This window comes from Juglans microcarpa x Juglans regia, chromosome 3S (genome assembly GCF_004785595.1).
Source record: "Juglans microcarpa x Juglans regia isolate MS1-56 chromosome 3S, Jm3101_v1.0, whole genome shotgun sequence".
NCBI lineage: Eukaryota > Viridiplantae > Streptophyta > Magnoliopsida > Fagales > Juglandaceae > Juglans > Juglans microcarpa x Juglans regia.
In genome coordinates, this window is record NC_054599.1 from 20,994,716 (window position 1) to 21,047,916 (window position 53,201).

Sequence of the window (53,201 nt, forward strand, 5' to 3'; positions counted from 1 at the left end):
AATGCATTTGAACCAACTTTATGAAAAAAATAAAGTGCATAAACCCACTTCCTTACATTGGTCTTCAGCAAAATGAGAAGCGATACTTGAAAAGCATGCTCCTTTATACAAAAGATAGTAATGATTATTTCTGTAGCATGTAGTTTCTGTTATGTATCACAATAGGGAAACGTTAAAATGTGAAGGAACAAAATGGCATTGGGGGGCAAGTGTATCTGTTGAAGGAAAACATCACCATCTCCCCTTTCACATCTTCCATGCTCTCACTCCCATCCCCACCCGGCACACACACATGCACATAAGGGGAAAAAAAGAGGAAATGATCCATTCAATATCATCCACCCACCATCAAGTTGTGGTTTTTTACCAAATCAATCGAACCAACAATTAGACAAGAGTTATCCATCTTCATATTCATAAGTAGTAGAAAGATAGAATTAAATATTTATATATTTTTATAAGTAATAAAATTAGGAAATCAAGATGTTTGAGCCTGTGTATGAATTAAATATTTATTTTTAGATGTTTCAACTCATGAGTAGTGGGTTTGGCTATTAGTGGATCATATAGGATTTCATATAGTGTAGACTCATGCAACAACATCAAAGAAAAGTTAGTTCAACAAACTTACAGTGAAATAAGTGCTTTGCTAATGTATCATTGGGCATGTATTCTGCAACAAGTAACCTCTCATCACCTTCAAAGCATCAACCAAGTAGAATAATGCATTGGTCACAAATTATATATTGGACTGAACACAAGTATTTCTCAAAATAATGAGCAGAATGGTTACAAAAAATTATCTTGTATCAAACAGTTTGAAAATAGTTTGTATATGTTAATACAATACATGTTTTAATTATCTTGACCAAAACATTATCCAATGAGTCTTTCATCATATTCATCTGCATGTTTACCATTTCTGTAGGCATATATATCTCATTTAAATTGAATTGCATTATTATATAATTTGAATTGTAAGCATATAGTAATATGTGATTAATAATATCTTTTGTTTTGGTACAATAACCAAAACAACACTTCAAAACATCCACACTTGCTGTCCCAAACTAAGGCTTGCTTCTTCCACATATATGTGCTATTGGCCAAGAAGAACTAGGGTAGATCCTCACCTAAGCATCTGGATGTGGTGCTCTAAACAATCAAATGAAGCCCAATGGTCATAAATTGCTATGCAATGATTGCAGATGAGACATAACTTCTCTTCGAATTTGGTCTCTTTTTATTTTCCCAATTGTGAGTGGAAACGGTATCTCCCATAAAATGAACATCTTGGCCACATATCAATGACAATGCCAATTATCCCAGGATGTTGTAACAGGATTGCCTCCACCTAGTCAAAACCAGACACCTTTACTTTTAGTGGCCACATATCAATTACAGTTTGACAATTTTAAAGAAACTAAATGTTATGACCTATTTTGTGGTTCTCTGATCACCATTCCAAAAGTAGATTGTACTTTAGATATGGATTTTTGACCTGCAAATTTCAAGTTGATATCTTTTATGGTTTATATAAGAAGTTGATTTCTGACACTAATTGATGTTCTAATTTCAAACTATATTTGCTTGTTCTGACAGTAGTAGTATTTTTTTCTATATCTTTTTGAATCATTGTAGGCAATTCGAACGGATGTACAATGGATGCCGACATAGAACATTCTGATCGTGAGTGTGATGAAGTAGGAATTGATAATGACATTGAATGTGATGAAACTATTGAACAACCTACGGTTGGAATGAACTTTTCATCTGTAGAATAAGTTTTGTCTTACTATATGAAGTATGGTAAGCAGAAGGGCTTTGGAGTGTGTAAAAGAAATTCTAGGCAAGATGACGATGGGAACATCAGATGGATTTGCTTGGCATGTGTGCGAGGAGGCACATCAAAGAGTAAGGCTGCCAATGTTATGAAACCAAGACAGATAGAGAAGATAGGGTGTATGGCTAGGATTAATGCGATACTAAATAATGAAGGTAGATATACCCTATCTAAAGTAATCTTAGATCACACACACGTTTGTAGTCGAGGAAAGGCAAGCCATTTTAGATGCTTTAAGAAGGTTGATCCTCGGGTGGCTAAGAGGCTTGAAATTAATGATGAAGCAGGAATACGGTTGTCCAAAAATTTCAAGGCTGTGGTTGTTGAAGCGGGGGGGGGGGGGTACGAGAATGTGCCATTTGGGGAGAAAGAGTGTCGAAACTATATTGACAAAACTAGACAACTTCGCCTTGGGGTTGGAGGTTCTACAGCTCTATGTAACTATTTTCAAGATATGCAAAAAAGAAATCTGAATTTTTATTATAAGATAGATGTTGACAAAGACATGCGATTAAATAATGTGTTTTGGGCAGATGCCAGAAGTAGAGCTGCGTATGAATCATTCGGGGATGTCATTACATTTGACACAACATATTTGACTAATATGTATAAGATGCCTTTTGCACAGTTTGTGGGTGTTAACCGCCATGGACAGTCAATCCTATTCGGGTACGGATTGATATCCAATGAGGATGCAAATACATTTGAGTGGTTGTTTGAGTCATGGTTGAAGTGTATGAATTACCAACCACCAAAGGCAATCATCACAGACCAAGATAAGGCCATGAAAATTGCAATTTCGAGAGTGTTTCCAATGTCTAGGCTTCGTTTATGCTTGTGGCATATAATGAAAAAGTTTCCTGAAAATTTTGGATCACATTCTCGATATGAGGAAATTAAGAGTACTCTACATAAGTGCATTTATGACTCTTTCAGTGAGCCTGAATTCGAATCACATTGGCGTGATATGCTCGATACCTATGATCTGCATGTGAATGCATGGTTGGTATCACTATATAGTGATCGCCGTTTTTGGGTGCGTGCGTATGTTAAAGACACATTTTGGGCTGGTATGTCAAAGACACAACAGAGTGAAAGTATGAATGCATTTTTTAACGACTACGTTAACTCTAAAACAACTTTGAAACAATTTATTGACTAGTACGATTCAGCCTTTAAGAGGAAGGTAGAGAATGAAGCAATTACTGACTTTAGTTCATTTAATACGGAGATTCCTTGCATAAGTCGTTATCCTCTTGAGAAGCAATTTCAAAAAGCATATACAATTGCTAAATTCAAAGAAGTGCAAGAGGAATTGCGAGGATTTCTATATTTGACTACTTCATTAGTGGGATGTGAAGGTGGTAGAAATACTTTTATTGTTGCCGATGAGGTTCAAGTTGGTGATGACTTGTTAAAACGTGCAACCTTCACTGTCAAAGTTGATGAAGATCCTCTTGATGTTAAATGAAGTTATAAATTATTTGAGTTTAAAGGCATATTATGCAGGCACGCTCTTCGTATCTTAACCCAACTAGGCAAGCATACAATACCATCAAAGTTCATCTTAGATCGGTGGAGGAAGGATGTAAAGAGAAAATACACTTTCGTGAAAAGTAGTTATGACACTAGTAACATCGATGATACCCGAATGTACGATAGGATCCAGAATTGTTTCTATGAACTGTATTCCAATGCTTCAAAGGCCGAGAGCAGTACTTTGAAATTGATTAACCAGATAGAACAGTTGAAGGTACAGTACCCTGGTACTCCTGATCCAGCTACTTCCATGGGAGGCACGACAATTCATCCAGCTATTTCCATGGCGGGCACGATAGTTAATCCAGCTACTTCCATGGGAGGCATGACAGATAGAGTGCTTAGTCTGTTGGTAGTTCGAAGTAAAGGAAGACCACTGTCTAAGAGAAAAGAACATCCTGTTGAGAAGAGTCTTAGAAAATCTCGTACAAGAAGACGATTACACCATGACGAACCTGGGGTTCTTTTTTTTTATTAATGTTGTATATAAAATATTATATTTCTTATGATAATAAATTATTATCTTCATTCTAATGAACAACAGAGTAGTCACGCTCCAGATGAATGCATTGTCCATGGCACACATCATGAGGCTCCTCAAAGCCAGGTACTTTTTTTGCTTTTCACAATTCTATGATTTGTAATTAATATAAACACGTTAAAAATAATGTATTTTTACTATAGGATATACAAAGTCAAGTTTGGACACATGGGCCAGATTTTTTTGCTACTCCTTCGACAAGTGCAGATTATTCTGGCATTGGACGGACTGCTCTTCCCTCACAGGTAATTCAAACTACATTATGATGCAGAAATTGTTAACATAATTCATTTAACAATTTTATGCCACTCACAGTACACGCCTCATCAAGTATACACAACGAATTTTTTTGGTATTGGACAGACTACTTCTCCCTCACAGGTAATTCAAACTACATTATCCATTACACACATTTTTAACACAGTTTATTTAACAATTTTATGCCACAACCAGTACACATCTCATCAAATATACCCGAAATTTTTTGGTATTGGACAGACTGCTCCTCCCTCACAGGTAATTCACACTACAGATTATATATTTTTGGTATTATTTTATAAAAAGTGTCTTACCACTTTTAACATGTTTTTTATGCCCCCCTTAGGACACAACTGATGAAGTATACACTTATCTATTTTTGTGACTTTAGATGCAATGGAAAGGATTGCATGTCTCGAACCAAGATAATGATCCGAGAAATTAATTGTACATGATGCAAATGTGATGATTGGAAGGGGGCATGCTTCTGGAAGAATGCTGATTGCTTTTGTATATTTTGAAAGGGACCAATGGTATATTTTGTATATTTTGGGAGGGACCAATGGTATATTTGCTCATATATTTTGTAATGAAATTATAGTCTTTTGGGAGGGACCGATAGTATATTTGTTACTCCATTTTTTTTATTCCTCTATATTTTGTAATGAAACACCATTTTCTGGTTGATTAATGAAATGAGGGACTATATGGTCTAATTCTAGTTGATTAATGAACTATGACTCTTTCTTATTCATTTTTATTAATTTTGAAATGAGATACCGTTATTTGAAAAAAAGTTTAGAAGTGCAAAATTTGTGCAATAACACAAAGTCTATTCCCACTTGACTTTCAGCTTGCAGGAACCGGTTAACTTGAGCCAATGCCCAAGTTATACATCCTTTAACCATCCAAAATTTAAATTACATCTACTCCTACAAATTTATATATCATTCAATTTTTACTATTACAAAAAGTAATCAACCAACCAACCAACCAACCAAGCATAGTCATATATTACATCTACCAAGCAACCAACATCTTTTTTCAGAATTTTCCAAAAAACATGCCTAAACAAAGTACCCACGACATTAAAATTACTAAAATTACACTGAACCTATTACTAAAACTACACTGAACTTCTCAAACTTTCTCTTGCGACTCTCAGTCTCTATTTCTAGTTGATGTCGATTTGTTTAGATATTCATTACAAGTTGTATCTTTTGAATTTCGATTTTTAAACGATTGATTCCCTTCTCACCATATGGTAGGATTTCCGGATCATACCAACTAAAAAATCTACAAGAATGCCCAACCTGCAAAATCAATGAACATATATTAGCAAACAAAGCTTACCTATATGATTTTCCAAAAACAAACCATATTTCGGTATGAATAAGCATAATATTGCTTTTGAAAAAGATTTCAAATCATTCGTGGCAATCAGAAAACAACATTCTGAGTGCATTAGCTAAACTTCCATCCAAAAACACAATATCAGCATTCAAACTCCACTTCTCCATTCTCTTTTATGCTAAATGGACCCTTATGGAGGAGACAAATGTGAAAAAAAAATACCCACAATAAAACAAACTCCCTATAGTTATAAGAATGCCATAATCAACTACAACATTCAAAAATTTGGAAAACTGAACAGAATGCCAAAATTTGATCCAAGTAGGGAAGGCAAAGCAGAAAAGAGAGCTACAAAAGTGTTAAACATGCATATAGACGGGTATAAAATGCCGCATGAGAACATTATACTGGTTAATGCATTCCATTATGGTACCTTACTTTCATATTTTAACACAAACTTTTTGAATTGTTTTCACTTATGTAACAGAAAGCTCACCACCAAAAAACCAAGTTTAGATTTTAAAGATTATGCACTAGGTTGCATACAGACAATCTAAAGTCAAGACTCCAACATAAGAACTGACAAACCCAAAGAGACAACTTGCTCTTCAACCTCCAACAAACTAAAAATATATTTACAAGAAAAAAGAAAAAATATCAGACCACCATGCATTAAGAAGTACCTGATTAGCATCATCTCGCAAAGCGGTCAAATGCAAAGAACCTTCCCTAGTCATTTGCTTTGAATCATCAATCCCAGACAAGCATTTGCCATAGGTCTATTAATGAAATACGAACCCATCTCACCATTTTTATTTTGCCAAAAACCATAGCTGAGAATTTCTGGCAGCATAAAAAAAATCATTATTTAAATTTTAAAAAATAAAGCTTATACAGATTAGGCATTAGCATGCCTAGAGAATTCGTTGATTCAAAAGACCTAGAACTTCAATCCAAGTCCATTGCCAGGTCAAAATTGCTGACCGTGGTTACAGTGTCCTTGCACTTTTCCCTTCCAGAACCATGTTTAGACTCAATTCCCAGAAATTAGGCATACTCAACTTGTGGATTGACTACTACTTCCCAGAGTTAATATCAAGAGAAAGCTATGCGTTGGTAGGAAATTATTTTCTCACGATGCTTTCACCTATAAATATGCTTCGTGTTACAACCAAATTTTGGAATTTTCGAAGAGCAACCGCTTCACTTCAATTTACAACCAATATTACAAAGATTTCAAATAAAATGTTAGCTAGAATGTCCTTACCCCTTTCGGCGTGACAATGGTGAGTCGACAGAAGCTTTTCGAACTAGGACAGAGGCTTGAAGGGAGGCCACGGAATGGGTCTAAAGGGGTGGCGACCAAAGGGGGAGTCGACGGAAGTGTGGGTTTCTCGAACTGGGATAGAGGCTATTTGAAGGAGGCGACGGAATGAGTTCTGAAACTAGAGGCTTGAAGACAAAAATGGAGGCTTGGCTTGAAGATGAAATGAGAAATGGATTCTCTTTGGTGGGCAGAATGTTTTTCTCTGAAGGCTTGAAGACGAAACAAAAGCTTGCCTTCAAGTGTTATGCAAAGACGAAGACGAAATTTGAAATAGGTTCCTATGCTTGAAGACGAAGCTGACGAAGATGAAATTTGGACTGGGTTCTGGTTGGCTAGAAGACGAAGCTTGAAGACGTTGGAGGTTCTAATTTTTATATTTGCAATGGGTTTCTCTGAAAAAAAAAAAAGACGAGCTTGAAGACATCGGTTGGCTCGAAGACGAAGGAGGTTATACTTTTTAAATTTGAGATGGATTCCTCTAGCTTGAAGACGAAGGTGACGAAGACGAAAGTAGAAAGTTGAAATGGGTTTCGGTTGGCTTGAAGACCAAGCTTGAAGACGAAGACTATTCTAATTTAAAAAAAAAAAAAAGCTATACTTTTTTAATTTTTAAAAACAACAACGTGGCATGCCACGTATAGCGGGAAGGGAGAGCAGGACGTTCTGAGCGATGGGCGTAGCATTTCTGTTCACCAATAATTAAGGTCATGTTTTGACTAATGATTGGACCTACTTTTCCGTGTTTTGACATGATGACTCCATATATATATATATGTATATGTATATGTATATGCTTGCTTTGCTCACCAAATCACTTCTTTTTGACACTTATTTTCCCTTGATTTATATAGTTTTTTAAGGTAGAGATCATCATATATAGGGCTTTTTGATGATCAGTGGGAGTAATGTTGTCATGTTTGATGATCAAGTACTGCTTGAGCAGCCCACGATGATCATGTACGTATGTGTAATAATTATTATTCTCCTGATCTTATTTATTTATTTATTTTTCTTTTGATCTGCTTTATTTTCAGGGTTGTAATAATTATGAAAGCCCAACCAAATTGGGCTTACTCATGTGGTTGCAGAATCATGTGGTTGCAGAATTCTCAGTTTTCCTAAGAACATGAAGATTTATCAGGAAACCTTGAGGTCCCGAGAAAACAATAGAGGTAAATCAAAAACCAAAACCGAAATATGCCCTGTAATATCATTCAGATGGGTGTTCTATAGAATCTTGAAAAGAAAGATTAAAAATTTGAAATTTAAATGAGTTGGTAAAGCAATTATATTAATATCATTTATAAGGATCGAACTATAATAGATAAAAAATTTTATACACCACACTGTTATCTTACTTTCATCTAACTATATAAGATATGACATATTTATCATCATTAGATGATAAAAAATAATTTAATAAAAGATCATTCATTGGTGACAAATATAACACCACACCTTACATAGTAGAATAAAAATAAATAAGAGTATGGTGTATAACATTATTCATAATAGATTAATAGATTGAAAGTCCGGTATGCGATACAATATCTACTAAAACCTAAAAGTACCACGCAAAGCTACTAAAAAGCCCACAATTGAGATTACTAATGAGTACACCAATCAAGGAGATAATGCACACTCTAGTTAAGGGAAAGAACAATTATCAGAAGGCAAGGGAAAATTTAGAACATGTTTGGACGCTTAAATTATCTAAAAATTGTGAATAGTAATGAAATATTTTGAGTGAAGATGTTTGATTGAGTTTTGAGAAATGAGAGAGATAAAATTGAAAAAAAAACTTTTAAAATAAGTATTTGTATTGGAATTTGTAAAAGTGAATAGATAAAAATTTAAAATTTTGTTTGAATATAATTGGTAATATTACTTTTGTGTTGAAGTTTGTATTTAAGTAATGATTAAGTAATGATTAAATGAAAAGTTTAAACTTTGAAGCAGATAAGTATTTAATATTTGGATAATATTTAGAAATAAAATTATGAGAATAGTTGAGAATTTAAAAAGTTTTGAGAATGAATGATATTACCCAAACAATGGTTAATCACCTTCTTGGACATGTACTTCTTTTCTCTTTTTTTTTTTGGTAAGTCACACTTACTCTTTCTTCCTCCTCATTTCATAATAAAGAACAAAAAATAGCTCCATTATAATCTTCACATCTAAAGGTATGTATCCAAAAACTAGATTAGTTGCTGCCCATTGCACTACTGAATGTGCACATTTACTTTCCATTCCTGGTGATGACGGAAGATTTGTTGAATGTCTTCAATGATGGGGAGATTTGTTAATGCGGGGTCGAGTCTGTGCTTTCAATGGCTATGATGACGGATTGGGCATCACCTTCAATTATTGCCAGTATTTGCTGATGTTGGGATGCCATTTTGGAGGCTAAGAGTGTTGCTGAAGCTTTGGCTATCAAGGGATTTATGGTTAGAATTTTTTCTGCTCTAATCTCCAGGATTTCTCCATTATGGTCTTTACATATTGTTGTTGCTGCTGAGAATAAATCTCTAACTGCGGCGTCGCAGGATAAGCTTTTAAAATTTTGTGATGGAGGTTTCCAGGCATCATCTTGAATTTTCTTCTTTCCTTCCCATGCATGCTTGTGTTCTTGACAGATCTTGTTCAATCTGTTTTTTGCCGTCTCTAAAGATAGGGAAGAGTGGTTGTGGACTACATTGTTTCTTTGCCTCTAGACTATATTGGCAGATTTGCGAGATTTAGTGGCCAAGAGCTTTGTTGCCATAATATCCGACTTATTGAACAAACTATGAAGAGATGTAGTGAGGTTTCTTCCTCCTGGTTACATAGTGGACATTCTTCAGATTCAAGCTGAGGGATGACTTCGCTTACTCTTGATTTGGTAGGGAGGATGTTCCAAAGTAGTTTCCATAATAACAGCTTGTGACGGTCATGGATCTTTAAACTCCAAAAAGGTTTAAAGAAGGCCTGTAGGGGATTCAATTGAACTGTATTTTGATTTCTTGCCACTATGTGATAAGATGTTTTAACGAAGAATTTCTCATTATGATTCGAGGACCATATTATCTTGTATTGTCTCTAGGAGATTATCGGCAAATGTATCTTTAGGATTTCTGAGATGTTTTCTTGATCAAATAAATTATGCATTTTTTATATATCCCAAGACTGTGGATGGCCTGTGATTATGTCTGAGACCTTTAGAGAAGGGTGGATCTGGTTCATTTCATGTAATGATTTTGGTTTGAAATTTTCCATAAAGGAGATTTACGGTTCTAACTAGACATTAACCGAAATTATATTATTAATTTGGTTGCATCGTCCTTGTTTGAGAAGGTCTCTTGTCTGGAGAATTCATTTCTATAGACTAGAATCAAACGGTTTTGGTGTTACATTCCAAAAATCCAAATGTTTGAGGTATCTTGTTGAGAGGAGGGAGTGCCATAATCCATTCTGTCTTTCAGTCATTTCCCATCTCGTCTTTACTAATAAAGCTTGGTTCATATTTTCCATCAGTCTGAGACCAAATCCTCCTGACTTTTTGGTTGACATATTAATTTCCATGATTTTAAAGTCAGATTGTGGGTTTTATTTCTTGGAAATCTCCACCAAAAATTTTTTAAACTGGTGTCAAGGATCTTGCATACTGTTTTTGGTAGTCGAAAAGAAATCATATAATAAGATGGGATGGTGCTTGCAACTGTTCTAATCAACATTGTTCTTCCTACTCGTGATAGTAACTTCAATTTCCATCATTCCAATTTGTTTTCCACTTTAGTCAGCATTTCTTTATAGTTCACTTTTTTGTTCTTGCTAAATGAAGTTGGAAGGCCTAAGTATTTTATTATCGCTGAAGAAGCTTTATATGGGAGCCATTATGTGATGATTGATTTGGACACTGAACATGTATTTCTTGTGATGAAGATGGAGGATTTACTCAAATTTATTTTTTACCCCGACCATTGCTAATATTTTTCTAAACTTTCAGAGATTACTTTGGCATTTTTTTTCAGTTGCTTTGGCAAAAATGATAGTGTCATCTGCAAAGAGCAGCTGTGAAATAAGTGGACTGATTCGTATTCCTTCAAGTGACCCATGCGCTTTGGCTTTTAACAAAATTCTTGATAGTGCCTATATGATCAGTATGAAGAGAAAGAGCGAGATCAGGTCTCCTTGTCGTAGCCCTATTTGCGCTTTGAAAAACCTCTTGGTGAGCCATTTATTATATTGGAAAAGGTTGTAGTTGTGACACATTCATTTATCAAATTTATCGATCTTTGATTGTATTCCAATACTTTCATTATCATAAAGAGAAACTCCCTTTCAACTAGATCAAAAGCTTTCTCCATGTCAAGCTTGATGGTCATTAATCCTTTTTGTCCTGTTTTCTTTTTGAGGTGGTGGAACAATTCATGGGCGATTATGGTGTTTTCTTTTATGTTGCAGCCCAAAACAAAAACTATTTGAAGAATGGAGATTATGTTGGCTAGTCTAGATTTGAATCAGTTTGCCAGTATTTTTGTGATGAATTTGTAGATAACATTTTTTAAACTGATTGGTCGATATTAGCTTGGAGTACTTGGATTGTGGATTTTTGGGATAAGTGCTATGTTGGTGTGATTCATTTGCCTCAAGAGCTTTCCACTTCTGAAAGAATTCTGAGCAGCTTCGATGACCTCTTTTTTTTATGATGCTCTAATAGTGTCTATAGAAGAGTGCAATCACTCCATCTGGACCTAGCACTTTGTGGTTTGGGATCTGTTTTAGAGCCCCAAAAATTTCGTCTTCACTTGGCACCGCATTGAATAATTCATTTTCCTAATCCAAAATTTGCTTCCAAAAGATTGTCTAGTTGTTCTAGAATTTGCGGATTGGAGGAAGTGTATATTGTTGTAAAGTAATGAATAAAAGAGGATTAAATAACAATTGAGTCCATGGACCAGTTACCTGGTCCCAGTTTGATGGAGTCGATCACATTGCTTCTTCTTCGGATTATTGTTGAAAGATGGAAAAATTTTGTGTTAAGATCCGAGGATGTGAGCCAAACAATTCTTGATTTTTGTCGCCAAAATATTTCTTCATTTTCCCTTTGCTTTTGGAGGTTGTGTTGCAGGAGCTTCTCTTTTTCTTGGTTGTAAGAAGTCATGGGGCGACTTTGCATTTCAAGTAACTCTCTTTCAATTTCCAGTATATTGTTCTGAATTCGCCTAAAATGATTTTTATTCCATAGCTTGAGAGCCTCCTTTGTTGATTTGATTTTTTTGCATAATATGTAGGCCAAATTGTCCTAGTAGTTTTTGTTCCATGCTTCTTTGGCAATGTTGTGGCTAAGTGGTTCATGAATCTAAAATTCTTCAAATTTAAAAGACGAGACTCTTTGATGATTAGTTGTTGTGTGTAGTAGAAGTGGATGGCGATCCAAGGCTGATGAAGCTAAGTGTTGCAGTCTAGCATTCGAAAAAAATAACCTCCATTGTCTAATCTTTCTCTGATAAGTGCATTTACATGCCTATTGTTCGGCCATGTGAATTTTTAACTTGTGTATCCTATGTCAATGAGTCTATTTTTTTTATTAGAGATTTGATTCCTCCATTTTGATTGGAGGGGATCGAGCGCCCATCATGTTTCTTTGATTGATTTAGGAGATCATTAGAATCATCAATGCATATCTATGGCCTTGGAAATGCTTGGTGTATTGAATCCAAATGAGTCTAGAAATTTGTTTTGTAATTCCATTGAGTCGGCATATAAACATAGGTAATTAACCATAGATGATGTGGAAGATCTGAGTAAACTAAAACTAAAATAGCATTCATATCTATATGATACAAAAAGCTGGATAGCTAACAAAATGATAGAAACCTATACTATTTACAATAGATATGGTGCGTTGTTCCAACATCAAGATTTCCGACAAAAAGATGACGTCCGAGTTATATTTCCTAATATTAGTCCTTAAATTGCTGATTGCCTTTGGTCGAGCTAAACCCCAACAATTCTGAGCCATTTTCTTCATTCAGAGGGGGAGGCATTTCGAAGCTTGTCTCTTTAGCTTGTTTGGACTTTCCTGGAGGTGGAAGTGGACGTGTATGTCTACGATAAGGTGACATGCGGCCTTCCCTTTGAGTTTCTGTATTTTGCCTCTTAAACTTAACTGCATTTCCAGTAGGGTAAGAGCTAATGTGGACTCTTTTGTTTGGTACTCATTGGTTGTGACATGGATCTCACTTGGTGCCTCTATTTTCACTAATGGCAGGAATTTTTTCTTTGGAGGTTGAGAGACTTCAGTGGCAATTGAGGCTTTCTGCCTTTTAAATGGAATGTTTATGGGGTCAATTTTCCTGGTGCGACTCTGGCGATGGAAAGAAATGGTAAAGTTCAGGCTGCTCTGTTGCCGATTGTTTTTCGTTGTTGTTGGTAAGCTTGTTCTGATTTAGAAAAGAGATTTGGCTATTTCTTTGTTGTTAATTGATTGTGATTTGAAGCTCCTTTCCTTTTCTTCTTCTTTCTTGAGACTCTGATACTTGAGTATATCGATCTGAAAAAAACACATCTGATTCTTGGTTGTCCTGTGTTTGATAGAATGATTGAGTGGTGGTTAGGTTTGTGAATTCGGCTCTCAGCCATGGTTTGTAGCTTACCTTTGTGGGTGGGATTTTCAGATTGCTCTAGAAAATTTGAGAATGACGCAGTCGACCACATGAATAGCAAAAATCCAAGTCTTTCATATTTGAAAGAGACCCAAGTCTCTTGATTTCCAAATCTTTGCAGCATAAAGCCTTGTTGTTGAGGATTTGTGATATCAATTTCTACCTTATGCCTGATGAATTTTCTGTAAGCTATTCCGAAGATGGGGTCCTCCTCAACCTTTATCGGGCTGCCTAGAGTTTTTCATATGTTTGTTGCATTTTTAAGTGGTCTAATGGCAGTCCATGGATTTGGAAGTTAAATATTGAGTGCTTTAGACTGATTTCTTGGAGTATTGACCCAGGGGACCAAGGCTTAAGGATTAGGAGATAACCTTTAAAATTCCAAAGGTCTTGATTGAGTACTCTGAGTTTGTCTTGGGGAGAATGAAAAGTGAATAAAAACATGTTGGGTTCTAAATCTTCAATAAGGAATTTCTAAATGAAGTTCCATGTTGCCTTGATGCTTGAGTGGACTGCAAATTTGTTGAAAGGTCTGTTAGCAACAAATCTTCCTACCAACATTGAGTCTAATATGGTTTGTGTTGTTTCTAGTGCAGGTTCAAGGTTTAAGTCTTGCCATGAGAGTGATTCAGTCTGAGAGATACAGATTCCATATCCATTTGCTTCCTTATGTTGGTGAATTATTTTTGGTTTTGGTTTTACTTTATGAGAAGTAGATGATATCATGTATGGTCCTATGGATAGGTCTAATAAAGACGCGAAGGCAAACAACAAATGACCACTTCCAACGTCATCAACTACTAAGTTTAGAAAAAGCAACTGAAGTCAATACACCATGATGATGTGGCAAAAGCCCAATTGCCCTCTCTCTCTTTCTCTCTCTTTCTCTCTCTCTCTCTCGGCATACCATTACATAAACTTGTAACTATTTTTTTTATAACAAAACTTGTAACTATTTTGACTCTTTGAGTTCGTCAAACTTGACACTAAAGAGTAGAAGAAAGATGTTGCACAGAAGGTGCTCGAAGGAATGACTCAAACATACCTACGGTTGCACAAAATCATTTATGTATTGATTTTCCTTACTGCAGCACTACATTGTTTTTCAGTATTTATAAACAATACCAGACCACTACTACAGACGTAATTCTTATGAGAATTATGTTACAAGGAATATTTCTAGACTCTTCAGCAATATTCCACTATAAGGATTCTGTCACTTCAGTCTGTTTTGCTTTGAAGTCGATTTCACTAGAAGCTTCCTTTAAGGCGGTGTTGTCTAAGGCAGAAGAAACATGTGCTTTAATAGCCTCCCGCGACTCAAGCGGCACTGAAGAGATAGTAAGGCTTGAGTGTAAAAGAGAAAAGTGTGCCAAGGAGAGAGGCTTGATAAGTATATCGGCAATTTGATCCTTGCTTGATACAAAGGAAATATTGAGAGCTTTTGTAGCCACACGACCCTCACAAAATGATAATTAACATCCACATATTTAGTTTTAGAATGTAAAGCAGGACTAACGGATAAATATGTGGCACCAAGATTATCACACAATAAATTCTGTGGGTCATTGAGAAAAATTCCTAATTCTTTTAATAAATATTGTAACCAGAGAAGTTCACATGAAGTGTTAGCTACGGATTTATATTTGGCCTCAGTAGATGATTGTGCTATAGTGGGCTGCTTCTTAGAGCCCCAGGAGATCAAGTGGGTCTTAAAAAGATACAAAAATTACCCATTGATTTTCGATCATCAGGGCATCCAATCCAATTAGCATCAAAGAAGGCAATAAGTTTTAACGAGGAGACATGTGAGAAACATAGACCTAATGAAGTAGTTAAATGAAGATAACACAGTATTCTTTTAACAGCTTGCCAATGAGGAAGACGATGATAGTGCATAAATTGACAAACTTTATTTACAACAAACCAGTAGAATTGTGGCCTAGTAAAGGCTAGATACTGTAGACTACCAACGACACTACGATAGGGTTGTGGATCCTCAAAGGAGGATCCATCAAGAGCAGTGAGCTTAGTCAAGGCAGATATAGGAGTGGATATTGGTTTGGAATTGTGCATATTAGTCCAAAATAATAAATCAGTGATATAACGGGATTGAGACATAAACAAACCAATTGAATTACAACAGACTTGAATACCCAAAAAATAGTGCAATGTACCAAGATCCTTAACTGGAAAAGTGGTACGAAGTGCAAATATAAAATCAGTGATCAGTGACAAGCTAGAGGCAGTGACAATAATATCATTAACGTAAACAAGAACATAAATGCAAGCGGAAGTAGAAGAAATAATAAATAGTGTTGAATCCAAAAGTGAGCCATGAAAACCTAGGGATAACAATTTCGAACTAAGCTTGGAGAACCAAGCCCGATGGGCTTGTTTAAGACCATATATGGATTTCTTTAGCTTACAAACATGATGAGGGAAGTCAGGATTTACGAACCCAATTGTTTGCTGCATTAAAACGTCCTCCTCTAGGTCTTCATGAAGGAACATGCTCTGAATGTCAAGTTGATGTAGGGGCCATTGACGAGTTACAACGATAGAGGTCAATAGTCTAATGGTAACTGGTTTGACCATAAGGCTAAAAGTCTCAGAGTAATCAAGATCGGCTTGCTGGTGGAACCCTCGCAAGACAAGTCTTGCGACTTTTAAGAGGGCCATCAACATGCTTTTTGGTCTTGAGAACCCATTTGGAGCCGAGTACATTTTGGTTAGGGTTGGGAGGGACTAGATTCCAAGTGTGATTGTGAAGAGGAGCTTCAAATTCACTAGCCATGGCCGCACGCCAGGCAGGAGATTTTGAAGCTTATGTGTACGAGGATGGCTCTTCAGGGATGGGAGAGGTCTTGGAAAGGGAAATGAAAGGTTTAGAAGGTGGCCATGGTATCGCACAGTCAGATCTAAGAAGAGGACGGTGAATATTAGCTTTTGACCGTGTGATCATGGGATGGACTGAGGAAGGATGAGGAAAGGGAGCTTCGGATGACACAGGAGAGGAGGGAGACAAGACAGTAGGGTTTAGAGAAATAATAGGCGACGATGTAAAGTTAGGAGAAGAAGAAGTGATATCGGGTTGGAGAGAAGCTAAGATGTTTAAGTCTGGGTTGGATGAAGTGGGCTCGTGGGCTGAGTGAGATAAGAACCCGAGAGCTGGTGAGAATGAGTGGGAATTTACTTTCGGAAGAGTGGCTGGGCCGAGTGCATGAGTTGGGCAATACAGAGGGGCCATCATGAGAAGAAAAAGGAAGGTGAGTTTCATTAAAGCGAACATCTCTAGAAATATAGATTCAACCGTTGGCACATGAAGGCAATTATACCCTTTATGATCTTGTCTATAACCCATAAAAATATAGAGTTGAGAACGCATACCCATTTTGTGACCAAAAATGGATATGGTATAAAAATACCAAGAATTGTCATAAATTGAGCCAGCAAGCAGTACCAAAAATACACAAAAAGGAGTAATCAAGAAGCTGCTTAAATAAAACTTGAAATGGTGAGGAATTATTAAGAATTGGAATAGACATACGATTTATAAGAAACATAGCTGTTTGAAAGGCGTCAGTCCAATATTTAGTAGGAACCAATGACTAAGCTAAAAGAGAAAGTTCAGTTTTAACAATATGATGATGATGTCTTTCAATACTACCATTTTGAGCGTGTGAATATGGACACGTAATCTGGTGAGTAATTCCAAAATTTTGAAGTAAAGTGTGAAGAGGACGAAATTTGCCACCCCAATAAGTTTGAATGACAATTATATTTGAAGAGAAAGTATTGTGCACATACTTGAGAAAGGCTATAAAAGTAGTAGTGACATCCGATTTAGCATGAAGAGGAAAAAACCAAATGTACTTAGTAAAATTATCTATAATAGAAAGATAAAATTTGAAACCATTAGAGGAGAGCACAAACACTGTCCTCAAATATCAGGAAATAAAAGTTGAAAAGGATGAAATGAGCGAGAGGGAGAGGGTGGATGGAGAAGTATATGAGACTTAGCTTGAAGACATGCTAAACAAGAGGAAGAAATTGAACTAGAAGTAATTGGGAGGTGAAATTGCCGTACAAAATATATTCCTAGGCTCTACCACAATATTCCACCGTGAGGATTCTGTTACTTCAGTATGTTTTGCTTTGGAGTCGATTTGACTACAAGCTTCCTTTGAGGCAGTGAGGTTAGGGCAGAAAAACGTGCTAATAGACACGCACCAACCCACTTCACGTTGGATCTTGATACTCCGCTGCGCCAGTTCTGCTCGCTTCCCATCCCTTAAAAAAAACCAGTTAAATAGAGACAAGTGTGCATATTTAAGTGAGAAATAAAATAAAATAAAAAATGCGATCTCCAACCCTACCTATATCCAACAAGCCCTCGCATTCCTGATTGGGACAGCCATCCCTTTCAACCATGGCTTCCGCTGCTTCCACACCCACGATGCCACTCATGGGAGGAGGGGATGACCCAACTAGCAGTCTTCCTTTTTCTCCGTCCCTCGCGGATGACAAAGCCTCATCCCAAAAGCCCCTTCTACCGAGGGCCTTAACCCCCACCACCACGACTTGTTCTAGCTCCTATCAACAGAGGAGGCGCCGGATCGCCAGCGAAAACTCGCTGTCTTCACCCTCCGGCGGCGACGGACGCCGCCAGTCATTTGGACGCGATGTGGGGCACGTTGCGGCCGAGACGTTCTTGCTGACCCGGTTGACTTTGGAGCTCCTGAGATATCTTGGGTACCATTTTTTAATTCTTTCACGTGGTTGTTTTTGTAGATTCTGAGAATTGCTCTGTTTTGCGATGGCAAGATTTCTTTTAGATTTAATAAGATAAGAATTGTATTTGAAGGTAATCTTGATTCTCAGAGAACTTTTTGCATAAGTTTTTCTTGAGGATCGCCGGGGGGTATGGAGGGAAATGAGCCTAACGTATATAAACTCACTAAATAGTTGACTCCTTATTTTTCCCCTTCATATATTTGTTCCATGTTTTACCGATCAAAAAAAGTATTTGTTACATGTTTCCGGAAGACAAGTGCTTTCAGTTCGAGCTTTTGAGGTTTGAATTTCATCCTCTAAACTTGAAATAGCTGAGACTTCTAAGATCATGGATAGGAAGAGCAGTAATTTTGTTGCCAAGCCTAAAAAGTTATTCTTAGCCACTTCTGATATGAGTAAGGGTAGGGGTTTATCAATCAGGGCCCTGCCTACTGGCAGGTTGTTTATTGTCACCTGTACTTAATTTAGATGTTTTGTACTCGGGCTATGCCTCCTTTCCCTATGAATAAAATTTCTTGATTACCTATAAAAAAAAAAAAAAAAAAAAGTTAATTTAGATGTTTTAGGACAGATAGTCAAAGCACAATCTTTTCCTCCACATGCTAAACATAACCCATATGATGTGGCACAGTATTTTTTAAGTACCGATATCGGAGAAAAAGAATGAGAAATTGCCTTTATATATAAATATGTGAGGAAATTTTGATCATGAAGTTTTAAAATGGAATAGAAATTTGTCCACGAAGATTAAGTAGGCAATTGAGAGTAAACATATCAAAAAGGTCGTTGAGGGACAGGAAACGTGGAAAGAACTTCGAGAGAGTTAGATACCTTGGTGGTTTGTTTCACAAGTAATTTAATCTGAAGGAATCAAGAAATGGCCTCTATATGTGACTATGTGATATAGTTATGATTATGAAGGTCTAAACATCTACTGAAGTAGGCAATTGGAGTACACATACGATGTAGGCTCTCTAATAGGGATAGCAAAGGTGGGACGAACATCGAGAGTGTTTAGATGCCTTGAATGGTACTTTAAAAGTGATTGCACCTGAAGAAAATAAGGAGTGGACTGTATATGTGACTATGTGATAGAAATATGAAGATGGACTAAATATGTGAAGTAGGCAATTAGACTACACATATGAAGTAGGCTCTCTTAGAGGGATAGGAAAGATGGGAAGAACATCGAGTGTTTAGATGACCTGAATGGTACTTTTAAAAGCAAATGCAACCGAAGAAAACAAGACGTGGCCTTTGTATGTGACTATGTGACACAATTATGGTGATGAAGGTCTAAACACATATGAAGTACGATAGTGACTCTACATGTATGAACTTGCCTCCCTAGGAGAGAGAGAGGAATGGTTGAGAACTGAGAAAGTTATAAAGGAGAAATAATCTAAAAAGGTTGGGACTATGTCAACTGGTTGGAGATGATAGAAAACCCTTGTCTATTTTGTGTGGGTTTTAACATGTAGGTCACTTAACCACCCTCAAACACTTTTACAGACACTGGAAGGAGGAAGAGAACACTTGTCGTAGCTTCAACTCCATTTTTGTGATCTTTTAAGTCCTTCAGGGATTTGGATTTTTGGTTTTACATACTTCAATGTTTATTTGAGATGCTTTATCAAGCCTATCTGTATTACCAGGTCAAGATGCGTTCTAATCATTTATTTTTATTCAGGGTAGGTTACAAATGGATTACAAGATTTCTTGCACTTGGTTGTTACTCCTTGCTACTTTTCCCAGGTTTTCTTCAAGGTCTGTAATATCGAATATTCTGTTGTAATATTTTCATGCATATCAACTTTTTAATTGCCCAAAATTTAGGCGATGTATATTTTAGCAGTCATTTATGTAGCATGAGCTATCTTTGTCCAACTCAGTGGTGCATGACTAGTCTGCTTATCTTTTGCAGTAGGATATTACTATTTCTTCTCCCCTCAGGTTCACAGAAGCATAGTTTATGGTGATCAGCCCAGAAATAGGTAATATTAATGAATTTTATACACCGTTTAATTTCATGGATGAGTGGCTTGAATTGATTAAATTTGTTCTTCAGGCTGGATCTGTATCTACCCAAAAATAGTGAAGGGCTGAAGCCAGTCATTGCATTTGTAACAGGTGGAGCCTGGATTATTGGGTGAGAGATTCTTTCATTGATGGTTAATGTTTGAAGTTGCAGTGGGAAGTCTAATAAAATAGGAATAATAGCAGAAAAGTTTTTGGTTCTAGAAATTGACTCTTAAGCAACAAATAGATTCGTCTGTTAAGTTATGCAATAAATATAAAAAATATTACTAACATTGAAATTTAAAATGGCATTTGGTTAGTACTTGCATGAGAAGAGGAAGAAACAATAGCAGAAATGGGTACGAGTAGGTATATCTGGAATCAAGTTGCAAACTGAAAGTGACTATTCTGGGTTAAATGATTACATGTATGTTTGTTATAAATATTAGAATCTTGTTTTGGTTTGTTGTTCATGTAATTATAAAATTGGATTTAAGTTTCTTATTGGCTAGTCTTGTCGGATTCTGTTCATTTCAAAAAATTACTTTTTTTTTTTTTTTTTTTACACCATATGCCTGCTTATCTATATTTTTTGAGAGTTTTTTTATACAGTTACAAAGCATGGGGTTGTCTTTTAGGACAACAGTTATCAGAAAGAGACATCATTGTGGCATGCATAGATTACAGGTGATATGATTTTCTCCAAGCAACAGCATATTGTTGTGCATAACAGATCTCATCTAGCCATCACAAACTATATTCTGGATGAAGTTCTCCTATGCATTTATTGAGATTTGTTTGTTCATGACACTGTCTCTATATGATATTTATCACAAAAGCTGCAACATTCTATTTCCTGTAGGGACATTTATTTATCCCTAACTATTTCGTAGTAAGGTCACCAATATGCACATTTTATAGTGTAGTAATCATATATCTCAAGAAGCTCTTTTCCTCATTAAGAGGAAAAGTAATCATTTTTCTCAAGGAGTATCCGCGCCCAAACCTTGGAAATCCAACTCTATGGAGATTTGTACTTAATTTACATTAAGCCATTCAGCTCACTATCTAGTACCAAACCTAGAGTATGATCCTTGCCATACAAAACCTCAAGAACACAACATTTTCCTATCGTATGTCCATCAGAAGCAAATGTTACATATTCCTTGAACATGTCTTAACATCATTAAGATGTTTGCCTAAGCTCAAACTTCCTGGAAGAAGGAAAAAAGACTGAAGTACCCCTAAAAAGTAAAGAATATTCTGTTAAATGTGGACCAACCTTGTCTCTTTGTGATGATGGTGTTGCCTGCATATTTCAATTCCCCTCTAATGTGTTCTAATGCTATATATAAGATGCAGTTGACTGATCCAACAATCATTGATAGCTTAAACCATTAGGTATAACTTGCAGTTTCTTGTTTCTTCTGTTTTAATGTTCTGTCTATAAAATCCAATTTCTATTTTTTTTTTTTAAAAAAAAAAGTCTGCCTTGACTATGATCTTACATATTGATTTTCTTTTTCATGGACATGGACAAGTAACACGCTTGCTTGAACATTCTTAGGCTGTAGATGTATTGTTGGGTGGTTTCTGGGTGAAGTGCATAAAATCTATCTACCTGTAATACCATTTCATTCTATCATGGGTTTTAATTGACTATTGATGCAGGAATTTCCCTCAGGGGACCATGAGTGATATGGTAAAGGATACTTCCCAAGGTATCTCATTTGTGTGCAACAATATTGCTGAATATGGAGGTGATCCTGACAGGTAATAGATTATTCTCATTTTTATATAAACTTAAAGCATGAATTTATTGTTGGGAATAAAATGGGGTTTTGGAATTGTTAACGAATATGTTGCTTGCACTTCATTTGCGTAGGATATATCTAATGGGACAGTCAGCTGGTGCACATATTGGTGCTTGCACAATCTTGGATCAGGCAATTAAAGAATCTGGTGAAGGGGAGAGCACTTCTTGGAGTGTCTCCCAGATAAAGGCTTATTTTGGTTTATCTGGAGGGTAAGTGTATGCTGCATTTTTTTAACCATATGGAGTTCTTCCTTGTAATTCAAGCACAATAGACAGACCATATTACATGTTTCTTTTGATTTGACACTTTCCCTTAAAATGGATTATTAAGATGATCAACCAGTTTGTCAGGAGATCATAATTGGTAGATTCAGGTTGTAATATCTGAAATTAGAGAGTTCTGGAATGTTGGGTCGTGCAGTGATTGCATGCATTTATTCAAGTGTGAACCTTTTTTTCTCCCATCATATCATTCCAGTCTACTTCTTCTTTATCCTTTCCTTCCAAGTGTTTCTTCTGGAGTGTTACAGATTAAAGTGCAGAACTAAATGTGATATTGGGGTGTTAGGGTGAATCAACTATGTTGACTTTGTCTTTGCCTAAGTTGAGCTTGAGGGCTTCATAGTTCAACTATATTTTAACCGAAATTTCTGTAAATCATGCTCATCCCAGTATAACTGACATAATTTGTTGGAGTTTGTAGTTGAAAACAAGATATGCTTATTTATAATTTTATAAGTGTGGGTATACTTTTTTCGATCGGTAAGTAAGGAAAAAAGTGCTATGGTAAATAGTATTGTCTTATTCTAGTTATGATCTTTTCAAAAATTACGTTCTCTTTCAAGCATTTTTGCACCTTATGTTTCTTGTGTTTGAACTTGAAAGTTATGTTGATATTACAGTTATTGTAATGTCCATAAGCAGGTACAATTTGCTTAATCTAGTAGATTACTTCCATAGTCGGGGTCTGTACCGATCCCTTTTTTTAAGGTAGGTGCCATCTTAATTTTCAAATAAATTATTGCGGTGCATGAAATATAGTTTGGTTTATACTTTTAGAAAAGCAATCTTTTCTTTATGATCTAATCTCTTCCAGTCACTTGTTTGAACTGATCACTTGATTTTATACAGCATAATGGGAGGGGAAGAATCCCTGCAACAATTCTCCCCGAAGTAATGGTCCAGGACCCGAATGTTAGAAATGCCATGAACCTCTTACCACCTATTTTTTTATTTCATGGCACTGCAGATTACTCCATACCTTCGGGTGCCAGGTCTGAATCTGCTCTGGACTTAATTGTGTGACTGCATCTAATTACTTTTAAATCAAATGGTGTACGAGGCTCACTGGGGTGTTGAGATAAGTTTTTATTGCTGACGTTCTTGTTTTAAAATAATAGTACTATAGTAGTGTCAATCTGTTTTGTATAGAAGTACTATACTGATGTCAAATTATTTAAGGGATTACTACGCTAAAAGGCATGGTTGTCCTTCAGATCTTATGAGATATGATTGCATTGCTTCGTGTCCAGTGAGTAGTTATAAAGAGTTAAATCTCGATACACAATCTATTAGCATCAGTACCTTTCTAGATTCACTGACTATGGTATTAATGTTGAATGCGGGGATAACAGAGCCGCATGCTATATATATATATATATATGTATTATTCCCCTTGAAAGTGTTTTTACTGAGTAGTTGTGGATACAGATATTTGCTGTAGATTACATGTTCATTCCTGATCTGCATTTTTAAAAACGTTTGCCTTGAAACGTCACTTTTGAAATAATAATAAATGTTATTAGTTTGCAATCAACAAGTATAGTTAATTTGGGGTAGTAATGCCTTAAATAACAAGTATAGTTGATTTGAGATTAAGGAATTATTCCCGGCGAGAAGCGCCGGAAATAGGATAGGAATTCAGGCATAGAGATAGGGAGCAGAGAGAGATAGGGAGCAGAGAGAGAGAGAGACGGTCAAATAACCTGTCTGCCCTACCCATGTCAATTTCCATCCCTCCCCCATGTCCTCCCAACCAAACACAAGAAAAATCCTGTCTGCCCTACCCATCGCTTTGGCTTGATTTGAGGTGGCTTCTTAATTCCTAGACCAATGATCCCAAGATTTTGATGCTACTGGAGTTGTGTTGCTTGGGGAGAGCACAAGCTTGTGCCGTAGGCTCTAATTATCATCTTCTAATGAAGGCTTTTGTTTGATCTCTATGGCTTCTCAGTGAGGAATGGTGATTATGGCTCTATTGATATTTCTCATTTGCTTTTTGTCGATGATACTCTAATTTTTTGAGCAAATCATGGGCACATTCAAATCTTTGAGAGCTCTCCTCCTTTGTTTTGAAGTTGTCTCCAGTTTGAGAGTGAATCTTTCAATGTCTGAATTGTTGCTGGTGGGAGTTGTCCGTAATGCAGCGAATCTAGCTTGACTTCTGGGAGGTAAGGTATCTTCTCTACCTATAAAGTATCTTGGCCTACCATTGGGTGCTTCCTTCAAATTAGAGGGGATTTGGAATGCCGTGGTTGAAAAGGTGGAACATAAATTGGATTCTTGGAAGAGGTTATACTTGTCTAAAGGGGGTAGGGTTACTTTAATTAAAGTACCATTTCTAATCTACCAACCTATTTTCTATTCTTGTTCCCTCTCCCTACGAAGGAAGCCAATCGTATTGAGAAGCTACAACGGGATTTCTTGTGGAGTGGGATGGACGACGAGTTCAAATTCCATCTGGTGAACTAGTCAACTATTTGCACACCCATGTCTAGGGGTGGATTGGGGATCCGTAATTGATGAAGTTCAATAAAACTCTTTTGGTTAAATGGTTGTGGCGGTACCAACGAGAAAGGGGGACCCTATGGAAGTCAATAATAGTATCGAAGGCAATCCTCAAGTGGCAGCAATATGGAAGATGACCCCTATATGTATGTGTTGGTGCATTTGGCAGGAGAGAAATGATAGGAGCTTTGAGGATCGCGAGAGGACACTAGATGAGCTTAAAGTTTTTCTTTTTTAAAACCTTGTTCTTATGGGCGGGGGTCATTGAATGTAATGGACTTAATAGTCCATGATTTTCAGCTTTCGGTTGTAAATCCTAGTTAGGTACTTCTCATGTATGCATCCTGTGTACTTGGCTATACCTCATTTTCCTGTGAATAAAATTTCTTGATTACCTTTAAAAAAAAAAAGTATCATCTTCTTTTGTGCAGTAAGAATTTTGCTGAAACACTTCTCAGAGTCGGAGTAAAAGCTGAATACATTTTGTATGAAGGAAAGACTCATACTGATCTGTTTATTCAGGTAAGGGAGGACTTAAAATGCATCATTTTTAGTTTATTTTCTCAAGATGTTGCTTTTGTAGAATGGAGAAACCACCAAGGTGGTTCAAGTCATTCTTTTTGTCTGTTAGGATGCTCCTTTAATTGACTGAGATTCTTCTTCTCTCGATGGGCTATTTTTTTTTTAGAATCTATCTGATCCTCATTTTTCAAAACCATTCATTTTTTGTTCAATGCAACAACACTAAAACTTCTTCAAATCAATGCTTTCGTTCTTCCTGTTTCTTGAAGAAACTGTTTTTGGGTTCTTTCCTACCCTGAAATACGGTTCAAGTCATCTTTTGCATAACCTTTCTCATTTTTGGAGCTCTTTCTTCAGCTACTTTGGCATGCATACTTAAATATATATATATATATATATATATTTATATACATATGCAAGTGACCGTTAATCTCAGTCCAATTATGTCAGTTACTGATTGAGGAAAATACAAAAAGGAACTCGGTTGATATAGATATATCCTTTCACATGCTATTCAGGACCCAATGAGAGGGGGTAGAGATCCGATGTTTGAAGATTTATTAGCCATCATTCATGCTGGTGATGCGGAGGCCCTACACAAAGATGAAGTGGCTCCTCCAAACAAACGCCTTCTACCTGAATTTATGTTGCAGTGGGCAAGCAGAGTCAGCCCATTCTAACCACATATTATATTGTCGATCCCTCAACTAACCTAAAAAGTACTTCAAAACCCATATTTTTGTTCATTCGCCGTCTTACTGTACATACGTCACAGTGATGGTTATATTTCTTCTTCCCACCCTTAATTTGTGTAACTCTTATCAATTTGTGCTTTGAATTGTATAATTAACCGCTTTAACCTTACAAAGTACGGACAGATTAAATTTCCTAATTTGCTCTGAATGTTGCCTAATTTCATCAAGAACTTCACAATCTGCTCTAAGCTTTCTTCCCCAGCGCCCCCCCCCCCCCCCCCCCCCCCCCAATGTACCGATGCTCAGGGCGGGGTGATTAATTCGAGAAATAGCCACTTGGTCATTTTAGTATAAGTTTTGCTATATATCAGTCACTATTCATCCCACACTTCACAGTTTTTTAATTTTTTTCTTCATTGTGTGATTTACAAGAAATGGGATGATTAAATAAATGTGAAAGATAATTTTTTTATTATTATTATTATTGAAAAGAAACAGCATGACTGAGAAATAAAGAAGTTGATATACTCAGAAGATCATCGTTGTTATTGAAATAGGCCCAGCCTAGCTAAGACTTACATGGATATTAATTTCGTAGTACACAATTTAACTAAACCATAAGGGTATTAGAGATAATGTAAACTCTGATCTTCTTGTAGCTGCTTTTTGTACTCAGACATCACTCACACAGGCTGTTTGGTTAGTGCTTTGATGATTTGCCTCCTTTTCCCTACAAGCATCGGAACCTTTTTTCAATTACAAGATCAAGCACGCATGCATAAGAGTAATGAGTTTGTATTTTTTCCTTTTAATTGGAGACAAAATATTAATTTTGAACTTTGCACCCTGAAGTAAAATCCTAGCTCCGTCACTGATTCTAACCACTCTTCTGGAGCGTATAAATATTAAGGATCTCTAACCCCTAGCCTCCTCATGTATCATGATCAATTTCTTCAATCTAATATTATATATCTTGCTCAAAGAGAGAGAGAGAGAGAGAGAGAGAGAGAACTAGCATCTCTGCAGGGTGTCATGCATGCATGACATATACCTTCTTCTTTGGTTCCGGAGGTGCCTTTGCTGCGGCTTTCTTTGCACCGGACTTGGATGCCGGAGCTTTGGTTGCATTATCACTGGTCTTGGCTCCAGGCTCCTTCTTCACCTGCCCAGATGATTGAGTGCTCACTGTTTTTTCAGCCTTCACTGATGCCATTTTTCTGATCTCAAGATCTGTCTAAAACAAACGAGATGTAGTACTGAAAAATGAAAGTTTTTATCGATCTGACTCGGTGGCCTCGATTAATGTCTTCTTCCAAACATGCTCTTTTATAGCAGAGTTCCAAGACTGCTGCATGCGCGCAGAAGAATTCGAATCATCAGTAGTGACAGTAAAAAGATGACAAGGCCAATTAGGGAGTGGTGGCATTTGAAGAGAATGGAACAAGTGATTTGGAGAGCACTTGATCATGAAAGGCTTTAGTATCAGATGCTCCGCTTAGTAATTTTTTCCTGACACGCCATGCATGGTATATACTGCTTTATTACCATACATTACAGAATAAAAATCATATTCATCTTCTTTTATCGTTTGTTAATGCGACGTCGACTACTGAAAAATTCTTTGATATATTTTACGTCTAATGATTTGATGTCCCGTTAACAGAATTAAAAGCTAACATTTGTCCAAATTATAATATATATATTTATATGCCTTCACACCCACTTTCTAAAATGGTTTGTTGCTTAATTTTTATGCATGGTTAACTGATGCTACAAGAATTTGCATCTTTTTAAAAAATATAATATAAAAATTGTCTTCAAAAACCTTATGATCCTACTCATCTTCCGACTGATCATGATGGTTGCAGTGAATCGAAGATTGGAATCAAAGTCTCACAAATAAACACCACCCGTTTTAGATGATCTGTAGTAGCTAACTCATGAGTTTTCTATAATTAATAGAGTTGGAGCAGGAGTTAGAAAAGGAGGGAGATGGCGTTATATATATAGAGAGTTAAGGAAACAGGATTTTAGGCCATCCTGCATGGATATTGTAGAAAGAGCAGTGCTATTGTGCGGCTCAGAGTGCACCGCTTCATTTTACCGCTAGTTCAAAATTTTTCTTCTATTTTTTTATTCATATTTTTTTTTCATTTTAAAACATTTTAAAAAAATATAAAAAAATATATCAATACACTAATAGTCACTTCCTTGACTATTAAGTAAAGAAAAAAATTAAAATACATAAAGTATCAAAATGAGAAGATAAATTGAGTAGACAAAATAGCATTTTTCTTATAGAAATCAACTGGGATATAAATGCTACATCATCGATGGGAATCCTGGATGTAGATGTCGCACTGTTGGAGACTTGTCAAGGGAGGAGATGAAAATATATAAATGGGTAAAGTTTATCAAAAAGATAAATGTTACTTATCATCTTTACATAACATATTATCATGTGATTTGTTATTTTTATCATTCTATTTATATATAAAAATTTACACATCAGTATGCGTGTTTTTTTTTCCCAAAGAAATAGATTTCATTTATTCATTAAAGCAAAGTTACAGCTGTGATTTAATACATATAGGGAAAAACTCATATTACAAGCCAACTACTCACAGTTGGGGCTCCACTAGTACACAAATTCCTTTGTGACTAGTTTGGTCTTAACTTCTATAAATTTCTACAGACAAACCATCTAAGAGACTACACTCTACCTAAAACAGAGATTTCAAACCCCACCTCCAGAGGAGGAGATGACTTTCACTCTATGGACAAAAAATTCAAGAGACTATTGCTTTTTTATTTTTACATAAACAAAAGGAAATAACAATAAACATAAAGATAGATGTGAAAATGACGGATTACAACTGTAGATCTGAATTTTCAACTTGAAGGAAAACAAAATACAAGAAAAAAAAGAGACTGTGGTGGCGCGTGAGGGACACGTGACACGTTAGGAGTGTGGCGGCCAGTCAAGTCTGAAGAAACCGAGATCCTTGGTCCTAGAAACTCTGCGCATGGCAGCAGTAAAAGTTTCCTGGTGCGGTGGCACGTGGATCTCACGCGCTGCTATGACCCGCGCATGTGACTTACGCGCCGCTTCATTCAACGAAAGCCTTCAGCCGTTGTCAGGCTTCGGAAAATAGTAGATCGATATTTCACCATACTTTAGACGGAAAAACAAATAAAACTGGAAAATAAAGAGCTACACAACCTCTGGTCTAACCCTATGGGAGGAGGGAGGGAGGAGCCGAAGCTCCACCCCTAGGTTGGGTTTTTGCTAGGGCAGCTCTTTGAAGAGAAAATGGAGAGAGAGCTTTTGGCTAGGGTTTCTCCTCTGTGAAGTATGCGTGTGTTTAAATAGAAAGACAAAAATGACAAATCACATTAATATGCGATGTGTGAATAATAATAGATAAGCAAATTGTATCAGCTTTAGATTCTTACCTTACTTTTGAAGTCTTCTGACGCAAACCCAAACGGCCATAAGTTAATATATACATCGGAGTACCGGACCATAAACACATGCATGTGGTTTGTATTCTGGATAATAATTGATCTTATACTCTAATTTTTAACTTTCTAATCAATATAACTCATCTTAGGATGCTGATGTACTCTGCCGTCCAATATGTACCGTTATAAGTGTCTCTAGTGTAACGTACTTCTTTTTTTTTAAATATTTTTTAACATCTTTAAATATTTTTTAAAAAAATATATTAATATACTAATAGTCACTTCCTTAATTATTAAAAAAATAAAATAATAAAATAAAATGTATGAGCTGTCAAAGCCAGGGGAAAATTAACTAGCATTTTCCTTCATCTTATTTCTTTTTCTTATCAATCCATATATTTTCAGGTTGATCAATCCATATATAACCTTTTGGAAAATACAAATCTGGCATTAAACAGTTCAAAAGCACAGAAAAAAATAATTTTTAAACACAAAGGCCTCTTTTGTTTTTGAGGATGAGATGAGATAAGTTAAGATTAAAGTTAAAAGTTGAATAAAATATTGTTAGAATATATTTTTTTAATATTATTTTTGTTTTGAAATTTGAAAAAATTGAATTATTTATTTTATTTTGTTTGAGAATTTGAAAAGGTTGTAATGATAAGATGAAATGAGTTAAAAAAGTTGTGAAGACAAATTAGACCTAATTGTATTTAAAGTTGTATGTAAGTAGTAAACTCTTATCACTTTTGTTATTTAATTTGTTTAACCAATGAGCGGTAAGTTATTATTTGAAAGTTTTAGTCATGTTCTTGTGATTTGAATTTCTTTGAAGTTGATCAATTCTATTTTTCCTTTTGTCCCTCATTATCTCTAAAAATATTGCAAGTCAATTAAATGAAAAAAAAAAAAAAGTTCAATTTTTGATTCTATCCCGTTTGGATTCAAAAGTGAGTTGAGATCAATGATCTCACTACTATTCACAAACTATCTTAATTCATCTCAGCTCATCTCTGAATCCAAATGGAGCCGCACATCTGGCAGCTTGAGTCCTGACATGGAAAGGGAGTCAAAAAAAAAAAAGAAAAAAAAATCACGGGCCTTTAGGACTAGTTTGGTTATACAAAACTAAACTATCTCATCTCATCTGATTATCACGAATTCCGAGAAAGAAGTTATAACAATAATATGATAAATTAGGGGAAAAAAAAAAGTCCAAGCAAAATGGTTTTATATTTATTTTTTAAATGATTTCTAAGAATAAACTTCATCGAGCTAAATAGATTTCAACTCGTCTTAATTTTTTTCCTTTTTGTACGTATTAGATGAGCAGAATATGATGTTATTAATAATGGAGAGAAATATTAATCGCTTTCAATATTTCAAGATAAATAATATGAAACAAATTAATTAATGATCGAAAATCGTTCGATAATTGAAGACCATATATGCATATTCTATTCCAGCAAAGAATGGAAAATATTTAGTTTAAAAATAATTATAAAAATAAATTTACAAATTGACGTAAAATGTTATATTATAAAATTATATTTATTATAAAATCTAACATATTAATTAAGATCATATTGCAGATAACATAAATCACAGCATGCAATACATTTTATTAATTTGATGATCATCATCACACATACACACTTAAGATATTTTACATAAATAAAAGCCCATGCAACTACAGGGTTGTACGTGCAATTAGGGAACCTTCTTCCATAGCTAATTCCTTTTTTTATTTTTTCTTGGCGTCTTAAGTTTTACTTATTTATAAGTTGCCGTACTGATATATTATCTTACACGTACGAAGTCCCTTATAAATTGCACTATCTGTCTTAATTAATTAATTCTCACTCGTGATAAATAGTAACATCTGGTGTTTGCTCAAATTCTTCTGCAAATGCTCTTTCTTTAGAACCGTGGACATGATCATCGGTGTAAGCTGAGATATTAGGTCTGGGTTCGAAGTCCTTGATAAACTTCTTCTCTGATTCATGAACAATATCATCATCGCCACCGTACGCTGAGATATTGGGTCTAGGCTCGAAATCCTTAACAAAACGCTGCTTGTGATCATGATCAGCTTTATGCTTGAAATCCTCGACAAGCTGGTCTAATTTGTTGATCTCTGCTCCCAGCTCAGGCGTGTGACAGTCATCGGCATTCTTGTTGAGTTGAGATGGTGAGGAATCCAGAGGAACAAGGACTTGAAGTGCTTCCGGCATGGGCTGTTCTTTCATAACACTAATCCAATATTCTCCAGGACCCTTTCTTGCTTCTATGCCATGATCTGCAGCAATCTGCTCCGCAAAATATACAAAAGAAAACTCAGAAATTATTATTTTATCTAGACCATCAAATTAATGTCAAAACACAGGCCTGAAATAATTAATTTCCTTACCAAGAGAACTGAGAAGAAGGCCACGAGCCAAGCAATACGAGAATTCATGATCATGGCTGTTAGATCTATAAATGTATCGCAGCTCGTACGTACAATTAAAGCTCTTGTTAATGATACTGTTTTGTTATCTGCATATATAGAGTACCTATAAGTTCTTGGTATTTATAGACAGCATTTGAAGAGAATCATTCATGTCTTTGGAAAGGATTGAAATCCTCAGGACTAGCGATGAGGAGCACCGCATTGAACCTAATCTACTCAATGATTATATAGAACTGGTATTAATCAAAAGCAATGGTTCCACTTCCCTGGCCATCATTCGTAATAGTCTAATTATTAATAGTCTTGGTAAATATAATAATCATGACAAAATTATTCTATCATATTCTTAATGGAGTAGTGCTAATGTGCCCCGACCAGTTTTGACCAAGCGTGCCCACTAGTATAAATTTTACTTTTTATTTTTTTTTTCTTTTTTTCTTTACATGTTTTTAACATATTTAAATATTTTTTAAAAATAAAAAAATATACCAATACACTAATAATCATTTTCTTAATCACTAAGTAAAAAATAAATAAATAAATAAATAAATGCAAGAGTTAGCAGTCAAAATGAGAGGGCAAAATGAGATAACATAATAGCATTATTCTTCGTAATTATTGCTATGGTTAATAAGTAAGTAAATAATGATATATAATACATTGTCTATCAAGTTAGTTCTTTTTAATTAGTTTTTTTTTTTTTTTTTTGCTTCATGCAAGGCCGAAAAAGAAAAATTTACAGCTTTTCAGCAACTCCTGAGAGACACATGCAGTACAAGTAGACTCTCAAGCAACAAATCATTTAGAGAAAAGTAGCAATTTTGCAAAAATCACCGTGAAACCTATTAATGGATTTGCTCCTTTCGGCCAACCCTCGAGGGAAAAGTAAGTGTTAAAATTCCTTTCGGTTTCAATGAAAATATCTCAACAATTAATAGAGTAAATTGTACAAACATCAAACATGTTTTAAATCATGGCCGACTAATTAAGTTATATATAATACTCTAGCGAAATAAATATCATATTACAAAAGCAATAATAGTTTGAAATGGAGGGGATGGAGTATATTTTTTCCATTTAATACTTTTCTTTTCTTTTTTTCCTTTCGATTTGGGGAGGTACAGGCGCACATGAGGGTGTTACAATCGTGTTTAGTCCACCACATTATGATCGATAGAAATTTAAAGGATCAACCAAAATGATTAACCTTTGGGGAAATAGTATATAAAAATAAAAGTTAGATATAAAGCAAGATTCTCATCATTTTATCTGAAAATATTCATTACTTTAAATATTATTTTTTAAATAATCTTACAATTTGATCACATTTTTCTTTCTTTCATGAGAATATCCGAAGCCCAAGTCTTCATTAAAACAAAACCAGTACTCTTAATTTGTTTTTGGGAGTCGCAAGTATCAAAACCTCTTAAAAATTTGCATAAAACATAATTCACTTCATATGTCTATTTTTTTTTAAAAAAAAAAAATTAAAACAAGTTTCATGAGATATTAACCCGGCGCGTAATTAACTAAGAGAAATATCAATTTCAATCTCCAGTGAATAATTAAGATTTAAGATAGCTAAATATATCATGTAAAGGGCTCCTAAACATGATCTAATTACTTTCGATTTAAGAAACATAAAAAAGTGATTTAGTGGAGACAAATCAAGAGCCCTAGAATTAAGGAGGACAATAAATAAATAATGCAATAAATGATATTGGTGGTCTTAGAAACTCTGCGCATGGCAGCAGTAGAAGTTTCCTGGTGCGGTAGCACGTGGATCTCACTCGCTGCTATGACCCCCGCATGTGAATCATGCGCCGCTCCATTCAAAGAAAGACTTCGGCCGTCCGAAGGATCGACAACCTGAGAATCCTGCAGAGGGGCGCGTGGTGGTCGTCGGGTTTCGACGTTTCACTATACTTTAGACAGAAAAACAAATAAAATTGAAAAATAAAGAGCTACACAACCTCTGTCTAACCCTTGGGAGGAGGGAGGGAGGAGCCGAAGCTCCTCCTGGGTTGGGATTTTGCTAGGGCGGCTCTTTGAAGAGAAAAGGGAGAGAGAACTTTTGAGTAGGGTTTATTCTTTATGAAGTATGCGTGTGTTTAAATAGAATGATGAAAATGACAAATTACATATTAATATGCAGTATGTGAATAGTAATAGCATTTTTCTAAAAAATACTTTAATATAAAACTTCTAGATAAGCAAATTGTATCAGCTTTAGATTCTTTTACCATACTTTTTAAGTTTTCTGACGCAAACCCAAACGGCCACAAGTTAATATACACATCGGAGTACCGGACCATAAACGCACATGCATGTGGTTTGCATTCTGGATAATAATTGATCTTATCCTCCAATTTTTAACTTTCTAATCCATATAACTCATCTTAGGATGCTGATGTACTCTGCCGTCCAACATGTACAGTATCTCTAGTGTATTGTACTTTTTTTTTTTTAATATTTTTTAACATCTTTAAACATTTTTAAAAAAATATATATTAATATACTAATAGTCACTTCTTTAACTATTAAAAAAATAAAAAAATAAAATAAAATGAATGAGTTGTCAAAGCCGGGGGGAAATTAACTAGCATTTTCCTTCATCTTATTTCTCTTTCTAATCAATCCATATATTTTCAGTGTTGATCAATCCATATGTAATCTTTTGGAAAATATAAATCTGGCATTAAACAGTTCAAAAGGACAGAAAAAAATAATTTTTAAACACTAAGGCCTCTTTTGTTTTCGCGGATGAGATAAGATGAGTTAAGATTAAAATTAAAAGTTGAATAAAATATTGTTAGAATATATTTTTTTTAAATTATTTTTGTTTTGAAATTTAAAAAAATTGAATTTTTTATTTTATTTTGTTTGAGAATTTGAAAAAGTTATAATAATGAGATGAAATGAGTTAAAAAAAATTGTGAAAATAAATGAGACCTAATTATATTTAAAGTTGTATGTAAGTAGTAAACTGTATCGCTTTTGTTATTTAATTTGTTTAGCCAATGAGTGGTAAGTTATTATTTGAAAGTTTTAGTCATGTTCTTGTGATTTGAATTTCTTTGAAGTTGATCAATTCTATTTTTCCTTTAGTCCCCCATTATGTCTAAAAATATTGCAAGTCAATTAAATGAAAAAAAAAAGTTTAATTTCTGATTCTATCTCGTTTGGATTCAAAAGTGAGTTGAGATCAATAATCTCATTACTATTCACAAATTTTAATTCATAAAATTTTATTACTATTCACAAACTATCTTAATTTATCTCAGCTCATCTTTGAATCCAAATGGGGCCGCACGTCTGCCAGCTTGAGTCTTGACATGGAAAGGGAGTTCAAAAAAAAGAAAAAAAAATCACGGGCCTTTAGGACTGGTTTGGTTACACAAACAAATTATCTCATCTCATATAATCATTACAATTTTTTCAAACTTTCACACAATATTGTGAGAGTTTGCCATATAATAATATAATAAATAATTCAATTTTTTCAAATCACAAAACAAAAATAATATGAAAATATAATATTATAATAATATTTTATTCAACTTTCAACAAAATATTTCATCTCATCTTATCTAAATTGCATAACCAAACGAGGCGTTATCTCCATCACTTGTCTTTTTGCTGAATGGAAGATTTAATTTCTTTCTTTTTTGAGAAAATATATTTGCAGTCATGAATTGTGCAACCGCCGCGTAATCATTTTAAAAAAAATGAATAAAACATGAGATCCACATAAAAAAAATTAATTTTTTAATAATAAAATAACTCTTTTCAAAACGATTATATGACGTTTACGCACTTCAAAATTGTATATAGAATTACTTTTGTTTTTTATATCCTCTGCTAATTTGCACACCTAGCCATGCAATATAGTATGTACATGATTATTATTTTCAGCTTTTTTTTTAAATATATATAAAAATAAAAGTTAGATATAAAGCAAGATTCTCATATATAAAAAACATAAAAAAAGTGATTTAGTGGAGACAAATCAAGAACCCTAGAATTAAGGAGGATAATAAATAATGCAATAATTGATATTGGTGATCCCAACTTGGGGTGATTTGGGGCCGTTCTTGACTTTCTTAATCATATATAAAAGTATTAGGAGTGGACATGTCATGTGCAAGGGCCATTCATCAATATTAATTACTTTGTTTTGTAGCACATAAAACACATGCATGGCGTGTCTATGCTTATCTGTGGTGCCAATCGATCGACTTGAATTCTTGTCAGCATGCTAATCACGACATATTAATATGGTCGTGATCAACCATTAATTTTCCTAGCAATTTGCCATTTAATCCACGAGACCCAAAGGAATAAATATTTTACTATCTATATATAATTATATTTATATTTTTTTAAGTTTAATTTATCTTAAACTTTTGCTTTTAACAACCTTGTCGGTTTTAGTCGTGCTAAACTTTTGTTCCTATCCACTGAGGGAAGGAAAAAGTTTTGTATGTTTTTGAATCTAGGAGCCACACCCTCCTTTATCACTCTCCAATAAAGAGCGTATGACTACAGACGATCAAGACAAGAAGATAATTTTGGCAGAACTTTTAGAAGGAGTATGGGCCCCGGTCCCAATTCATGGCAAAATTGGCAAGGAAAACTCCTGCCACGCTATGGGAGTTCATGGATCAAGCCGACAACTTCATCAATGCCGAAAATCCAATCTGAGCCTTGACGAACCAAGAGTGAAGCTCACGAGAAGCCGAAGAAGGGACCACGTGACAACAGGGGGGAGCAAGCCCCTATGAGAGGCCTGGGGTTTCGATTTGACAAGACGGCGTTCACCATCTAGAAAGACGACCAGCAAGGTGCCCAAGAAGACAGCTATAGGAGCACTAGTCACTGATATTGCACCTACCATCAGTCCAACACTCATAACACAAAAGACTGCATTTTCTTGAAAGAGAAAAGTGAGCAGGCTAGGCGACCAAGGTCATGGTATCCTCCCACCCGGAGACTAGAGCGGGAGTGTAGGAGGAGATCACAAGAAAGAAGTGCTAAAAGGGACAACAAGCTAAAGAGGGAAATAAGCCCGAGGCAAAGGGAAGGTGCGCGGGGACCCCCGCATGATTGCCCCCTCCCACCACATTAGAAAGGATCGTCGTTGAGGGAAATCAAGACCATCACGAGAGGATTCGCTAACGGGAGCATCCAATCGGAAGGTGCATCCCAGGCAAGCAAGGTACCAAGAAGTGTACTCAACAAAATACTACCCCACCAAGTACAGGAAAAGTGAACCGGCTCCCGTCATCTCCTTTAGAGAATACAACAAGGAGGGGGTCTTCTATCCACACGATGACGCCCTAATTATCCTATTAAGTTAGCATTTAAACCACGAACAATGAGGCAGAGTACGAGGCACTGTTCTCTGGTATGGTGATCGCCAGGCCTTTGGGCACCAAAAAAGTAGAGGTGTGAGCTGACTCTCAAGTAATGGTCAATGAAGTACGGGTGGAGTTCGTTGCAAAAAATTGAAGAAGTATCTAACACTGATAGAGGGCTAGCGCGCCCAGTTCAGATACTTTCATATCTAACAAGTGCCGAGAGCCGAGAATTAAAAGGCAGATAAATTAGCACGAGCAACATCCGGGCAAGAAGATTCTCTCTTGCTAGAACAAACGGTGATCAGGACTGTTAAGATACCTGTCCTGGAAAGTGAAGTGGTAGAAATAAAGTTGGGAGCTCCAAAATGGGCGTTGAATATAATCATGTACATATAACCAGAATGATTTCTTACAAAGTGATTATTGGGACTGGGGAGAAGTGATGGAATGAGACAGCGAAATGAATTATTAACTAACCTGATGGCTTCTACCTAATCTTAAAAGTATATTTCGATCAAATTAATTGGATTTTGAACCATTTATTGGGGTATTTTTTTTTATTTCCAATCTATTAATTGGAAAAAAAGTATAAGATATGTTAGAATATTGTATTGATTAGAAGAAAAATTGATCTTAGTTTAGAAAGAAAATTAAAATAAAAAATGATACATTAAATTTATTTTATAATATAAATAATTTTAAATTTTAATATGACTTAATTGACATAGTTAGTGGAGGGGATATTTGACCCCTAGGTCTCGAGTCCATCTCCAAAGACTAAACCCATCACCAAGGATTAGTATAATACTCATGGTTAAGAGCCCCACGGACAGGGGACTCATAACCATGAGACGGGATAATCCCGAAGAGCTAGAGATAAATCTCACAGTTAGATACAATTATCCTAAGCTAGATAACTTCTGCAAAGTTGGAGATATCTTCTCCTTTTTATAAGATATCATGAAGGAAAAGTACACGAGACTGATGATCAAAGATAGTCGCCACCACGCTACTTCCTTCTATAAATAACTCGGTAGAGGTAACAAGCATTTTCATCTTCATTTTTCAAACACTTATTCTTATATTGTTATTGACTTAAACATCATATTTTACACAGGGCGACAAGCACCATCTCTTCATTACTTCAGAGTCATCCGTACAGTTGGTGGTGTGACATACGTTCTTTATAATTATTTTGTAACCTTTATTTTTTATGATTTTCATTGTAATTTGTAAACCAACACTTCTTCTTTCAATTTGAGATGAAACGTATCAAAAGCATCTCGGCTAACAAAAGAAAGAACATAAATTAGAAGATAACAGCACGGGATGCTAAGGATCAATATCAGTTTATTTCTACAAATTTCTATAAAGAAATGGACATTCGATCACTTATATTGGAAGGAGATGCCTTACAAGTTGTGAATAATTTTTCAATGAAAAATCCAGATTGGAGCCCGACAGGTTGATTAATTGAGGATACCAAAACTTTGCTTAATACTTATGTCTTTTGGTTTGTTGTCCATACAAGAAGAGGAGCTAATCAGGCTGTCAATATTCTTGCTCGAGAAGCATTATCTCTACAAAGAGATTTCATAGGATTGGAAGAAATTCTAACTTGTATTCAGTCAATTGTATCTTTTGAGATATTATAAGACTTGCTGAGCAATAAAATTTCATTCGTTTATCCAAAAAAAAAAATATTAGCTTATAATAAAAAAAAGATAAATTTATTATTCATTATAAACTGCCACCTAAAAAGATGGGTATTAAATTGTTGGGGCGGGGCTATTAATTATGTATGTTTGTTCCATTCCAAAAAGAAAAACAAAATAAAAATTAAAAGCACATATAAATTATATATAAATTAATTATGTATGATTTTAGATTAATCGTCTAGTGATGGGGTTTAATTAATGTCATTTTCTTTTTTATTTTACCATTTTGTCTATCTCGTCTTAATCCAACTATATAACTTATTTTCCTATATTCAATTCCTTCTCATATGTATAGTCTATTGGGTTTCGAGATAACAGTATATATCCAATTAGGGTTCCAGAAGATCATGATGATTCAATCCCATATGGGAAACGTGTACGAGAAAATAGGCACTATGGATTTTTCAAATTATTCTTGTCACTTGTTATTCTTTAGCACTATTTTTTAGATCAACTTAAGAGTATTTTTATTTTTATTTTAGGAGTCCACATGATGGATATTATATAGACAAGCAGCTTCTCTAATATAATTAGTAAGCATTGAGGCAGACTGGCATGAATTGAGATTAATTATCTGATGATGAATCCTTCAAACCCAAGCCTTGTCTTCCTCATTTATTCTCCTTTTTCATCGGCTGCATGCTTACTTCGCTTTTGCTCCCTATCAAACCCGCGTCAAGAATAAATAAATGGTATTAATATGCATCCCATGATGAAATAGTGTTCAAAGTTTATGGATATGCATTAGAGATGCTTAAAATTTATGCATTAGCTTCTATGTTACACTATCATTCTATTTTCATCATACTTTATTGAGATTATATTATCCATAAGAATACTATTAGTGGGACATCTAAAACTTATCGCTCAAATGATCTTCTTGACGTGGCATCATCATGCAATGCCATGTGGTTTATTAAAAATAAAAAAACTCAAAAAAATTATATCCATACTGAAAAGATATCCGAAAATATAAAAAGAGAAAGATTGAAACTCTAAGTTTCCTCTCTACCTTTTTTGAGTTTGTGCTTTTATTTTTTATTTTTTTATATTTTTAATAAACCGTATGCTATCACATGATAGTGTCACGTCAAGAGAGTCATCTAAAAAGTAAAATTTCAAATGTCGAAGTAGCATCACTCAATTATAAATTATCATGCCAGTATTTATTTTCAAAATAACACTAGAGATATAAGAGTTGATGGAAAATGTTAAATTATGGTAATGAGAGAGGTATATTATATAATATTTCCCTGAAATTTTAGGCATTACCTTCTTGCCAGAGGTTGGCTTGGAGGTAGGAGCAGCTTTCGATGTGGGATATGCTACGGATGTGCCGCCTGTGGGCGTGGGCGAGGGTGCGGGTGCGGGTGTGCTGGTGGATTTACATGTCCGGCAAGTTTTAGGAGCAGAAACCTCTTTGAGGGCTGGTGCAGGTGGTTGAGTGGCGGCAGGTTTCTGAGACTTGAGTGATGCCATTTTTTATATCTGGGTACTCTTCAAAGGCAAAGAGATGTCTAAGTTGCTGGGCTCAAGTAATTAGCTCCATCAAGAGGCATTCATATATAGTTGGGCTTCATTACTGTGACAGGGAATCAGAATCCTTTCTTACACTAGTGGTAGGGACTGGGGAGAAGTGATTGAATGAGATAGGGAACTGAATAATTTAAAAAGACTACTGGAGGCTTATCCCTAATCTTAAAAGAAATGCTATTTATCTTCCACATCCTTTGGGTATATATACTTCAAGATATTTTTGGATGCATATTCCAAGACATGGATTGGGAAGATGTTCTCTCATAAATAACCTTAGAATCTTGTATTGATGTGAGACTAATCATCTTCAAAGCGCGTTATGAAAAGATAAATATTTGAACCACAAAAACAAAAAAAAAAATGAAAAAATCGCTTCGTAAAATGATGTAGGCTGATATTGATGTGAGATTAATTTATATTATAAAAAAATAGAGTTTTACTACACAATTTCCACCACACTCCACACTCCACATTTTTTTAAATTTTTAAATTTTTTAATATTTTTTTTAAATTTTTTTTTAGTTTATTCTTTTTAAATTATTTCAAATTTTCTATTCATTATTCATATAATAAATATTTGATAAAAGAAAAAAATTAAAAAAAATGTGGAGTGTGGAGTGTGAGGAGGTTGTGAAGATTTATTCGGCTAATAAAAGGAACAACGTAACCGAAGGAGAACGAGAACAGTAGTATGAAGTCTTAAAGGCCCCGTTTGGATAGTGAAAATGTTTCATCTTATCTCATCTCATCATTACAACTTTTTTAAATTTTTACACAATATAATAAACAATTCAACTTTTTCAAATCCCAAAATAATAATAATAATATTAAAAAATAATATTCTAACAATATTTTATTCAACTTTTAACTTTCATCTAAAACTATCTCATCTCATCTCACTATTCAAACCGCACCTAAGAATCAATATCAATTAATAATTTATATATAAATAAAAGGATAAATAATATTTTTATTTGCAAAATACCACCAACAAGGGAAAAAGATGCTATTATTTGAGTTCCATCCCAAAAAGAAAGTTTAAAAAGCAAATATATTCGTTTGAGAAAATGAAATACGATGCTCAGGCCATTACTTTTCGAGGGGTGGGGGATCAAAAAAAAGAAAGAAAATATAAAAAGAACATATTCTTTGGAGATCCATTATTATTGGTTTTATGATCATCATATTGTTTAGAGACATGTATTCCTCCTTGTCTAAGGTCTTCCTTCCATTTACAACTCAGTGCAACTTATATTTTATTTTAAATTTTTATATCAGTCTCGCTTTCATCTAAAAAAATATGAAAATTATCAAATAGGGTATGATTGAAAGAAGGCCATAAAAAAGACTAGTTTCATAGCTTTTGGCATTGCAATATAATAAAATCATAAGACCGATAAATGTACCAGACAATTGGGACCTATATTCTCCAATCTGCAGCAGCCAGGCCTCTCAATTGGTGATCAACCGAGTTATTATTCTATTTTCTTAGTATCAAAACAGACAACATAAAACTAAACAGAGGAAAGGTGAAAGTTTCAAGCAACGAGTTGTATAGCCAACAGCTTGAGAATCTCTGCTTAACCTGTGTTCCTCATACCAGCTGCAATTCCATTGATAGTGATAAGTAGTGCATCTCTGAGTTTGTGGTTATCATCATCACATCGTAACCTCTTTAGTATCTCCACTTGCAACATGTGCATAGGATTCAGATAGGGGAGCCTGCTCTCTATCAGCCTCCTCAAGCTCCGATTGTTCTCGGAAAGTTTTTCATGACCACTAACCACCAGTACGTACTTCTCTGCTGTCAAGAGCTCCCCCCTTAATTCGGAACCAAGCCCTCGTCTACTCTCCGAGACAAGGACTTCATCATAGTGCTTGGCTATGGGTATGTCTGCCTTCCCTAAAACCATCTCGATAAGGTCTATGGTGGACTGAAAGAAAGGCCACTCTTTGTACATTGCCTTTAGGTCATCAGTATGTCCCTTCTCACAAACACCCTGCAGACCTGCCCCAACTCCTAGCCAAGCCGGTAGAACAAACCTGGTTTGAGTCCATGCAAAGACCCATGGTATGGCACGAAGGTGTCCAATTCCTGTTGAGCTCTTTCTTCTGGTAGGACGGCTTCCTATGTTAAGGAAGCCAAGCTCAGCTTGAGGAGTAGCCTCGTTGAAGTAAGCAAGGAATTCTGGATTTTCATAGACAACACTTCGATAATTCTGGCAACTGATTTTTGAGATCTCCTCCATGAGATTTCTCCATTGTTCTTCTCGGGGCGGGTGTGGAGGCCGTAGGGTTGCAAGCAGAACAGCTGTTGTGTATATCTCCAACTGTCTGACTGCTGTCTGTGGTAGCCCAAACTTTGCCTGTACCATTTCTCCTTGCTCAGTTGACCGCAGGGTACCCTGCAAATTCAATATGCCATCAGAAAGGCCAGGTCATAATCAACATAAATCCATGGATGAGATAAGTTCAATTTCAGAAATTTTTTTTATGATATTGATAACCATTGGGCACAAGGTTATGAACTTTTGAGTCAGATTAAGCACTCAATTTGAAGCAAAACTTACAAATGAAACTTAATGCAAAAAATCACCAAAAAAGAAGAAACAAAATCAAAGTGATAGAAGTTCTCATTCAAGTACAAGAAAAGTTTTAGGAGCTTTACGATTACTTTTAGTTGTTGTTAGTTAATAAAAGCTTATAGGAATTAAAATCCAAATGGCGACCACATTTATTCAAGTTCCAGTTTATACAATTGAATGACATAGAACACTTCCGGGAATAAACAATTTTTAAGTTGGAAATAAAAGAATATGAAGAAACCAAGTGAACTGGACTATCATGGTTTTGTATTTCACAATGACTCAGATATTTTAATTTGATTGGAGCATCTAAAGCCAAGATATACACCACTTTTCATTGGAGAAAATGGGGGATGCAAAAAATTAATGTAAGTACCAAGATCTAAATTTAATAGATCACTCACCATTACAGAGCCAGGTGGTTGGGATTGGATGGCGAGATATGTTGGGCCACCACCACGACCAATACTCCCTCCACGCCCATGAAATAGAGTAACTTTAATACCATACTCATTGGAAGCTGCGACAACATCTTCTTGGGCTTTGTAAAGTTCCCAAGCAGCAGTGAAACGCCCAGCATCTTTACCAGAATCAGAGTATCCAACCATAACCTGTCCATAATAACTTCCTATGCTCCTCAAATATTCATTGGAAGTTTACCCCCCCCCCTTTTTTTTTTTATGAGCAAAGTTCACCCAAATTAATCCTAAAATTAGCAATGTGGAAAGAATACCTCTTGGTGGCCATTATGGTTCTTTATTATGTGCTCTCGATACCAATCAATTGATAATAGTCTCCTAATAACGGATCCAGCTTCTCTCAAGTCCTTCACAGTTTCAAACAGAGGAACCACCCGCAGCCTATTCCAAATTATATCTGATCTTATGAGAAAAATTGTTGCAAATACAATATAAACAGCACATGTGGTGACCTAGACACACAAATTCGGCTATTTTTTGTAATGGAATGCAAAACAAAAAGATACATTTTGTTTCAATGTGCATCCAAGCATTCCAATAAAAGATTGTGACAAAAGAAATAAAAATTAGAAATAAACTAAATTCTTTCAACTTTGAGGGGAGTGAACTTACGTTCCCCCAGGACATGGCCTTCCTAATTCCCCACTAACAGCAAGTCTTGCATCTTTCTGCAAAAGCTCTACTGCAAGGACGTCGCTTGCCTAGCAATTACCAAAAAGCACCAGGTCTCAACTTAAGTAAAGGAAGACCGTGTACTTATTATTTGACTTTGTACATATGTAACAGTGAAAGGAATCTTTTAATATTTCAAACAGCTCAGATATCAAATTATAAAATCAGAAGCAATTAATCATACATTTGAAGCCATAGAAATGACATAGGCTCCAAGTGAATCACTCCCAAGCTCAGCAGCCACACGGAATGTATCAAGGACTTCTTTAACATCAGGAACAACCTGAAAGACTCAAGTGAGAACAGGTACATAAATTAAACAAATGAAAGAGAAAAGCGCTTTGCATCAATCCTAAAAACTGCAAAACATTGGAGAAAATCACATTAAATATTGCAAAAATTAGAGAGGGAAGCCAATGCACCAAAATTCATTATTTATCAAGAGAGTTAATTTTGTATGAGTATATACAATCATTTAGGCCAAAGTAAGTGCATAAACAACATGAATAGCTTTTCAACATTGTATGTCCCTAAAACACTACTTATGGCCCTGGTCATCTTTTGCAAATGACTCTGAAATTCATAAACATATTCAGGTTATCCTCCAACTTACATCTCATTCTCTATTTCTTTGAAATTCATGAACAATTGGCATTTGGGGAAGGATATGTGGTAGATCCTACAAATTAAACTTTGTAATTGCATATGATGGGGTGTTTGATCAGAGAAAGGGATGCCTGCAGGTTAGAGAAGAGTGAGTCACCAGTAGTAATGGTGAAACTCTTGTAGATAAGGTCACTTTAAGATTGGATGGCAGCTACTAGTTCATTCTCTTTTTTGAGATTCTGGGAGTTCTTTAGAGCTTTTCAACTTTATATGTTAAACTTTTATTTTGGGTGATCTTTTTAGTATACACCATGTGTACCAGGGCGACGCCCCTTATTGTGCTATTTTAATAAAATTTATAACCTACTAAAAAATTGGCTTCAAGGTCACTGGTTATGAGTTGTTCATTGAAGTTTTTTTTTATAGGTAATCAAGAAGTTTTATTCATATGGTAGCTCATATATCAACTAAAGTATCGTGCATGTAAATTCAACATTAAAACACACTGAACATAAAATGAAATATTTTACTCATCAAAAAGCGAAGAAACATACATTATGAACATCTAGTCACACATATTGGACCTCAAAAGTGTTTTTATTGAGCATCACCAGGAAGGTATAACCATGATTCTCATGAAATTAACGTGTGGTTACAAATTCTAGGGACCATGGAAAGAGATAACGGCAGCCTGTGTATGGATCAATTACATAATACTAAATTCACATAAACCACTGTGATTTTTTGCCCTTGCATACCGGGTCCCTTACAGCTGGCTCGTAGGATGTTAGAGCAAAAGGTTAGAAAGTTCAGAAGATATATTTGGCTGGAAGTTTCACGAAGTTATGTAAACCATTGGATATCTTAGTTGAGGATTTCAATAAATAAATAAATAAGGTTGGTATAAGATTTTCAAAATCTAATCACTAGGGGATCAAGACAAACCTTCCATACTATTCCATTCTTTTTTTCTCAAAATACAAGATGTTGAAAATGATGCTTCTCGCACAATGACAGACTAAGCATAAAACTTATGGAACAGAGGAAAGAAATCAGCTTTTAAACCATAATTCTGCTACAAATTATCCATTTTTCTTTCTTTTTTATCAAAAGAGGAGCATTATTAGTTGTTTTTTTCCCAATCCCATTCAATTCTATTCGCAGGTTCCATCAGTGAATACTGTCTAAACATCATACCTCAATACTTGGGGGAACTAGTGGCCTCTTCCCCTTCAGTTCTCTGGTTAAAAATTCTAGTTTCTTTCCTTCATCCCACTCACTGTATGTACCCATATCCAAATATTTGGTTATTGCATCTAGTGTATCAGCATGTCTACCAGATTCCTGGAAAATAACAAATTTCAGTTTGAACTTTTAACACATTCCAGAGCAGATAGCAGCTATAATAAAAAAACACAAAGCACACCTGACGCAAGTCAAGCTTCATCAATACCATCCCGAAAGTAGCAACTCTTCGGATGAGATCAGCAAGCCGACCATCAGCAAGCACCCCAGATCCACATGATTGCTGGACAATTGATAGCTTATTATCAATATTAAAGAACTAATAAGACTACCATAAAACGTATGTTCTTTGTTTAGAGAAAGAGATTACCAAAGATTCATAGCACAGGACCAGTGGTTCCAGTAATTGATCTGACGTTTCATAGTAGTCCCAAGGATCATATTCGCAAGGAAGATCCTCGAGAAGAAGCTCCAGACGTTTTTGTGTCTTCATAAGCTGAAATACAGTGCATTATAATATACTTCCATTTACTTTCTCCCTTGACAGTTAGCCAGGAGTTTCATCCACAAGAATAAACAATACCTTATCTTTTACATTGCCGAGAACAATTCTGTAAGGAGCAATTCCAGGACTTAGAGAGACCCTTGGTTCTAAAAGCTTCTGGAAGGTGGACCTTCCTATCTGGGCTCTGAAGAAAATGAAAAGGTTAAGGAGGGTGTCTTTCACTTTTCAAAAGATGTGAAAATAGTGTCACAGCCATTTTCCTGATCATGGCGAAGGCATGATGACATGTGATGGAATTTTTGTGTGAGGTGATAATAAATCAGTCTTGCACTTAAAAAAATTAAAATTAAAATTAAAATTAAAAATTAAAAAAAAAAAACTTATTTTACTTAACAAAGAAAAAAAAAAGTCTAGCTTAGAGAAGCAGACCTTGGTGTCACAGGTGCCTGTGTAGTGTTAGAATTAGCCGAACTTCCATTTTGTGAAGACATGTGATGTGAATCCTGAAATGAAGAATCTGAAGTAGAATCCTGACCATCCTAGAAATAGAGAGATAAACAATAGAGAGACTTTTGAGTAACTGCCGGCTATGATGCAGAGATTAGGGTAAAAAATCTGAGTAGCTAAGCAAATGCTGCACAAATGTGAGCATTCTTAAAACGTGCTTCACCTGACGATGCAGTGGCTTGTAATCAGCTCCAGGAAATTCTAGTCTGGGATACTGAGATTCGCCATCATTACATTCTATATGAGTAAGTTCAAGAAGGAAAATTAATAATGGAACTATATGAGTAACTCAAACGAACACTCAAGTAAAACATAGATTTAACATTTATTGATAGAGGAAAGCATCATAATTATGAAGAGTGAGTAAAAAGAAGACTTAGCGAATAGTATCAAATTAATCAAAATTATAACTGTTCAGGATTGAGGTGGCATTACTTGTATAGACTTGGCAACTTGTCATTAACCGGACCACGGGAATTGAGCAAACGACAGAGCAATAACTCAAAAAGGGACAACCTTGAGGATGGCCATTGAATTATAGACAAAAATAACTATATGATTAGTTTAAGTACATAATCAGTTATTTACCAGTGCAAGAGGGCAGATCCGCTCGAGCTGGAAGATGTGTTGGAATGGCTGGAGCTTGTTGGCCATGAAGCTTAATTTGACTTCTGCTCAAAGATTGATTCCAACTCTCATGTCGAACATCAGATGAAGTTTCTGAAGAAGAAATTTGAATTACAGTCAAGTCACTGATGTGATTCACAAGTGCTGTGCATGGATCCTAAAGAAAAGCAAGAGAAGATGATCTGTATATACCCTAATTTAAAATACTGGATGTTTTAGGCCATGAAACACGGTATGAGAAAGAAAACCCCTTTTTCTCAACCATAATGAATATTTTCTCAACCATAATATGAATATACTCTTTCATTAACCATGTGGTCAATCCCATTCTTGCTATACATTAAAATAGGCATCAGAAGCGCCGGTCATTGTGGGTACTTTACGGCATTTTCATCTCCATATGGTCATAAATTATCTAGATAAAAGTTAGAACTAGTTGCTGAAGGAATAATACAACAAAACCTTTATTGACTCAGAGACTGGTAGAACAATATTTTTTCTTTATTTTTAGTTTTGCCTTCCTGGGCCAAACTCGTAATCATTAACATCAGACAAGGTCCAAAACTATAGATTGAAATTGGAAATGCGCCATATTACAATCAAATAGAGAGTTCTTTTATACTTTATAATTTATCACTCTACAGAAATTCAGCAACGTAAAAAAGCCAAAACTAAGAGCTTAAATTCCCATAACTTTGAATGCAGTTGAACCAAAAAGAAAAGGCATTTAAGACAAACAAAAAAATAAATAAATAAATATATAAATAGCTAACTTACATACAAATTTGCTAGTATGAAATTCTCAATATATGGTTATTATCTTTATTTTTTATAAGTATATATGGTTATTATCTTGATGAACCTTCATTGTTACGCAGTAGACCTAACAAGTTATGTTTGTGACCCATTGTAACTCAAGAAATGATCTTTTGTTGACAGCTAGTCCCTTTGATTCTAATTTAAATTTATTTTCTGAAATATCCTTCACAAAATTTAAATGATTGCATCACTATCATTAGTCTTTGAACTGAACGATTAAGGAAAATTATTTTTTATATGAAAATAAAATTGTTAGTGCCCGACTTATTTGGAACTGAATTTGACAGTTCTTCAGGTCCCAGAACATGACACATTTCCAAAGTTTGAACTGCATCTAGTGCACAATTTTTACATATAGATAAGGATGAAAGGACAAGTCACTATATCCATAAGTATAAAATCAGAAGTTTTTGAGCACTTAGACATGCAAAACCTTCTTCTATAATCTCGTGTGCCAATTTTGACAATTTATCACTGCATCGATTCATGGATAGTTCAAATCTGATGCTGTCAACTTCACGAATGTAGAGATCAATAGCCATCCACCTAGATAAGAGAGAGACATCCTTTGTGACCTGAAGCAACAGAAAGAAAAGCACTTGATGCCATCATGTACTTCAGCAGCAAAAGCAAAGTAAAATTGAAGCATAGATTTGTAACGTAATCGGTACAAGCACATTTTAAAAGAAGTAATTCTTTAGCAGAACACCACCAAAATAATACTCTTAAAAGTAGTGTAACAAAGACAACTTCCGCTACCTTATGTGATTTTTCAAGATATCACAAACATTACATTAATGTAGAAAACTTGTTCTAACAGTGATGTCCACTTTAAGCAAATCAATATTCACAATAAAATGAGACAGCACACGTACACACATCTTAAATTGGAGGAACAAAGCAAAAGGATATTTACACCACCTACATATTTTAAAGCGTGAAAAAAAATTACAGGCTCTTCAAGTTTAACAGAGGAAATGACTTGCAAGACCAGTTTGATATGAGGAAAAAAACTAATGACAATAATCAGAACTGGAGTGAATCCCTCATGAAGAAGAAAATAAGAACTAAAAAGTTCAGAGTTACACAAAATGATGACACAAAGTTATATGCCCAATGTTGATGAAAAGATTCTTTTTATTCTGACCCTTAGAAAATTTGCTTGATATGTTACCAACCATTCTAAAAACTGCTCAGACCATTACTAATCAAAATAAGGAAGCAGAAAAATACAATTTACTCGAACCTCTTCATTAATTTTGTGATAACAATAAGATTTTCCTTGTAAGCAAGCGCAAAAGGAAAATCCAGGTATCATGAGATGTGTAAAAGACAGTTGCCTAGCTAGAAATAGAAAAAGAAAAAGATACAAGAAAATCGTGGAAACTAAGCCCATTAAAATCTATGGAAGCTGTCCAAAGGAGTAGAGTGTTGTGAAAGAAAGTATTCAACTCCTCCATCATCCATTCACACTTCACAGTCCTCAAAATTTTTATCATTCTTTTCTCAACAATTACACCAACTAGCATGTAGGAACCACTTTCCACAACTGAAATTTTTTGGCTACCAGCTAATCCTCTTCAGGGGTGAAAAAGATCCACTGTGCCTCTTCAGTAATGTCTGTGGAACAGTTCAGAAATTAATTGCGTGCCAACAGCTTTCTTTTTAATATATTCCTGTTCAAAGGAAATGACACAGGCCTTCTCCAGAATGTTGCTAGTGTGTTTTCAAACCATGATCCTACGGGACCATACACTACATCTACATTCAGACCGTAAATAATATACACTATAAAAGCTTAATCAAGGGAAAAATATCATCTCATACACGGGAAATCATTTGAAAGAGGAACCATTGTAAACATGTTGACGATACCATCACATACAAGCAGGAGAAATTAATTTCACAGATAAATAACTGTAGACACCTCACCTTTGCTGTTACATTCGGATTTCCATCTCTATCACCCCCCATCCAAGACCCGAACTTAATTGGTGTGCAAGTTAATGGAAGAGGCCTTCCAGTATGCTGTGAGGAAAAAAGTATAGTAAGAAAGAAAATCTATCAGAAAGAAGGTATAAAGAAACCAGTAGCTAGCAAAAACGTAAGCACGGTTTGTCTTTAAACCTTCTTTAAAGCATTGCTGACACGTCGTAAGTAATGAGGTACAGCTTTCCAAAGGGACTGCTCAACAATATTCAAGCCTGAGATAATACAATGAATGGGTGCAGCTATGTTTACACGATTTTATAGAGAAAGAGAACATGCGGTATGTAACAATTCTTAGCTTCCCGTAGCTTACCGGCCCTGGCTTCTTCAACAGGCGTGGGTTTGTAGCGCCTAAGCTCGTCTGTCTGCCAGATTGAAGTTATCTCTCTCACCTAAAAAAGCAAGACTGAATCTATTACTCACATGCCATATCAAAGTTTTGTCTCTTACCTACACAAGTCGTATAGAATCTGAGAATCAAATAAATGCAAGAATTCCATAAATTTTTTCCAAATTATCTTATAGATACAAGCAGTACCCCACCCACCACACACACACACGACAAGGAACTTTAGGAGGGATATTATGCCATTAGGAAAACAATACCAGATCTTCGATCAGCATGTCTCGATCTTCATGACCAAGGTCAGATCGGTCATTGTAGTCTAAGAGATGCTGAAAGGAAAGGCATTGTCAGAATAAGAGAAAACCTGAAACGATATTTCCAACATATTAAAATTGTGAAGGGCATTAAAACTTACGGCAATTCTAATGTGCTTGTATTGTAACGTGCGACGATTAATTTGTGTGGGATGTGCAGTAAGAACAATTTCAACCTCCTGCAGAAACAATCATTCCAACATTGAGAACAATAAATGGACAATAAAAAGGATAAAAATATATTCTAATCTTGCCACAATTTTGCTTAGCTGAGGTTAGTGGAGTAATGCAGTTTCCAGACTCCCAAATAACATTTTTTTTTTCTTGCCAAAAGAAAAGAAAATAAACATGTTGTAATTTTTAAGAGTTCTTTCTTCTTTAGCGTTGCTTATCAAGACAAAGGAATCAAGAAAAAGACAGAAGTAGCAGAACCAAAAAAGAGACCTGCTTGCAAACTGTTTCATAAAGCTCGTCTGGGGAAACTCCACCGTGCACCAGCTGATTAAAAATGTCGTCACAAGATTTTGATAGAGGCGCCACACTTCGTACCTTACGAACCCTGCAGAAAGCAATATTCGCTCCAAGAATTAATTTTAAAAGTCTTTTAAATCCAAAGATCCAAAGTAGATCCTGCCACTTTGTTAGAATTAACTTGAGAAATTCAAGTTATCAGTAAAATGAAAATGACGCATTAACCATCTCGGAAAGTGCCACTCCAAATAAAAAATTATATTTACTAATTTCTGAACAAAGGAATCAATAATTATCCATATATACCTGTGATGTGTTTCGGCAATACCCATCAAATTGAGATAATGGCTGAATGCGCGAGCGAGGATCAAGGCTTCCTCCAACGTCATCTTCGATATCTCCGAAGCTAGCTGCTTCTCTAGCAGCTCCGCCATGTCCTCTATCCCCGCCAACCTCAGGTTACAAGCACTCTAACCAAACATACCCCCAATCAAAGAGTTTTCAATATCACTTCTTATTCCTCTATACGGTTGTTGAGAAATCGTATGGAAAGTATTTGAAGACCAGAATTATTTCAAAAATACTAACTTAACCCGGCTCACTACTGAGCTTAATGTAACTATTTCACTTGATTAATTTTATCGGAAGCTAAAAGATCATAAAAACGCAAAAGCCATTTCCGGCAATTTTCTCTTTTCTTTTCCTCTGTTTCTCAGCAACCAAACAGAAAGTCCAGAAAAAAAATGTTACAAGCAAGAAGATCAAAGATCCAGAGAAGAGACCAGGAGTTTGAAGCAAACACGAAGAAATGAGCAAGGAAGGGAACCTGAGCGAGGGTACGGTTCCTCTCGACTTTCTCCATGAAGCTGCCACCCACCTCACGCTGCAACACGTCGTTGAGAAGACTCCCGAGCAACTTGCAGTCGTCATCGAAGTTCTGGAACGAGATTTCCTCCGCTATGTCGTCCGTGGTGTCCGTCATTGTCTCGGAAAGAATCACAGAGAGCGAAGAGTAGTGGAAGAAGAAGACGACGAAGAAGGTGAAGATAAAAGTATGTACGTACGGAATTGGTGGTGGTTTGGGGGTGGGGCCCACTAAATAGGTTCACGTTTTTGCTTTGATGTGTCCCCACGTGTCCTGCCAGATATTTTTCCTTTCCAGGTTTATTCCGGGGAGAAGAATTATGAACAAATAATATATATATATATATATATATAATATATTTTAAGTTTCTTATCTCTAATTTAGTAGGTTCACGTTATTTGTTATATAAGTGAGAAATTATTTAATCTATCAAAATATAGGATAGAGAATTAAAATAAGAATAAAGCTGATTACACAGTTCAGATGAGATGAG

At 35.4% G+C, this 53,201-nt stretch overlaps 4 protein-coding genes and 3 long non-coding RNA genes across 7 annotated transcripts; 2 read left to right on the plus strand and 5 right to left on the minus strand.

Annotated features, from left to right (window-relative positions):
* Window positions 1-1,661: 1,661 nt before the first annotated feature.
* Window positions 1,662-3,314, plus strand: LOC121258784 (protein FAR1-RELATED SEQUENCE 5-like). Its single transcript, XM_041160322.1, has 4 exons — window positions 1,662-1,754; window positions 1,806-1,998; window positions 2,377-2,879; window positions 3,006-3,314. The coding sequence occupies exons 1-4, from the start codon at window positions 1,662-1,664 to the stop codon at window positions 3,312-3,314; spliced, it is 1,098 nt and encodes a 365-aa protein (XP_041016256.1).
* Window positions 3,315-5,435: 2,121 nt separating this feature from the next.
* On the minus strand, window positions 5,436-7,161 carry LOC121257310. The gene is made up of 3 exons (XR_005939194.1): window positions 6,802-7,161; window positions 6,218-6,313; window positions 5,436-5,494 (listed from the first exon to the last, which is right to left on the minus strand). It is a non-coding gene; the product is annotated as an uncharacterized LOC121257310 (long non-coding RNA).
* Window positions 7,162-15,869: 8,708 nt separating this feature from the next.
* Window positions 15,870-40,696, minus strand: LOC121257314. Its single transcript, XR_005939195.1, has 4 exons — window positions 40,415-40,696; window positions 39,582-39,803; window positions 32,478-32,493; window positions 15,870-15,881 (listed from the first exon to the last, which is right to left on the minus strand). It is a non-coding gene; the product is annotated as an uncharacterized LOC121257314 (long non-coding RNA).
* On the plus strand, window positions 17,840-26,246 carry LOC121257311 (probable isoprenylcysteine alpha-carbonyl methylesterase ICMEL1). The gene is given in 12 exon segments (XM_041158275.1): window positions 17,840-18,266; window positions 19,999-20,075; window positions 20,233-20,302; window positions 20,377-20,457; window positions 20,940-21,014; window positions 21,999-22,100; window positions 22,213-22,353; window positions 23,068-23,133; window positions 23,275-23,306; window positions 23,309-23,417; window positions 25,362-25,452; window positions 25,971-26,246. Coding segments are annotated over 12 exon segments (1,329 nt in total). The 5' UTR covers window positions 17,840-17,943; the 3' UTR covers window positions 26,133-26,246.
* LOC121257315 lies at window positions 26,673-27,678 on the minus strand. Its single transcript, XR_005939196.1, has 2 exons — window positions 27,199-27,678; window positions 26,673-26,877 (listed from the first exon to the last, which is right to left on the minus strand). It is a non-coding gene; the product is annotated as an uncharacterized LOC121257315 (long non-coding RNA).
* On the minus strand, window positions 31,215-32,155 carry LOC121257312 (organ-specific protein S2-like). The gene is made up of 2 exons (XM_041158276.1): window positions 32,023-32,155; window positions 31,215-31,921 (listed from the first exon to the last, which is right to left on the minus strand). The coding sequence occupies exons 1-2, from the start codon at window positions 32,074-32,076 to the stop codon at window positions 31,472-31,474; spliced, it is 504 nt and encodes a 167-aa protein (XP_041014210.1). The 5' UTR covers window positions 32,077-32,155; the 3' UTR covers window positions 31,215-31,471.
* A 1,327-nt stretch (window positions 40,697-42,023) lies between the features above and the next one.
* Window positions 42,024-52,908, minus strand: LOC121257316 (phosphoenolpyruvate carboxylase 4-like). Its single transcript, XM_041158277.1, has 21 exons — window positions 52,670-52,908; window positions 52,150-52,313; window positions 51,817-51,931; window positions 51,474-51,551; window positions 51,319-51,387; window positions 51,026-51,104; window positions 50,851-50,927; window positions 50,656-50,751; window positions 49,157-49,298; window positions 47,866-47,997; window positions 47,441-47,514; window positions 47,200-47,309; window positions 46,849-46,954; window positions 46,636-46,761; window positions 46,447-46,548; window positions 46,218-46,364; window positions 44,599-44,697; window positions 44,355-44,443; window positions 43,997-44,123; window positions 43,668-43,874; window positions 42,024-43,083 (listed from the first exon to the last, which is right to left on the minus strand). The coding sequence occupies exons 1-21, from the start codon at window positions 52,823-52,825 to the stop codon at window positions 42,259-42,261; spliced, it is 3,120 nt and encodes a 1,039-aa protein (XP_041014211.1). The 5' UTR covers window positions 52,826-52,908; the 3' UTR covers window positions 42,024-42,258.
* Window positions 52,909-53,201: the final 293 nt, after the last annotated feature.

Bases quoted from the DNA above. Each gene is read 5' to 3' on its own strand.
- LOC121258784 (XM_041160322.1), top strand. From the start codon at position 1,662: ATGGATGCCGACATAGAACATTCTGATCGTGAGTGTGATGAAGTAGGA. The intron at 1,755-1,805 runs GTTGGAATGAAC...TACTATATGAAG, and splicing joins AAACTATTGAACAACCTACG to TATGGTAAGCAGAAGGGCTT. The intron at 2,880-3,005 runs GTGCGTGCGTAT...TTTATTGACTAG, and splicing joins ATAGTGATCGCCGTTTTTGG to TACGATTCAGCCTTTAAGAG.
- LOC121257312 (XM_041158276.1), bottom strand. From the start codon at position 32,076: ATGATCATGAATTCTCGTATTGCTTGGCTCGTGGCCTTCTTCTCAGTT. The intron at 31,922-32,022 runs GTAAGGAAATTA...TTTGCGGAGCAG, and splicing joins CCTTCTTCTCAGTTCTCTTG to ATTGCTGCAGATCATGGCAT.
- LOC121257316 (XM_041158277.1), bottom strand. From the start codon at position 52,825: ATGACGGACACCACGGACGACATAGCGGAGGAAATCTCGTTCCAGAAC. The intron at 46,365-46,446 runs GTGTGCTTTGTG...GTTATTTTCCAG, and splicing joins TGAAGCTTGACTTGCGTCAG to GAATCTGGTAGACATGCTGA. The intron at 44,444-44,598 runs GTATGATTAATT...GGTAATTGCTAG, and splicing joins TCATTTCTATGGCTTCAAAT to GCAAGCGACGTCCTTGCAGT.